The sequence below is a fragment of the Staurois parvus genome, unplaced genomic scaffold (genome assembly GCF_062004578.1).
Source record: "Staurois parvus isolate SC_StPar_1 unplaced genomic scaffold, SC_StPar_1.0 ptg000640l, whole genome shotgun sequence".
NCBI classification, from domain to species: domain Eukaryota; kingdom Metazoa; phylum Chordata; class Amphibia; order Anura; family Ranidae; genus Staurois; species Staurois parvus.
The window spans coordinates 1,112,166-1,184,254 of NW_028318436.1; positions in this window are offsets into that span (position 1 = coordinate 1,112,166).

The window sequence follows — 72,089 nt, forward strand, 5'->3', positions numbered from 1 at the left end:
AACCCGGAAATCCAATAGATTTTGCCGGCCGCCTTTTGGCTATTGGCCAGGCGTATATTGGTTTACCGCTAGCCTACAGGGCACTTATACCCCCTTTCTGCCCAGGCCAATTTCCAGTTTCACTATTTTTTTTTTACATACTGTCACCAGTGCAGTACAGCATCATCATATAACTGGCATGGCGGTGATCAGGGACACTGAGTGGTGACAGTATCAAAAAAAAAATATATTTTTTTTTATTTTATTTATTATTTTTTATTAATTTTGTTTTCTTTTTTTTAACATTTTTTTTTATATATTTCACTATGACTAAAGTAGTACAGTGTTACTTTAGTAACATTGTACTACTTTGGGGAAGTGATCAGTATTTTTTTATTTTTATTTTTTTACACAATTTGCTTATAGCAAAGAATTACTTTGCTATAAGCAAGCATTTACCTGAATGACATCGATTCATTCAGGGGTTTTTTTTGTGCTTAGCTGTGATTTGGCCACCCTAATGTTCACCCTACCTTCCTTCACATGGCAATTTCATTACAATCCCGCAAAGAGATGGCCCAATCCAGCAGAGACATCCCCAAAATCCAGCACAGAGACAGTCCCCATCCAGCAAACAGGCAGTCCCAATAAAAGCATGGAGATAAAAACCAGCACGGCCCCGAATAAAACAACACACAGTAAGCACAAAACAGTACACAGCTAACCCTTTGATCGCCCGGATATTAACCCCTTCCTGCCCAGTGTATTAGTGCTTTTTATTAGCATTGGTTTCTGTATTAGTGTCATTGGAAATGTCAGTGGCAGTTGGTTCTCACCCAGTGCCAGAATGCCCACCAAAGTCGCTGATTACCGCCATTACTAGCATAAAAAATTAACCACTGTCTACTGGGCACTTATGGCCCCTTCCTGCCCTGGCCAATTTTCAGCTTGCAGAGTTGTCACACTTTGACAATTTTGCGGTCATGCAACACTGTACCCATATGAAAGTATTGCAGCGCCATATAGCAAACAATGGCCTGGGCAGGATTGGGTGAGGGGTTGGGGGTAAATCTTCCGAAGGGCACGTGGTTTTGTTTCCATAGAAGGGAAAGCTGGGCATGATATTAACCAGTTCCCAACCATGCTATAGCCAAAAAACAGCTACAGCGCGGTTGGGTAGTTCTGGGAGGGCATCCATGGAGGTCCACCCAGAACAACACCCCGCGTGCACGATCTGTGATCGCTGTGTCCTTTGGACACAGCTGATCACATGACTAAGGAATGGGCCAATCACAGATGCTTTTACCATGTGACCAGTTGCGTCCAATCACAGCTGATCACCGGGTAAATAGGAAATGGTGGTTATCAGTAGTCCTCTCCTTCCGCTGACAGCGCATGAGGAGAGCTGGTATGCGGCATGTCGCAGGGGAACATCTACACTGATCATCAGGGCACTGATAATCCGTGTCCTGGTGATTAGTGTAGCCCCAGCAGTGCAGCCAATAGTGCCCAACAGTTGAATCAGTGCCACCTAACAGTGCCCATCAGTGAAGGAGAAAAATTACTTGTTTACAAAACATTTTATTAGAAACTAAGAAAAACGATTTTTCCCCTCAAAATTTGTGGTCTTTTTTAGTTTATCAAAAAATAAAACCCCCAGTGGTGAATAAATACCACCAAAAGAAAGCTCGGTCTAAAAAAAATGATAAAAAAGTAGTTTGGGTCCAGTGTTGCATGACCGCACAATTGTCAAAGTATGAGGGCGCTGAAAGCTGAACATTGGTAAGGGGGAGGGGGTGAAGCGCCCGGCAGGCAAGTGGTTAAAGCCAGAAATATGGAAGCGGCACGCTGAATGATGCTTTGTGTATGGGGACAGGAAACTAACAGAAAGACGTTGTCCTAGTCCGTGTGCTACAGAGGAATCCTGGGAAAGCAACATGGCTCCAATCATCAACACACCACACACATCCAATGCAATGTACACTAGGCCGGCACACCCCTCCACACACGGTGGTTGGGGAGCGGACTGTACAATCACACGGTGACCCCATCCTCCAGCGTTAGGTAACCTGCTACACGGCACGGCAAGCAGCACACCCCGCACCATCGCCCCTCCACTGCAGGACAGCCCGATCATGTGACCAAACATCACTCCCGCCCCTTCAACGACACAGGATAATAACCAATAGCTGGCAATGTCTGCACCGCCTCTGTCCAATAGCCGAATATTAGACAAGGGGGTCTGGCTGCATACTGGAGCTCCACTTTCCACAGGAAACATGTGACCTCCACTCCACTTCTTTAATTAACTTCAATGTTCAAAAATGGCTGCAAACTGGAGCTCCATTCGACAGGAAACATGTGACCTCCACTCAAACTTTTTTTAAATTAACTTTAATGTAACGTTTCCTATCGAGCTCCAGCCAATCAGTGCCTTTCAGGGCTCTGAAGCGTTCAGTCGGTTCCCAGCGCTGCTCGGATCAACACGCTACGGATTGTCAGGCCAATGAACCAATAAACTTGCAAGAAGTCTCCACAAGTAGGCGGAGCTACGGATGGCGGGATTAACCTAGTCTATGGGTGTATGAAGGAGGAGATTGCGGAGGTGGGAAAAGGACTGGGACCGATCCGCCCTGTATGGTTCTCCCTGCAGAAGGTGACAACTAGCGATTCGGACTGGACTGTCAGTAGGATCGGATCCAGTCCGCCGTTCAGCGAAGGCGGTTCTAATGGGAGGAATCACTGGGCCAGAATGGATGTTCCCGGTCATGATCTGCAATCTGTGGGCGATGGGGACAGGATGTGACGTGTATGTGCAGATCTTCCACAGGATCGATCTTCTGCCAATTGACTTGTGTGTGTCCGCAGCATTAAAAATCGTGCAGATGATGGCGGGATGACTGTGCTGTCACTTTATTCCTGTAGTAGAGGCTCTCCAGGGCTGGGGAATGGCTTTCTATCAAACTCAGGCTGCACTGATCTCACCCACTTGTCCTCCAGAGATTTACCCCCCCCCCCCTTCCTGACCAGTCCATTTTTTGTGATACAGTGTTGTGTTACTTTGACTGACAATTGCGCGGTCATGCAACGCTGTGTCCTTTTTTTCCCCACAAATACAGCTTTCTTTTGGTTGTATTTGATCACCTGTGTGTTTTCTAAATTTTGCACTATAAACAAAAAAGACAGACAATTTTGAAAAACAAATGATATTTTTGACTTTTTGCTATAAAACATGTCCAGTAAAAATCTAATTTCATCATAAATTTAGGCCAAAATGTATTCTGCGACATGTCTTTGCTAAAAATTATCCCAATATGTGTAAATGAATTGGTTTACATGAAAGTTATAGTGTCTACAGATGGCGGGATATGTATTGGATTTTTAATGGTTTTATAAACTAGTAATAGCGGCGATCAGCGACTTATAGCGGGACTGCGGCGGACATTCTGACACTGTGCACTATACAGAGTGCAGCACACGTACAGTTCAGTACACTGTCCATGCATGTCACTATACACAGTGCAGGTCCGTACACTGTCCATGCATGTCACTATACACAGTGCAGCACACGTACAGCTCAGTACACTGTCCATGCATGTCGCTATACAGAGTGCAGCACACGTACAGCTTGGTACACTGTCCATGTATGTCACTATACACAGTGCAGATTAGTACACTGTCCATACATGTCACTATACACAGTACAGCACACGTACAGCTCAGTACACTTTCCATGCATGTCACTATACACAATGCAGCACACGTACAGCTCAGTACACTGTCCATGCATGTCACTATACACAGTGCAGCACACGTACAGTTCAGTACACTGTCCATGCATGTCACTATACAAAGTGCAGCACACGTACAGCTCAGTACACTGTCCATGCATGTCACTATACACAGTGCAGGTCAGTACACTGTCCATGCATGTCACTATACACAGTGCAGCACACGTACAGCTCAGTACACTGTCCATGCATGTCACTATACACAGTGCAGCACACGTACAGCTCAGTACATTGTCCACGCATGTCAATATACACAGTCCAGCACACGTACAGCTCAGTACACTGTCCATGCATGTCACTATACACAGTGCAGCACACGTACAGCTCAGTACACTGTCCATGCATGTCACTATACACAGTGCAGGTCAGTAAACTGTCCATGCATGTCACTATACACAGTGAAGCACACGTACAGCTCAGTACACTGTCCATGCATGTCACTATACACAGTGCAGCACACGTACAGTTCAGTACTGTCCATACATGTCAGAAAGTGTCTGAAAACATGTGAATGTGTGAGGAGCAATGCCTCATGGGAAGTGCCACGCCTACTCAAAGCTGATATGGGGCAGAAAAGGGGGCAGGGCTTGATCTAAGTTCGGCTTGAGAGGCAGCCAATCAGGTGCGCAGCGTGAAAGCTGAGCTCGAGGCTCAGTTTGCGATTGGCCAACTACAGGGCGGTTGGGTTTGGGTGAGCTCTGTGTAAGAAAACAAATCGCGCCCACTTTCATGTCTTCCTACATCAATGCGTGCGGCCGCTTAGAGAGAAGAAAGCGAATAGTCACTACAGGAAGGGGCGGGAACTTACGTAAGCCGAGTCGCCCTTTTTTGATAAGGGTCTGTTTAATCTGAATTGCCTTGTTTAATGTGAACTGCCTTGTTGAACCACTAGCCTACAGGGCACTTATACCCCCTTCCTGCCCAGGCCAATTTCCAGCTTTCAGCGCTGTCGCACTTTGACAATTGCGCAGTCATGCAACATTGTACCCATATGAAATTTTCATCATTTTTCTTTGTGACAGATAGAGCTTTATTTTGGTGGTATGTAATCACCTCTGGGTTTTTTATTTTTTCTTAAACCAAAAACCACTGAAAATTTTGAAAAAAAATGTTTTTTCTTAGTTTTTGTTATAAAATATTGTAAATAAGTGATTTTTCTCCTTCACTGATGTGTGCTAATGAGGCTGCACTGATGGGCACTGATAGGCTGCACTGATGAGGAGGCACTGGTAGGTGGCACTGATGGGCATTGACAGGCATCACTGATGGGCACTGATAGGCAGCACTGATATGCGGCACTGATAGGCGGCACAGACTGGCACTGATAGGTGGCACTCATGCACACTGATAGGCGGTGTGGCAGGCGCAGCACCCTTTGGTGCCTTGTGCGCTGTGGCATTAGAAAAATTATGCAATTGCTCTTTCTTTGTTTGAGTAGACTGACTTTACTCTGTAATTCCTCCAATGCCGCTCTATGGATGCAGTAGGTTTAAAGAGCACACCGAATACTTTAGTTAACTTCTTTAATAACTTCAATCTTCTTCATATAACTGCTTACAATGGCTTGTTTCTTTCATATTACAATGGTTTCATTTGTATTACATTGGGTTGATTCAATAGCTTATCTCGATAGATTCGATAGATTCAATTGGATTATGATTACTCTACAGTGACTTGATTCGTTTAATTCGTAAGTTCGGTGGAACTACAAGTAAACACATACAACAGTTTTTACATACAGATCTACCTGCATTACTAAACAACAGAGGAACACACAAGTGCATTAAATACCTATTTGGCCTTCTCTGTCCCCATAAAGCTTTTCTGATTGGAACTGTCTGTTTCCTCTTCTGTCTGGTGAGCATGTGTCTCTAGAAAATCCTAGCAGGGAGTTTTACACAGGCATAGATGTGAAACTGGCTGGGATTGGTTAAGGCTCTGTACAGTGTGAGGCTGTCTGTGATTGGCTCATCTTTAACTAACTCTTAAAGGCACATTTTCCTTTTCTGCTTCTGCTAACACAATGAATATATAAATGTCATATAACAATCAAAGACATAAATCACAGCAATGATTCTGCTTTTGGCTTTAACATATGCACATATATACTGTACTGAGGTTATTGGCAGGTTTGGTATACACATATATGTGAACCATATTAACAACCTAGAACTGGTCTTAGCTGGCCAGCTACAGGCGGCACTGACTGGCACTGATGGGTGACACTGAAAGGCAGCTCAGATGGGCACTGAAATGTAGCATTTATGTGACACTGGTACGAGACACTGACATAAGGCACTGATGGACACTGACAGGTGGCAATGATCATCAGGGCACACTGATCATCAGTGCCCTGATGATCAGTGTACATGTGCCCTCCGCGGAAAGCCGATTACCGGCTGTCCTCTCCTCTCGAGCTGTCAGCGTGACAGCTCGACAGGAGAGAAATGCCGATAACCGTCATTTCCCTGTTTACATGTGATCAGCTGTGATTGGACACAGCTGATCACATGACTGAGCCGACATCTTCAGCTCTTTCCGTGATTGGTGATCCGAGGGACACATCGCACCGCCGATCGCCGCACTGCACGCTCCCTTAGCCACGCATGCGCAGTGAGAATGGGAGGACGTCATATGAAGTCCTCCCAGAACAAGAGAACCACCTTGAGCCCGTCATATTACTCTATGGCGGGCGGGCGGTGGTTAATGTGAACTGCCGTGTTTGATGTGAACTGCCGTGTTTTATGTGAACTGCCATTGAGCTGAACTGCCGTTGAGTTAAACTGCCTTGTTTAACCAACTCCCGCCCGCCATATAGTCCAATGATGGGTGCAAGGTGGTTCTCTCTTTCTGAGAGGACGTCATATGACGTCCTCCCATTCTCACCGCACATGCGTGGCTCAGGGAGCCTCGGACACAGTGGATCAGCTTTACCCATTGTGCATAGTAGTAGTAATAATAATTAGAATGAATGGATTTCATTTGGTATGCTTCATCTATGTTAAGGACAATAAATATCAGTCTGTGTATGACAAGAGCGGGGGCATGAAAAGGAATGGAGAGGGGGTAAAATGTTCACCCTGCCTTCCTTCACATGGCAATTTCATTACAATCCCGCAAAGAGATGGCCCAATCCAGCAGAGACATCCCCAAAATCCAGCACAGAGACAGTCCCCATCCAGCAAACAGGCAGTCCCAATCAAAGCAGGGAGATAAAAACCAGCACGGCCCCTAATAAAACAACACACAGTAATCACAAAACTGTACACAGCTAACCCTTTGATCGCCCAGATGTTAACCCCTTCCTGCCCAGTGTATTAGTGCTTTTTATTAGCATTGGTTTCTGTATTAGTGTCACTGGAGATGTGAGTGGCAGTTGGTTCTCACCCAGTGCCAGAATGCCCACCAAAGTCGCTGATTGCCGCCATTACTAGTATGAAAAATTAACCACTTGTCTACTGGGCACTTATGCCCCCTTCCTGCCCAGGCCAATTTTCAGCTTGCGGCGTTGTCACACTTTGACAATTTTGCGGTCATGCAACACTGTACCCATATGAAATTATCATTTTTTTCACACAAATAGAACTTTCTTTTGGTGGCATTTAATCACAGCTGGGTGTTTTTATTTTTTGCGCTATAAACAAAAAGAGAGCAAAAAGATTGAAAAAAAAGTTTTTCTTTGTTTCTATTATAAAATATTGCAAACAGGTAATTTTTCTCCTTCACTGATGTGCGATAATGAGGTGGCACTGATAGGAGGCACTGAGAGGCGGCATTGACAGGCTACACTGATAGGCGGCACTGCAGGGCACAGGTGGGTGGCACTGCTAGGTCACTGCTGGGTGTCACTGATGGGCCCTGATCATCAGTGCCGATCACTTTCCGGTTATCGGCAGTACTTTCCTCATGCTGTGACAATGTGAGGAAAGTGCAGCCGAAAATCGACAACTGTATTTACCTGGTGATCTACTGTGTCATTGGACGCAGCTGATCACATGCTAAAAGGCTGCTGTGATTGGCCGTTTACCTTATCACATGATCAGCTGTGTCCGTATGGGGGCGTGTTCTGGAATGACATCCATGGGCGTCGTCCCAGAACTAGTCAACCGCGCTGTAGCCGTCTTTCGGCTATACCGTGGTAAGGAAGAGGTTAATTAATACTCCAAGATATATATATCACCATTTGTAGACACTATAACTTTCATGCAAACCAATCAATATATGCTTATTGGGATTTTTGTTAACCAAAGACATGTAGCAGAATTTATTTTGGCCTAAATTAAGAATTTTTTCCCCCAAATTTTTTATGGGATATGTTTTATAGCAAAAACTTTCTTTTTTAATTTTGGTCATTGTTCAGTTATAAAAAAATAAACCCAGCGATGATCAAATACCACCAAAAGAAAGCGGTGTGTGAAAAAAAGGATATAAATTCCATTTGTATGCAGTGTTGCATGACCGCACAACTGTCATTTGAAGTAGCGCAGCGCCGTATAGCAAACAATGGCCTGGGCAGGATTGGGGGTGGGGGGGGGGGGGGTTGGGGATAAATCTTCCGAAGGGCAAGTGGTTTCGTTTCCATAACCAGTTCCCAACCATGCTATAGCCAAAAGCCATCTACAATGCGGTTGGCTAGTTCTGGGAGGGCATCCATGGACGTTCTCCCAGAACCACAGCCCGCACGCACGATCTGTGATCGCTGTGTCCTTTGGACACAGCTGATCACATGAGTAAGGAATGGGCCAATCACAGATGCTTTTACCATGCGACCAGTTGCGTCCAATCACAGCTGATCACAACATGGCTCCAATCATCAACACACCACACACATCCAATGCAATGTACACTAGGCCTGCACACCCCTCCACACACGGTGGTTGGGGAGCGGACTGTACAATCACACGGTGACCCCATCCTCCAGCGTTAGGTAACCTGCTACACGGCACGGCAAGCAGCACACACCCCGCACCATCGCCCCTCCATTGCAGGACAGCCCGATCATGTGACCAAACATCACTCCCGCTCCTTCAACGACACAGGATAATAACCAATAGCTGGCAATGTCTGCACCGCCGCTGTCCAATAGCCGAATATTAGACAAGGGGGCCTGGCTGCATACTGGAGCTCCACTTTCTACAGGAAACATGTGACCTCCACTCCTTTAAATGAACTTTAATGTAAAAAAAAGGCTGCAAACTGGAGCTCCATTCGACAGGAAACATGTGACCTCCACTCAAACGTTTTTTAAATAAACTTTAATGTAACGTTTCCTGTCGAGCTCCAGCCTGCAGCCATTGGTTGTTTGTTACATTACAGTTCGTTTAAAAAAAAAAAAAAAAAGTGGAGTGGAGGTCACATGATATAGCGGGACTGCAGCGGGCATTCTGACACTGTGCACTATACACAGTGCAGCACACGTACAGCTCAGTACACTGTCCATGCATGTCACTATACACAGTACAGCACACATACAGCTCAGTACACTGTCCATGCATGTCACTATACACAGTGCAGCACACGTACAGCTCAGTACACCGTCCATACATGTCACTATACACAGTGCAGCACACGTACAGCTCAGTACACTGTCCATTCATGTCACTATACACAGTGCAGCACACGTACAGCTCAGTACACCGTCCATACATGTCACCATACAGTGCAGCACACGTACAGTTCAGTACTGTCCATACGTGTCAGAAAGTGTCTTGAGAACGTGAATGTGTGAGGAGCAATGCCTCATGGGAAGTGCCACACCTACTGAAAGCTGATATGCAGCAGGAAAAGGGGGCGGGGCTTGATCTAAGTTCGGCTTGAGATGCAACCAATCAGGTGCGTGGTGCGAAAGCTGAGCTTTTGAGGCTCAGTCTGCGATTGGCCAACTACAGGGCGGTTGTGTTTGGATGATCACACAGAAATTCCTCCCTGTCAGCTGCAGTGTGGAGGAGGGGGCGGGGACTCCATGGCTGTTAAGGTAAGAAAATATAGGCCATGCCTACTCAATGCTGATAGGGGGCGGGGCTTGATCTAACTTTGGCTTGAGATGCAGCCAATCAGGTGTGTGGTGCGAAAGCTGAGCTCTTGAGGCTCAGTCTGCGATTGGCCAACTACAGGGCAGTTGTGTTTGGATGATCACACAGAAATTCCTCCCTGTAAGCTGCAGTGTGGAGGAGGGGGCGGGGACTCCGAGGCTGTTAAGGTAAGAAAATATAGCCCATGCCTACTCAAAGCTGATAGGCGGCGGGAAAAGGGGGTGGGGCTTGATCTAAGTTCGGCTTGAGATGCAACCAATCAGGTGCGTTGTGCGAAAGCTGAGCTTTTGAGGCTCAGTCTGCGATTGGCCAACTACAGGGCGGTTGTGTTTGGGTGATCAAACAGAAATTCCTCCCTGTCAGTTGCAGCGTGGAGGAGGGGGCGGAGACTCCATGGCTGTTAATGTAAGAAAACATAGGCCATGACTACTCAATGCTGATAGGCGGCAGGAAAAGGGGGCGGGGCTTGATCTAACTTTGGCTTGAGATGCAGCCAATCAGGTGTGTGGTGCGAAAGCTGAGCACTTGAGGCTCAGTCTGCGATTGGCCAACTACAGGGCAGTTGTGTTTGGATGATCACACAGAAATTCCTCCCTGTCAGCTGCAGTGTGGAGGAGGGGGCGGGGACTCCATGGCTGTTAAGGTAAGAAAATATAGCCCATGCCTACTCAAAGCTGATAGGCGGCAGGAAAAGGGGGTGGGGCTTGATCTATGTTCGGCTTGAGATGCAACCAATCAGGTGCGTGGTGCGAAAGCTGAGCTTTTGAGGCTCAGTCTGCGATTGGCCAACTACAGGGCGGTTGTGTTTGGGTGATCAAACAGAAATTCCTCCCTGTCAGTTGCAGCGTGGAGGAGGGGGCGGAGACTCCGAGGCTGTTAAGGTAAGAAAACATAGGCCATGCCTACTCAATGCTGATAGGGGGCGGGGCTTGATCTAACTTTGGCTTGAGATGCAGCCAATCAGGTGTGTGGTGCGAAAGCTGAGCACTTGAGGCTCAGTCTGCGATTGGCCAACTACAGGGCAGTTGTGTTTGGATGATCACACAGAAATTCCTCCCTGTCAGCTGCAGTGTGGAGGAGGGGGCAGGGACTCCATGGCTGTTAAGGTAAGAAAATATAGCCCATGCCTACTCAATGCTGATAGGCGGCAGGAAAAGGGGGCGGGGCTTGATCTAAGTTCGGCTTGAGATGCAACCAATCAGGTGCGTGGTGCGAAAGCTGAGCTTTTGAGGCTCAGTCTGCGATTGGCCAACTACAGTGCGGTTGTGTTTGGATGATTATACAGAAATTCCTCCCTGTCAGCTGCAGTGTGGAGGAGGGGGCGGGGACTCCATGGCTGTTAAGGTAAGAAAATATAGCCCATGCCTACTCAATGCTGATAGGCGGCAGGAAAAGGGGGCGGGGCTTGATCTAAGTTCGGCTTGAGATGCAACCAATCAGGTGCGTGGTGCGAAAGCTGAGCTTTTGAGGCTCAGTCTGCGATTGGCCAACTACAGGGCGGTTGTGTTTGGGTGATCAAACAGAAATTCCTCCCTGTCAGTTGCAGTGTGGAGGAGGGGGCGGAGACTCCATGGCTGTTAATGTAAGAAAACATAGGCCATGACTACTCAATGCTGATAGGCGGCAGGAAAAGGGGGCGGGGCTTGATCTAACTTTGGCTTGAGATGCAGCCAATCAGGTGTGTGGTGCGAAAGCTGAGCACTTGAGGCTCAGTCTGCGATTGGCCAACTACAGGGCAGTTGTGTTTGGATGATCACACAGAAATTCCTCCCTGTCAGCTGCAGTGTGGAGGAGGGGGCGGGGACTCCATGGCTGTTAAGGTAAGAAAATATAGCCCATGCCTACTCAAAGCTGATAGGCGGCAGGAAAAGGGGGTGGGGCTTGATCTATGTTCGGCTTGAGATGCAACCAATCAGGTGCGTGGTGCGAAAGCTGAGCTTTTGAGGCTCAGTCTGCGATTGGCCAACTACAGGGCGGTTGTGTTTGGGTGATCAAACAGAAATTCCTCCCTGTCAGCTGCAGCGTGGAGGAGGGGGCGGAGACTCCGAGGCTGTTAAGGTAAGAAAACATAGGCCATGCCTACTCAATGCTAATAGGCGGCAGGAAAAGGGGGCGGGGCTTGATCTAACTTTGGCTTGAGATGCAGCCAATCAGGTGTGTGGTGCGAAAGCTGAGCTCGAGGCTCAGTCTGCGATTGGCCAACTACAGGGCGGTTGTGTTTGGATGATCACACAGAAATTCCTGCCCGTCAGTTGCAGCGTGGAGGAGGGGGCGGGGACTCCGAGGCTGTTAAGGCAAGAAAACACAGGCCACACCTACTCAACCTCATGGCAGGGACGACCAGCGATTAGCAGACAGGGACGACCACGGCTCTCAGGTAGGGACACGGCAGGCTTGCAGGGTCTTGGCTGTGGGGTCGGTTTAATGTGAACTGCCTTGTTTAACCATTTGAATACCGGGCAATTTTCCCCCTTCCTGCCCTGGCCAGTTTTCAGGTTTCAGCGCTCTCACATTTTGAATGACAATTGCGCGGTCATACAACATTGTACCCAAACTAAAATTTTATCATTTTCTTCGCACAACTAGAGCTTTCTTTTGGTGGTATTTAATCACCGCCGAGGTTTTTATTTTTTGCTAAATTATCAAAAAAAGACCAAAAATTTTGAAAAAAAACACGTTTTTCTTTGTTTCTGTTATAAAAGTTTGCAAATAAATAATTGTTCTTCATAAATTTAAGCTGAGATGTATTCTGCTACATGTCTTTGGTGAAAATATCCCAAATTAGGATGTATTTTTTAGTTTGTAGGAAAGTTATAGAGTTCACAAACTATGGTATAGATCTGAATATTGATCAATCCTGAAGTACTGACGGCAATCTAATTTCTTGAGGTCCAAGAATGTCAGAACAGTACAGATATCCCCCAAATGACCCCTTTTTGCAGAGCAGACAGTCCGACGTACTTCATAAAGAGGCATGGCGAGTTTTTTGAAGTTGTATTTTTTTTGTCATAATTTTTCGGAAAATGAAAAAATGCAAAAAATTATTTTCACTTATTTTTTTACATACTGTCACCAGTGCAGTACAGCGTCATCATATAACTGCTGATTAGGGACACTGACTGGTGACAGTATGAAAAAAAATACCTATATCTTTTTTTAATTTTTTAAAAACACTTTTATTATTTTTAATTTTTTATTAATTTTTTTCTTTTTTTAAGATTTTTTTTTCATATTTCACTATGTCCAAAGTAGTACAATGTTACTATAGTAACATTGTACTACTTTGGGGAAGTGATCAGTATTTTTTTTTTTTTTTTACACAATTTGCTTATAGCAAAGAGTTTGCCTGAATGACATCAATTCATTCAGGGTTTTTTTTTTTTTTTTGTGCTTTAGCTGTGATTTGGCCACAGCTAATCACATGACATGTGCATGTGATCGCTGTGACCATTCACAGCTAGACAGTAGTATACAATGGATGGCATGAATGAAGCCATCCATTGTATACAACTGTCACGTGACCTGCTGTGATTGGTCACAGCAGGTCACACGGTACCGGCAACGGGGCCGATACTCAAATCTGTCATCGACCGTGTCCGAGGTACTTGGCCGGTGACAGATCGCGCCGCTGTCCGGCGCTGCAAGTACGAAAAGTGCGCATGTGCGGGAGTACACCATTTGGCGTCCAACCCGGAAATCCAATAGATTTTGCCGGCCGCCTTTTGGCTATTGGCCAGGCGTGTATTGGTTTACCGCTAGCCTACAGGGCACTTATACCCCCTTTCTGCCCAGGCCAATTTCCAGTTTCACTATTTTTTTTTTACATACTGTCACCAGTGCAGTACAGCATCATCATATAACTGGCATGGCGGTGATCAGGGACACTGAGTGGTGACAGTATCAAAAAAAAAATATATTTTTTTTTATTTTATTTATTATTTTTTATTAATTTTGTTTTCTTTTTTTTAACATTTTTTTTTATATATTTCACTATGACTAAAGTAGTACAGTGTTACTTTAGTAACATTGTACTACTTTGGGGAAGTGATCAGTATTTTTTTATTTTTATTTTTTTACACAATTTGCTTATAGCAAAGAATTACTTTGCTATAAGCAAGCATTTACCTGAATGACATCGATTCATTCAGGGTTTTTTTTTGTGCTTAGCTGTGATTTGGCCACCCTAATGTTCACCCTACCTTCCTTCACATGGCAATTTCATTACAATCCCGCAAAGAGATGGCCCAATCCAGCAGAGACATCCCCAAAATCCAGCACAGAGACAGTCCCCATCCAGCAAACAGGCAGTCCCAATAAAAGCATGGAGATAAAAACCAGCACGGCCCCGAATAAAACAACACACAGTAAGCACAAAACAGTACACAGCTAACCCTTTGATCGCCCGGATATTAACCCCTTCCTGCCCAGTGTATTAGTGCTTTTTATTAGCATTGGTTTCTGTATTAGTGTCATTGGAAATGTCAGTGGCAGTTGGTTCTCACCCAGTGCCAGAATGCCCACCAAAGTCGCTGATTACCGCCATTACTAGCATAAAAAATTAACCACTGTCTACTGGGCACTTATGGCCCCTTCCTGCCCTGGCCAATTTTCAGCTTGCAGAGTTGTCACACTTTGACAATTTTGCGGTCATGCAACACTGTACCCATATGAAAGTATTGCAGCGCCATATAGCAAACAATGGCCTGGGCAGGATTGGGTGAGGGGTTGGGGGTAAATCTTCCGAAGGGCACGTGGTTTTGTTTCCATAGAAGGGAAAGCTGGGCATGATATTAACCAGTTCCCAACCATGCTATAGCCAAAAAACAGCTACAGCGCGGTTGGGTAGTTCTGGGAGGGCATCCATGGAGGTCCACCCAGAACAACACCCCGCGTGCACGATCTGTGATCGCTGTGTCCTTTGGACACAGCTGATCACATGACTAAGGAATGGGCCAATCACAGATGCTTTTACCATGTGACCAGTTGCGTCCAATCACAGCTGATCACCGGGTAAATAGGAAATGGTGGTTATCAGTAGTCCTCTCCTTCCGCTGACAGCGCATGAGGAGAGCTGGTATGCGGCATGTCGCAGGGGAACATCTACACTGATCATCAGGGCACTGATAATCCATGTCCTGGTGATTAGTGTAGCCCCAGCAGTGCAGCCAATAGTGCCCAACAGTTGAATCAGTGCCACCTAACAGTGCCCATCAGTGAAGGAGAAAAATTACTTGTTTACAAAACATTTTATTAGAAACTAAGAAAAACGATTTTTCCCCTCAAAATTTGTGGTCTTTTTTAGTTTATCAAAAAATAAAACCCCCAGTGGTGAATAAATACCACCAAAAGAAAGCTCGGTCTAAAAAAAATGATAAAAAAGTAGTTTGGGTCCAGTGTTGCATGACCGCACAATTGTCAAAGTATGAGGGCGCTGAAAGCTGAACATTGGTAAGGGGGAGGGGGTGAAGCGCCCGGCAGGCAAGTGGTTAAAGCCAGAAATATGGAAGCGGCACGCTGAATGATGCTTTGTGTATGGGGACAGGAAACTAACAGAAAGACGTTGTCCTAGTCCGTGTGCTACAGAGGAATCCTGGGAAAGCAACATGGCTCCAATCATCAACACACCACACACATCCAATGCAATGTACACTAGGCCGGCACACCCCTCCACACACGGTGGTTGGGGAGCGGACTGTACAATCACACGGTGACCCCATCCTCCAGCGTTAGGTAACCTGCTACACGGCACGGCAAGCAGCACACCCCGCACCATCGCCCCTCCACTGCAGGACAGCCCGATCATGTGACCAAACATCACTCCCGCCCCTTCAACGACACAGGATAATAACCAATAGCTGGCAATGTCTGCACCGCCTCTGTCCAATAGCCGAATATTAGACAAGGGGGTCTGGCTGCATACTGGAGCTCCACTTTCCACAGGAAACATGTGACCTCCACTCCACTTCTTTAATTAACTTCAATGTTCAAAAATGGCTGCAAACTGGAGCTCCATTCGACAGGAAACATGTGACCTCCACTCAAACTTTTTTTAAATTAACTTTAATGTAACGTTTCCTATCGAGCTCCAGCCAATCAGTGCCTTTCAGGGCTCTGAAGCGGTCAGTCGGTTCCCAGCGCTGCTCGGATCAACACGCTACGGATTGTCAGGCCAATGAACCAATAAACTTGCAAGAAGTCTCCACAAGTAGGCGGAGCTACGGATGGCGGGATTAACCTAGCCTATGGGTGTATGAAGGAGGAGATTGCGGAGGTGGGAAAAGGACTGGGACCGATCCGCCCTGTATGGTTCTCCCTGCAGAAGGTGACAACTAGCGATTCGGACTGGGCTGTCAGTAGGATCGGATCCAGTCCGCCGTTCAGCGAAGGCGGTTCTAATGGGAGGAATCACTGGGCCAGAATGGATGTTCCCGGTCATGATCTGCAATCTGTGGGCGATGGGGACAGGATGTGACGTGTATGTGCAGATCTTCCACAGGATCGATCTTCTGCCAATTGACTTGTGTGTGTCCGCAGCATTAAAAATCGTGCAGATGATGGCGGGATGACTGTGCTGTCACTTTATTCCTGTAGTAGAGGCTCTCCAGGGCTGGGGAATGGCTTTCTATCAAACTCAGGCTGCACTGATCTCACCCACTTGTCCTCCAGAGATTTACCCCCCCCCCCCCCCCTTCCTGACCAGTCCATTTTTTGTGATACAGTGTTGTGTTACTTTGACTGACAATTGCGCGGTCATGCAACGCTGTGTCCTTTTTTTCCCCACAAATACAGCTTTCTTTTGGTTGTATTTGATCACCTGTGTGTTTTCTAAATTTTGCACTATAAACAAAAAAGACCGATAATTTTGAAAAACAAATGATATTTTTGACTTTTTGCTATAAAACATGTCCAGTAAAAATCTAATTTCATCATAAATTTAGGCCAAAATGTATTCTGCGACATGTCTTTGCTAAAAATTATCCCAATACGTGTAAATGAATTGGTTTACATGAAAGTTATAGTGTCTACAGATGGCGGGATATGTATTGGATTTTTAATGGTTTTATAAACTAGTAATAGCGGCGATCAGCGACTTATAGCGGGACTGCGGCGGACATTCTGACACTGTGCACTATACAGAGTGCAGCACACGTACAGCTCAGTACACTGTCCATGCATGTCACTATACACAGTGCCGGTCCGTACACTGTCCATGCATGTCACTATACACAGTGCAGCACACGAACAGCTCAGTACACTGTCCATGCATGTCACTATACACAGTGCAGCACACGTACAGCTTGGTACACTGTCCATGTATGTCACTATACACAGTGCAGATCAGTACACTGTCCATACATGTCACTATACACAGTACAGCACATGTACAGCTCAGTACACTTTCCATGCATGTCACTATACACAATGCAGCACACGTACAGCTCAGTACACTGTCCATGCATGTCACTATACACAGTGCAGCACACGTACAGTTCAGTACACTGTCCATGCATGTCACTATACAAAGTGCAGCACACGTACAGCTCAGTACACTGTCCATGCATGTCACTATACACAGTGCAGGTCAGTACACTGTCCATGCATGTCACTATACACAGTGCAGCACACGTACAGCTCAGTACACTGTCCATGCATGTCACTATACACAGTGCAGCACACGTACAGCTCAGTACACTGTCCACGCATGTCAATATACACAGTCCAGCACACGTACAGCTCAGTACACTGTCCATGCATGTCACTATACACAGTGCAGCACACGTACAGCTCAGTACACTGTCCATGCATGTCACTATACACAGTGCAGGTCAGTAAACTGTCCATGCATGTCACTATACACAGTGCAGCACACGTACAGCTCAGTACACTGTCCATGCATGTCACTATACACAGTGCAGGTCAGTAAACTGTCCATGCATGTCACTATACACAGTGTAGCACACGTACAGCTCAGTACACTGTCCATGCATGTCACTATACACAGTGCAGGTCAGTAAACTGTCCAAGCATGTCACTATACACAGTGCAGCACACGTACAGTTCAGTACTGTCCATACATGTCAGAAAGTGTCTGAAAACATGTGAATGTGTGAGGAGCAATGCCTCATGGGAAGTGCCACGCCTACTCAAAGCTGATATGGGGCAGAAAAGGGGGCAGGGCTTGATCTAAGTTCGGCTTGAGAGGCAGCCAATCAGGTGCGCAGCGTGAAAGCTGAGCTCGAGGCTCAGTTTGCGATTGGCCAACTACAGGGCGGTTGGGTTTGGGTGAGCTCTGTGTAAGAAAACAAATCGCGCCCACTTTCATGTCTTCCTACATCAATGCGTGCGGCCGCTTAGAGAGAAGAAAGCGAATAGTCACTACAGGAAGGGGCGGGAACTTACGGAAGCCGAGTCGCCCTTTTTTGATAAGGGTCTGTTTAATCTGAATTGCCTTGTTTAATGTGAACTGCCTTGTTGAACCACTAGCCTACAGGGCACTTATACCCCCTTCCTGCCCAGGCCAATTTCCAGCTTTCAGCGCTGTCGCACTTTGACAATTGCGCAGTCATGCAACATTGTACCCATATGAAATTTTCATCATTTTTCTTTGTGACAGATAGAGCTTTATTTTGGTGGTATGTAATCACCTCTGGGTTTTTTATTTTTTCTTAAACCAAAAACCACTGAAAATTTTGAAAAAAAATGTTTTTTCTTAGTTTTTGTTATAAAATATTGTAAATAAGTGATTTTTCTCCTTCACTGATGTGTGCTAATGAGGCTGCACTGATGGGCACTGATAGGCTGCACTGATGAGGAGGCACTGGTAGGTGGCACTGATGGGCATTGACAGGCATCACTGATGGGCACTGATAGGCAGCACTGATATGCGGCACTGATAGGCGGCACAGACTGGCACTGATAGGTGGCACTCATGCACACTGATAGGCGGTGTGGCAGGCGCAGCACCCTTTGGTGCCTTGTGCGCTGTGGCATTAGAAAAATTATGCAATTGCTCTTTCTTTGTTTGAGTAGACTGACTTTACTCTGTAATTCCTCCAATGCCGCTCTATGGATGCAGTAGGTTTAAAGAGCACACCGAATACTTTAGTTAACTTCTTTAATAACTTCAATCTTCTTCATATAACTGCTTACAATGGCTTGTTTCTTTCATATTACAATGGTTTCATTTGTATTACATTGGGTTGATTCAATAGCTTATCTCGATAGATTTGATAGATTCAATTGGATTATGATTACTCTACAGTGACTTGATTCGTTTAATTCGTAAGTTCGGTGGAACTACAAGTAAACACATACAACAGTTTTTACATACAGATCTACCTGCATTACTAAACAACAGAGGAACACACAAGTGCATTAAATACCTATTTGGCCTTCTCTGTCCCCATAAAGCTTTTCTGATTGGAACTGTCTGTTTCCTCTTCTGTCTGGTGAGCATGTGTCTCTAGAAAATCCTAGCAGGGAGTTTTACACAGGCATAGATGTGAAACTGGCTGGGATTGGTTAAGGCTCTGTACAGTGTGAGGCTGTCTGTGATTGGCTCATCTTTAACTAACTCTTAAAGGCACATTTTCCTTTTCTGCTTCTGCTAACACAATGAATATATAAATGTCATATAACAATCAAAGACATAAATCACAGCAATGATTCTGCTTTTGGCTTTAACATATGCACATATATACTGTACTGAGGTTATTGGCAGGTTTGGTATACACATATATGTGAACCATATTAACAACCTAGAACTGGTCTTAGCTGGCCAGCTACAGGCGGCACTGACTGGCACTGATGGGTGACACTGAAAGGCAGCTCAGATGGGCACTGAAATGTAGCATTGATGTGACACTGGTACGAGACACTGACATAAGGCACTGATGGACACTGACAGGTGGCACTGATCATCAGGGCACACTGATCATCAGTGCCCTGATGATCAGTGTACATGTGCCCTCCGCGGAAAGCCGATTACCGGCTGTCCTCTCCTCTCGAGCTGTCAGCGTGACAGCTCGACAGGAGAGAAATGCCGATAACCGTCATTTCCCTGTTTACATGTGATCAGCTGTGATTGGACACAGCTGATCACATGACTGAGCCGACATCTTCAGCTCTTTCCGTGATTGGTGATCCGAGGGACACATCGCACCGCCGATCGCCGCACTGCACGCTCCCTTAGCCGCGCATGCGCAGTGAGAATGGGAGGACGTCATATGAAGTCCTCCCAGAACAAGAGAACCACCTTGAGCCCGTCATATTACTCTATGGCGGGCGGGCGGTGGTTAATGTGAACTGCCGTGTTTGATGTGAACTGCCGTGTTTTATGTGAACTGCCATTGAGCTGAACTGCCGTTGAGTTAAACTGCCTTGTTTAACCAACTCCCGCCCGCCATATAGTCCAATGATGGGTGCAAGGTGGTTCTCTCTTTCTGAGAGGACGTCATATGACGTCCTCCCATTCTCACCGCACATGCGTGGCTCAGGGAGCCTCGGACACAGTGGATCAGCTTTACCCATTGTGCATAGTAGTAGTAATAATAATTAGAATGAATGGATTTCATTTGGTATGCTTCATCTATGTTAAGGACAATAAATATCAGTCTGTGTATGACAAGAGCGGGGGCATGAAAAGGAATGGAGAGGGGGTAAAATGTTCACCCTGCCTTCCTTCACATGGCAATTTCATTACAATCCCGCAAAGAGATGGCCCAATCCAGCAGAGACATCCCCAAAATCCAGCACAGAGACAGTCCCCATCCAGCAAACAGGCAGTCCCAATCAAAGCAGGGAGATAAAAACCAGCACGGCCCCTAATAAAACAACACACAGTAATCACAAAACTGTACACAGCTAACCCTTTGATCGCCCAGATGTTAACCCCTTCCTGCCCAGTGTATTAGTGCTTTTTATTAGCATTGGTTTCTGTATTAGTGTCACTGGAGATGTGAGTGGCAGTTGGTTCTCACCCAGTGCCAGAATGCCCACCAAAGTCGCTGATTGCCGCCATTACTAGTATGAAAAATTAACCACTTGTCTACTGGGCACTTATGCCCCCTTCCTGCCCAGGCCAATTTTCAGCTTGCGGCGTTGTCACACTTTGACAATTTTGCGGTCATGCAACACTGTACCCATATGAAATTATCATTTTTTTCACACAAATAGAACTTTCTTTTGGTGGCATTTAATCACAGCTGGGTGTTTTTATTTTTTGCGCTAGAAACAAAAAGAGAGCAAAAAGACTGAAAAAAAAGTTTTTCTTTGTTTCTATTATAAAATATTGCAAACAGGTAATTTTTCTCCTTCACTGAGGTGCGATAATGAGGTGGCACTGATAGGAGGCACTGAGAGGCGGCATTGACAGGCTACACTGATAGGCGGCACTGCAGGGCACAGGTGGGTGGCACTGCTAGGTCACTGCTGGGTGTCACTGATGGGCCCTGATCATCAGTGCCGATCACTTTCCGGTTATCGGCAGTACTTTCCTCATGCTGTGACAATGTGAGGAAAGTGCAGCCGAAAATCGACAACTGTATTTACCTGGTGATCTACTGTGTCATTGGGCGCAGCTGATCACATGCTAAAAGGCTGCTGTGATTGGCCGTTTACCTTATCACGTGATCAGCTGTGTCCGTATGGGGGCGTGTTCTGGAATGACATCTATGGGCGTCGTCCCAGAACTAGACAACCGCGCTGTAGCCGTCTTTCGGCTATACCGTGGTAAGGAAGAGGTTAATTAATACTCCAAGATATATATATCACCATTTGTAGACACTATAACTTTCATGCAAACCAATCAATATACGCTTATTGGGATTTTTGTTAACCAAAGACATGTAGCAGAATTTATTTTGGCCTAAATTAAGAATTTTTTCCCCCAATTTTTTTATGGGATATGTTTTATAGCAAAAACCTTCTTTTTTAATTTTGGTCATTGTTCAGTTATAAAAAAATAAACCCAGCGATGATCAAATACCACCAAAAGAAAGCGGTGTGTGAAAAAAAGGATATAAATTCCATTTGTATGCAGTGTTGCATGACCGCACAACTGTCATTTGAAGTAGCGCAGCGCCGTATAGCAAACAATGGCCTGGGCAGGATTGGGGGTGGGGGGGGTGGGGTTGGGGATAAATCTTCCGAAGGACAAGTGGTTTCGTTTCCATAACCAGTTCCCAACCATGCTATAGCCAAAAGCCATCTACAATGCGGTTGGCTAGTTCTGGGAGGGCATCCATGGACGTTCTCCCAGAACCACAGCCCGCACACACGATCTGTGATCGCTGTGTCCTTTGGACACAGCTGATCACATGACTAAGGAATGGGCCAATCACAGATGCTTTTACCATGCGACCAGTTGCGTCCAATCACAGCTGATCACAACATGGCTCCAATCATCAACACACCACACACATCCAATGCAATGTACACTAGGCCGGCACACCCCTCCACACACGGTGGTTGGGGAGCGGACTGTACAATCACACGGTGACCCCATCCTCCAGCGTTAGGTAACCTGCTACACGGCACGGCAAGCAGCACACACCCCGCACCATCGCCCCTCCATTGCAGGACAGCCCGATCATGTGACCAAACATCACTCCCGCCCCTTCAACGACACAGGATAATAACCAATAGCTGGCAATGTCTGCACCGCCGCTGTCCAATAGCCGAATATTAGACAAGGGGGTCTGGCTGCATACTGGAGCTCCACTTTCTACAGGAAACATGTGACCTCCACTCCTTTAAATGAACTTTAATGTAAAAAAAATGGCTGCAAACTGGAGCTCCATTCGACAGGAAACATGTGACCTCCACTCAAACGTTTTTTAAATAAACTTTAATGTAACGTTTCCTGTCGAGCTCCAGCCTGCAGCCATTGGTTGTTACATTACAGTTCGTTTAAAAAAAAAAAAAAAAAAAGTGGAGTGGAGGTCACATGATATAGCGGGACTGCAGCGGGCATTCTGACACTGTGCACTATACACAGTGCAGCACACGTACAGCTCAGTACACTGTCCATGCATGTCACTATACACAGTGCAGCACACATACAGCTCAGTACACTGTCCATGCATGTCACTATACACAGTGCAGCACACGTACAGCTCAGTACACCGTCCATACATGTCACTGTACACAGTGCAGCACACGTACAGCTCAGTACACTGTCCATTCATGTCACTATACACAGTGCAGCACACGTACAGCTCAGTACACCGTCCATACATGTCACCATACAGTGCAGCACACGTACAGTTCAGTACTGTCCATACGTGTCAGAAAGTGTCTTGAGAACGTGAATGTGTGAGGAGCAATGCCTCATGGGAAGTGCCACACCTACTGAAAGCTGATATGCAGCAGGAAAAGGGGGCGGGGCTTGATCTAAGTTCGGCTTGAGATGCAACCAATCAGGTGCGTGGTGCGAAAGCTGAGCTTTTGAGGCTCAGTCTGCGATTGGCCAACTACAGGGCAGTTGTGTTTGGATGATCAAACAGAAATTCCTCCCTGTCAGTTGCAGCGTGGAGGAGGGGGCGGAGACTCCGAGGCTGTTAAGGTAAGAAAACATAGGCCATGCCTACTCAATGCTGATAGGGGGCGGGGCTTGATCTAACTTTGGCTTGAGATGCAGCCAATCAGGTGTGTGGTGCGAAAGCTGAGCTCTTGAGGCTCAGTCTGCGATTGGCCAACTACAGGGCAGTTGTGTTTGGATGATCACACAGAAATTCCTCCCTGTCAGCTGCAGTGTGGAGGAGGGGGCGGGGACTCCGAGGCTGTTAAGGTAAGAAAATATAGCCCATGCCTACTCAAAGCTGATAGGCGGCGGGAAAAGGGGGTGGGGCTTGATCTAAGTTCGGCTTGAGATGCAACCAATCAGGTGCGTGGTGCGAAAGCTGAGCTTTTGAGGCTCAGTCTGCGATTGGCCAACTACAGGGCGGTTGTGTTTGGGTGATCAAACAGAAATTCCTCCCTGTCAGCTGCAGCGTGGAGGAGGGGGCGGAGACTCCGAGGCTGTTAAGGTAAGAAAACATAGGCCATGCCTACTCAATGCTAATAGGCGGCAGGAAAAGGGGGCGGGGCTTGATCTAACTTTGGCTTGAGATGCAGCCAATCAGGTGTGTGGTGCGAAAGCTGAGCTCGAGGCTCAGTCTGCGATTGGCCAACTACAGGGCGGTTGTGTTTGGATGATCACACAGAAATTCCTGCCCGTCAGTTGCAGCGTGGAGGAGGGGGCGGGGACTCCGAGGCTGTTAAGGCAAGAAAACACAGGCCACACCTACTCAACCTCATGGCAGGGACGACCAGCGATTAGCAGACAGGGACGACCACGGCTCTCAGGTAGGGACACGGCAGGCTTTCAGGGTCTTGGCTGTGGGGTCGGTTTAATGTGAACTGCCTTGTTTAGCCATTTGAATACCGGGCAATTTTCCCCCTTCCTGCCCTGGCCAGTTTTCAGGTTTCAGCGCTCTCACATTTTGAATGACAATTGCGCGGTCATACAACATTGTACCCAAACTAAAATTTTATCATTTTCTTCGCACAACTAGAGCTTTCTTTTGGTGGTATTTAATCACCGCCGAGGTTTTTATTTTTTGCTAAATTATCAAAAAAAGACCAAAAATTTTGAAAAAAACACGTTTTTCTTTGTTTCTGTTATAAAAGTTTGCAAATAAATAATTGTTCTTCATAAATTTAAGCTGAGATGTATTCTGCTACATGTCTTTGGTGAAAATATCCCAAATTAGGATGTATTTTTTAGTTTGTAGGAAAGTTATAGAGTTCACAAACTATGGTATAGATCTGAATATTGATCAATCCTGAAGTACTGACGGCAATCTAATTTCTTGAGGTCCAAGAATGTCAGAACAGTACAGATATCCCCCAAATGACCCCTTTTTGCAGAGCAGACAGTCCGACGTACTTCATAAGAGGCATGGCGAGTTTTTTGAAGTTGTATTTTTTTTGTCATAATTTTTCGGAAAATGAAAAAATGCAAAAAATTATTTTCACTTATTTTTTTACATACTGTCACCAGTGCAGTACAGCGTCATCATATAACTGCTGATTAGGGACACTGACTGGTGACAGTATGAAAAAAAATACTTATATCTTTTTTTTAATTTTTTAAAAACACTTTTATTATTTTTAATTTTTTATTAATTTTTTTTCTTTTTTTAAGATTTTTTTTTCATATTTCACTATGTCCAAAGTAGTACAATGTTACTATAGTAACATTGTACTACTTTGGGGAAGTGATCAGTATTTTTTTTTTTTTTTTTACACAATTTGCTTATAGCAAAGAGTTTACCTGAATGACATCAATTCATTCAGGGTTTTTTTTTTTTTTTGTGCTTTAGCTGTGATTTGGCCACAGCTAATCACATGACATGTGCATGTGATCGCTGTGACCATTCACAGCTAGACAGTAGTATACAATGGATGGCATGAATGAAGCCATCCATTGTATACAACTGTCACGTGACCTGCTGTGATTGGTCACAGCAGGTCACACGGTACCGGCAATGGGGCCGATACTCAAATCTGTCATCGACCGTGTCCGAGGTACTTGGCCGGTGACAGATCGCGCCGCTGTCCGGCGCTGCAAGTACGAAAAGTGCGCATGTGCGGGAGTACACCATTTGGCGTCCAACCCGGAAATCCAATAGATTTTGCCGGCCGCCTTTTGGCTATTGGCCAGGCGTGTATTGGTTTACCGCTAGCCTACAGGGCACTTATACCCCCTTTCTGCCCAGGCCAATTTCCAGTTTCACTATTTTTTTTTTACATACTGTCACCAGTGCAGTACAGCATCATCATATAACTGGCATGGTGGTGATCAGGGACACTGAGTGGTGACAGTATCAAAAAAAAAATATATATTTTTTTATTTTATTTATTATTTTTTATTAATTTTGTTTTCTTTTTTTTAACATTTTTTTTTATATATTTCACTATGACTAAAGTAGTACAGTGTTACTTTAGTAACATTGTACTACTTTGGGGAAGTGATCAGTATTTTTTTATTTTTATTTTTTTACACAATTTGCTTATAGCAAAGAATTACTTTGCTATAAGCAAGCATTTACCTGAATGACATCGATTCATTCAGGGTTTTTTTTTTGTGCTTAGCTGTGATTTGGCCACCCTAATGTTCACCCTACCTTCCTTCACATGGCAATTTCATTACAATCCCGCAAAGAGATGGCCCAATCCAGCAGAGACATCCCCAAAATCCAGCACAGAGACAGTCCCCATCCAGCAAACAGGCAGTCCCAATAAAAGCATGGAGATAAAAACCAGCACGGCCCCGAATAAAACAACACACAGTAAGCACAAAACAGTACACAGCTAACCCTTTGATCGCCTGGATATTAACCCCTTCCTTCCCAGTGTATTAGTGCTTTTTATTAGCATTGGTTTCTGTATTAGTGTCATTGGAAATGTCAGTGGCAGTTGGTTCTCACCCAGTGCCAGAATGCCCACCAAAGTCGCTGATTACCGCCATTACTAGCATAAAAAATTAACCACTTGTCTACTGGGCACTTATGCCCCCTTCCTGCCCTGGCCAATTTTCAGCTTGCAGAGTTGTCACACTTTGACAATTTTGCGCTCATGCAACACTGTACCCATATGAAAGTATTGCAGCGCCATATAGCAAACAATGGCCTGGGCAGGATTGGGTGAGGGGTTGGGGGTAAATCTTCCGAAGGGCACGTGGTTTTGTTTCCATAGAAGGGAAAGCTGGGCATGATATTAACCAGTTACCAACCATGCTATAGCCAAAAAACAGCTACAGCTCGGTTGGGTAGTTCTGGGAGGGCATCCATGGAGGTCCACCCAGAACAACACCCCGCGCGCACGATCTGTGATCGCTGTGTCCTTTGGACACAGCTGATCACATGACTAAGGAATGGGCCAATCACAGATGCTTTTACCATGTGACCAGTTGCATCCAATCACAGCTGATCACCGGGTAAATAGGAAATGGTGGTTATCAGTAGTCCTCTCCTTCCGCTGACAGCGCATGAGGAGAGCTGGTATGCGGCATGTCGCAGGGGAACATCTACACTGATCATCAGGGCACTGATAATCCGTGTCCTGGTGATTAGTGTAGCCCCAGCAGTGCAGCCAATAGTGCCCAACAGTTGAATCAGTGCCACCTAACAGTGCCCATCAGTGAAGGAGAAAAATTACTTGTTTACAAAACATTTTATTAGAAACTAAGAAAAACGATTTTTCCCCTCAAAATTTGTGGTCTTTTTTAGTTTATCAAAAAATGTCCGTGTGCTACAGAGGAATCCTGGGAAAGCAACATGGCTCCAATCATCAACACACCACACACATCCAATGCAATGTACACTAGGCCGGCACACCCCTCCACACACGGTGGTTGGGGAGCGGACTGTACAATCACACGGTGACCCCATCCTCCAGCGTTAGGTAACCTGCTACACGGCACGGCAAGCAGCACACCCTGCACCATCGCCCCTCCACTGCAGGACAGCCCGATCATGTGACCAAACATCACTCCCGCCCCTTCAACGACACAGGATAATAACCAATAGCTGGCAATGTCTGCACCGCCGCTGTCCAATAGCCGAATATTAGACAAGGGGGTCTGGCTGCATACTGGAGCTCCACTTTCCACAGGAAACATGTGACCTCCACTCCACTTCTTTAATTAACTTCAATGTTCAAAAATGGCTGCAAACTGGAGCTCCATTCGACAGGAAACATGTGACCTCCACTCGAACTTTTTTTAAATTAACTTTAATGTAACGTTTCCTATCGAGCTCCAGCCAATCAGTGCTTTTCAGGACTCTGAAGCGTTCAGTCGGTTCCCAGCGCTGCTCGGATCAACACGCTACGGATTGTCAGGCCGATGAACCAATAAACTTGCAAGAAGTCTCCACAAGTAGGCGGAGCTACGGATGGCGGGATTAATCTAGTCTATGGGTGTATGAAGGAGGAGATTGCGGAGGTGGGAAAAGGACTGGGACCGATCCGCCCTGTATGGTTCTCCCTGCAGAAGGTGACAACTAGCGATTCGGACTGGGCTGTCAGTAGGATCGGATCCAGTCCGCCGTTCAGCGAAGGCGGTTCTAATGGGAGGAATCACTGGGCCAGAATGGATGTTCCCGGTCATGATCTGCAATCTGTGGGTGATGGGGACAGGATGTGACGTGTATGTGCAGATCTTCCACAGGATCGATCTTCTGCCAATTGACTTGTGTGTGTCCGCAGCATTAGAAATCGTGCAGATGATGGCGGGATGACTGTGCTGTCACTTTATTCCTGTAGTAGAGGCTCTCCAGGGCTGGGGAATGGCTTTCTATCAAACTCAGGCTGCACTGATCTCACCCACTTGTCCTCCAGAGATTTACCCCCCCCCCCCCTTCCTGACCAGTCCATTTTTTGTGATACAGTGTTGTGTTACTTTGACTGACAATTGCACGGTCATGCAACGCTGTGTCCTTTTTTCCCCCACAAATACAGCTTTCTTTTGGTTGTATTTGATCACCTGTGTGTTTTCTAAATTTTGCACTATAAACAAAAAAGACCGACAATTTTGAAAAACAAATGATATTTTTGACTTTTTGCTATAAAACATGTCCAGTAAAAATCTAATTTCATCATAAATTTAGGCCAAAATGTATTCTGCGACATGTCTTTGCTAAAAATTATCCCAATACGTGTAAATGAATTGGTTTACATGAAAGTTATAGTGTCTACAGATGGCGGGATATGTACTGGATTTTTAATGGTTTTCTAAAATAGTAATGGCGGCGATCAGCGACTTATAGCAGGACTGCGGCGGACATTCTGACACTGTGCACTATACACAGTGCAGCACACGTACAGCTCAGTACACTGTCCATGCATGTCACTATACACAGTGCAGGTCCGTACACTGTCCATGCATGTCACTATACACAGTGCAGCACACGTACAGCTCAGTACACTGTCCATGCATGTCACTATACACAGTGCAGCACACGTACAGCTTGGTACACTGTCCATGTATGTCACTATACACAGTGCAGGTCAGTACACTGTCCATACATGTCACTATACACAGTGCAGCACACGAACAGCTCAGTACACTTTCCATGCATGTCACTATACACAATGCAGCACACGTACAGCTCAGTACACTGTCCATGCATGTCACACAGTGCAGCACACGTACAGCTCAGTACACTGTCCATGCATGTCACACAGTGCAGCACACGTACAGCTCAGTACACTGTCCATGCATGTCACTATACAAAGTGCAGCACACGTACAGCTCAGTACACTGTCCATGCATGTCACTATACACAGTGCAGGTCAGTACACTGTCCATGCATGTCACTATACACAGTGCAGCACACGTACAGCTTAGTACACTGTCCATGCATGTCACTATACACAGTGCAGCACACGTACAGCTCAGTACACTGTCCATGCATGTCACTATACACAGTGTAGCACACGTACAGCTCAGTACACTGTCCATGCATGTCACTATACACAGTGCAGGTCAGTAAACTGTCCAAGCATGTCACTATACACAGTGAAGCACACGTACAGCTCAGTACACTGTCCATGCATGTCACTATACACAGTGCAGGTCAGTAAACTGTCCAAGCATGTCACTATACACAGTGCAGCACACGTACAGTTCAGTACTGTCCATACATGTCAGAAAGTGTCTGAAAACATGTGAATGTGTGAGGAGCAATGCCTCATGGGAAGTGCCACGCCTACTCAAAGCTGATATGGGGCAGAAAAGGGGGCAGGGCTTGATCTAAGTTCGGCTTGAGAGGCAGCCAATCAGGTGCGTAGCGTGAAAGCTGAGCTCGAGGCTCAGTTTGCGATTGGCCAACTACAGGGCGGTTGGGTTTGGGTGAGCTCTGTGTAAGAAAACAAATCGCGCCCACTTTCATGTCTTCCTATATCAATGCGTGCGGCCGCTTAGAGAGAAGAAAGCGAATAGTCACTACAGGAAGGGGCGGGAACTTACGTAAGCCGAGTCGCCCTTTTTTGATAAGGGTCTGTTTAATCTGAATTGCCTTGTTTAATGTGAACTGCCTTGTTGAACCACTAGCCTACAGGGCACTTATACCCCCTTCCTGCCCAGGCCAATTTCCAGCTTTCAGCGCTGTCGCACTTTGACAATTGCGCAGTCATGCAACATTGTACCCATATGAAATTTTCATCATTTTTCTTTGTGACAGATAGAGCTTTATTTTGGTGGTATGTAATCACCTCTGGGTTTTTTATTTTTTCTTAAACCAAAAACCACTGAAAATTTTGAAAAAAAATGTTTTTTCTTAGTTTTTGTTATAAAATATTGTAAATAAGTGATTTTTCTCCTTCACTGATGTGTGCTAATGAGGCTGCACTGATGGACACTGATAGGCTGCACTGATATGCGGCACTGATAGGCGGCACAGACTGGCACTGATAGGTGGCACTCATGCACACTGATAGGCGGTGTGGCAGGCGCAGCACCCTTTGGTGCCTAGTGCGCTGTGGCATTAGAAAATTATGCAATTGCTCTTTCTTTGTTTGAGTAGACTGACTTTACTCTGTAATTCCTCCAATGCCGCTCTATGGATGCAGTAGGTTTAAAGAGCACACCGAATACTTTAGTTAACTTCTTTAATAACTTCAATCTTCTTCATATAACTGCTTACAATGGCTTGTTTCTTTCATATTACAATGGTTTCATTTGTATTACATTGGGTTGATTCAATAGCTTATCTCGATAGATTCGATAGATTCAATTGGATTATGATTACTCTACAGTGACTTGATTCGTTTAATTCGTAAGTTCGGTGGAACTACAAGTAAACACATACAACAGTTTTTACATACAGATCTACCTGCATTACTAAACAACAGAGGAACACACAAGTGCATTAAATACCTATTTGGCCTTCTCTGTCTCCATAAAGCTTTTCTGATTGGAACTGTCTGTTTCCTCTTTTGTCTGGTGAGCATGTGTCTCTAGAAAATCCTAGCAGGGAGTTTTACACAGGCATAGATGTGAAACTGGCTGGGATTGGTTAAGGCTCTGTACAGTGTGAGGCTGTCTGTGATTGGCTCATCTTTAACTAACTCTTAAAGGCATATTTTCCTTTTCTGCTTCTGCTAACACAATTAATATATAAATGTCATATAACAATCAAAGACATAAATCACAGCAATGATTCTGCTTTTGGCTTTAACATATGCACATATACACTGTACTGAGGTTATTGGCAGGTTTGGTATACACATATATGTGAACCATATTAACAACCTAGGACTGGTCTTAGCTGGCCAGCTACAGGCGGCACTGACTGGCACTGATGGGTGACACTGAAAGGCAGCTCAGATGGGCACTGATATGTGGCATTGATGTGACACTGGTACGAGACACTGACATAAGGCACTGATGGACACTGACAGGTGGCACTGATCATCAGGGCACACTGATCATCAGTGCCCTGATGATCAGTGTACATGTGCCCTCCGCGGAAAGCCGATTACCGGCTGTCCTCTCCTCTCGAGCTGTCAGCGTGACAGCTCGACAGGAGAGAAATGCCGATAACCGGCATTTCCCTGTTTACATGTGATCAGCTGTGATTGGACACAGCTGATCACATGACTGAGCCGACATCTTCAGCTCTTTCCGTGATTGGTGATCCGAGGGACACATCGCACCGCCGATCGCCGCACTGCACGCTCCCTTAGCCGCGCATGCGCAGTGAGAATGGGTGGACGTCATATGAAGTCCTCCCAGAACAAGAGAACCACCTTCAGCCCGTCATATTACTCTATGGCGGGCGGGCGGTGGTTAATGTGAACTACAGTGTTTGATGTGAACTGCCGTGTTTTATGTGAACTGCCATTGAGCTGAACTGCCGTTGAGCTAAACTGCCTTGTTTAACCAACTCCCGCCCGCCATATAGTCCAATGATGGGTGCAAGGTGGTTCTCTCTTTCTGAGAGGACGTCATATGACGTCCTCCCATTCTCACCGCACATGCGTGGCTCAGGGAGCCTCGGACACAGTGGATCACCGATCATGGAAAGAGCCGAAGATGTCGGCTCGATCATGTGATCAGCTGTGTCCAATCACAGCTGATGACATGTAAACACAGAAATGGCGGTTATCGGCATTTCTCTCTTCTCGAGCTGTCACGCTGACAGCTTGAGAGGAGAGCCGATAATCGGCTTTCCACGGAGGGGACATGTACACTGCTCATCAAGGCACTGATGATCAGTGTAGCCCCAGCAGTGCCAGCTGTCTGTGTCGATCAGTGCCACATGCCAGTGCCTATCAGTGCCACATCAATGCCACATATCAGTGCCCATATGACCTGCCTTTCAGTGTCATCCATCAGTGCCAGTCAGTGCCACCTATCAATGCCAATCAGTGCCACCTATCAGTGCTGCCAGTCAGTGCAACCTATAAGTGCCAGTCAGTGCCGCCTAACAGTGCCATGTATCAGTGCTGCCTTTCAGTGCCCATCAGTGATGCCTGTCAATGCCCATCAGTGCCACCTATCAGTGTCCAACAGTGCAGCCTCATTAGCGCACATCAGTGAAGGAGAAAAATCACTTATTTACAAAAAATTTTAACAAAAACTAAGAAAAAAAAATTTTTTTTTCAAAATTTTCAGTGGTTTTTGGTTTGTTTAAGAAAAAATAAAAAAACTCTGAGGTGATTAAATAACACCAAAAGAAAGCTCTGTCACAAAAAAATGATAAAAATTTCATATGGGTAAAGTGTTGCATGACCGCGCAATTGTCATTCAAAGTGCGACAGCGCTGGAAGCTGGAAATTGGCCTGGCAGGTAGGGGGTATAAGTGCCCTGTAGGCTAGTGGTTGAGCTGAACTGCCTTGTTTGAGCTGAACGGCCTTGTTTGAGCTGAACGGCCTTGTTTGAGCTGAGCGGCCTTGTTTGAGCTGAGCGGCCTTGTTTGAGCTGAGCGGCCTTGTTTGAGCTGAGCGGCCTTGTTTGAGCTGAACGGCCTTGTCTGAGCTGAACGGCCTTGTTTGAGCTGAACTGCCTTGTTTAATCTCAACTGCCGTATAGCTGAACTGGGTGGTCTGGTGGGGGACTGTGACACACTGGCTCTGAGGAAGAGGTACAACCTCGAAAGGCGTCAGCCACCATCTATCCAGAGGTTCACAGTCCCCCACCAGACCACCCAGAGGGGTTCCTGAACCACTCTGCATCCCCTGCGACATGTTTTTCATTTTAATCTGATTTTACATTTCTCTTGTGAGTATTTTACAATTTATAAATAAATCCCATGTTTAAGGTAATGCGCCAGGCCTGTGCGCCCTCTTTTTGTTTCTTATATACAGCTTTACCCATTGTGCATAGTAGTGGTAATAATAATTAGAATGAATGGATTTCATTTGGTATGCTTCATCTATGTTAAGGACAATAAATATCAGTCTGTGTATGACAAGAGCAGGGGCATGTAAAGGAATGGAGGGGGGGGTAAAATGTTCACCCTGCCTTCCTTCACATGGCAATTTCATTACAATCCCGCAAAGAGATGGCCCAATCCAGCAGAGACATCCCCAAAATCCAGCACAGAGACAGTCCCCATCCAGCAAACAGGCAGTCCCAATCAAAGCAGGGAGATAAAAACCAGCACGGCCCCTAATAAAACAACACACAGTAAGCACAAAACAGTACACAGCTAACCCTTTGATCGCCCAGATGTTAGCCCCTTCCTGCCCAGTGTATTAGTGCTTTTTATTAGCATTGGTTTCTGTATTAGTGTCACTGGAGATGTGAGTGGCAGTTGGTTCTCACCCAGTGCCAGAATGCCCACCAAAGTCGCTGATTGCCGCCATTACTAGTATGAAAAATTAACCACTTGTCTACTGGGCACTTATGCCCCCTTCCTGCCCAGGCCAATTTTCAGCTTGCGGCGTTGTCACACTTTGACAATTTTGCGGTCATGCAACACTACCCATATGAAATTATCATTTTTTTCACACAAATAGAACTTTCTTTTGGTGGCATTTAATCACAGCTGGGTGTTTTTATTTCTTGCACTATAAACAAAAAGAGAGCAAAAAGATTGAAAAAAAAGTTTTTCTTTGTTTCTATTATAAAATATTGCAAACAGGTAATTTTTCTCCTTCACTGATGTGCGATAATGAGGTGGCACTAATAGGAGGCACTGAGAGGCGGCATTGACAGGCTACACTGATAGGCGGCACTGCAGGGCACAGGTGGGTGGCACTGCTAGGTCACTGCTGGGTGTCACTGATGGGCCCTGATCATCAGTGCCGATCACTTTCCGGTTATCGGCAGTACTTTCCTCATGCTGTGACAATGTGAGGAAAGTGCAGCCGAAAATCGACAACTGTATTTACCTGGTGATCTACTGTGTCATTGGACGCAGCTGATCACATGCTAAAAGGCTGCTGTGATTGGCCGTTTACCTTATCACATGATCAGCTGTGTCCGTATGGGGGCGTGTTCTGGAATGACATCCATGGGCGTCGTCCCAGAACTAGACAACCGCGCTGTAGCCGTCTTTCGGCTATACCGTGGTAAGGAAGAGGTTAATTAATACTCCAAGATATATATATCACCATTTGTAGACACTATAACTTTCATGCAAACCAATCAATATATGCTTATTGGGATTTTTGTTAACCAAAGACATGTAGCAGAATTTATTTTGGCCTAAATTAAGAATTTTTTCCCCCAATTTTTTTATGGGATATGTTTTATAGCAAAAACTTTCTTTTTTAATTTTGGTCATTGTTCAGTTATAAAAAAATAAACCCAGCGATGATCAAATACCACCAAAAGAAAGCGGTGTGTGAAAAAAAGGATATAAATTCCATTTGTATGCAGTGTTGCATGACCGCACAACTGTCATTTGAAGTAGCGCAGCGCCGTATAGCAAACAATGGCCTGGGCAGGATTGGGGGTGGGGGGGGGGGGGGGTTGGGGATAAATCTTCCGAAGGGCAAGTGGTTTCGTTTCCATAACCAGTTCCCAACCATGCTATAGCCAAAAGCCATCTACAATGCGGTTGGCTAGTTCTGGGAGGGCATCCATGGACAGCTGATCACATGACTAAGGAATGGGCCAATCACAGATGCTTTTACCATGCGACCAGTTGCGTCCAATCACAGCTGATCACCGGGTAAATAGGAAATGGTGGTTATCAGTAGTCCTTTGTGAATGGGGACACAAAACTAACAGACGTTGTCCTAGTCCGTGTGCTACAGAGGAATCCTGGGAAAGCAACATGGCTCCAATCATCAACACACCACACACATCCAATGCAATGTACACTAGGCCGGCACACCCCTCCACACACGGTGGTTGGGGAGCGGACTGTACAATCACACGGTGACCCCATCCTCCAGTGTTAGGTAACCTGCTACACGGCACAGCAAGCAGCACACACCCCGCACCATCGCCCCTCCATTGCAGGACAGCCCGATCATGTGACCAAACATCACTCCCGCCCCTTCAACGACACAGGATAATAACCAATAGCTGGCAATGTCTGCACCGCCGCTGTCCAATAGCCGAATATTAGACAAGGGGGACTGGCTGCATACTGGAGCTCCACTTTCCACAGGAAACATGTGACCTCCACTCCTTTAAATGAACTTTAATGTAAAAAAAATGGCTGCAAACTGGAGCTCCATTCGACAGGAAACGTGACCTCCACTCAAACGTTTTTTAAATAAACTTTAATGTAACGTTTCCTGTCGAGCTCCAGCCTGCAGCCATTGGTTGTTTGTTACATTACAGTTCGTTTAAAAAAAAAAAAAAGTGGAGTGGAGGTCACATGATATAGCGGGACTGCAGCGGGCATTCTGACACTGTGCACTATACACAGTGCAGCACACGTACAGCTAAGTACACTGTCCATGCATGTCACTATACACAGTGCAGCACACATACAGCTCAGTACACTGTCCATGCATGTCACTATACACAGTGCAGCACACGTACAGCTCAGTACACTGTCCATACATGTCACTATACACAGTGCAGCACACGTACAGCTCAGTACACTGTCCATTCATGTCACTATACACAGTGCAGCACACGTACAGCTCAGTACACCGTCCATACATGTCACCATACAGTGCAGCACACGTACAGTTCAGTACTGTCCATACGTGTCAGAAAGTGTCTTGAGAACGTGAATGTGTGAGGAGCAATGCCTCATGGGAAGTGCCACACCTACTGAAAGCTGATATGCAGCAGGAAAAGGGGGCGGGGCTTGATCTAAGTTCGGCTTGAGATGCAGCCAATCAGGTGCATGGTGTGAAAGCTGAGCTCTTGAGGCTCAGTCTGCGATTGGCCAACTACACGGCAGTTGTGTTTGGATGATCACACAGAAATTCCTCCCTGTCAGCTGCAGCGTGGAGGAGGGGGCAGAGACTCCGAGGCTGTTAAGGTAAGAAAGCATAGCCCATGCCTACTCAAAGCTGATAGGCGGCAGGAAAAGGGGGCGGGGGTTAATCTAACTTTAGCTTGAGAGGCAGCCAATCAGGTGCGTGGTGCGAAAGCTGAGCTCTTGAGGCTCAGTCTGCGATTGGCCAACTACAGGGCGGTTGTGTATGGATGATCACACAGAAATTCCTCCCTGTCAGCTGCAGCGTGGAGGAGGGGGCGGGGACTCCATGGCTGTTAAGGTAAGAAAACATAGGCCATGCCTACTCAAATTTGATAGGCGGCAGGAAAAGGGGGCGGGGGTTAATCTAACTTTGGCTTGAGAGGCAGCCAATCGGGTGCGTGGTGCGAAAGCTGAGATTTTGAGGCTCAGTCTGCGATTGGCCAACTACAGGGCGGTTGTGTTTGGGTGATCACACAGAAATTCCTCCCTGCCAGCTGCAGCGTGGAGGAGGGGGCGGGGACTCTATGGCTGTTAATGTAAGAAAACAAAGCCCATGCCTACTCAAAGCTGATAGGTGGCAGGAAAAGGGGGTGTGGCTTGATCTAAGTTCGGCTTGAGATGCAGCCAATCAGGTGCGTGGTGCGAAAGCTGAGCTCTTGAGGCTCAGTCTGCGATTGGCCAACTACAGGGCGGTTGTGTTTGGATGATCATACAGAAATTCCTCCCTGTCAGCTGCAGCGTGGAGGAGGGGGCGGGGACTCCATGGCTGTTAAGGCAAGAAAACACAGGCCATGCCTACTCAACCTCATGGCACTCGGCATTCCAGGGACGACCAGCGATCAGCAGACAGGGACAACCAGCGATCAGCAGACAGGGACGACCACGGCTCTCAGGTAGGGACACGGCAGGCTTGCAGGGTCTTGGCTGTGGGGTCAGTTTAATGTGAACTGCCTTGTTTAACCATTTGAATACTGGCCAATTTTCCCCCTTCCTGCCCAGGCCAGTTTTCAGGTCTCAGCGCTCTCACACTTTGAATGACAATTGCGCGGTCATACAACACTGTACCCAAACTAAAATTTTATCATTTTCTTCACACAACTAGAGCTTTCTTTTGGTGGTATTTAATCACCGCCGAGGTTTTTATTTATTGCTAAATTATCAAAAAAAGACCAAAAATTTTGAAAAAAACCCACGTTTTTCTTTGTTTCTGTTATAAAAGTTTGCAAATAAATAATTGTTCTTCATAAATTTAGGCCGAGATGTATTCTACTACATGTCTTTGGTGAAAATAACCTAAATTAGGATGTATTTTTTAGTTTGTGGGAAAGTTATAGAGTTCACAAACTATGGTATAGATCTGAATATTGATCAATCCTGAAGTACTGACAGCCAATCTAATTTCATGAGGTCCAAGAATGTCAGAACAGTACAGATATCCCCCAAATGACCACTTTTTGCAGAGCAGACAGTCCGACATACTTCATAAGAGGCATGGCGAGTTTTTTGAAGTTGTATTTTTTTTGTCATAATTTTTTGGAAAATGAAAAAATGCAAAAAATTGTTTTCACTATTTTTTTTTACATACTGTGTTGTGGTGGTTTATGTAAGGATATATATTATTTATAAAGGGCGTGTCCCTTTCCCTTAGATGAAATATTACAGTGCCTCCAGCCGTTAAAATACGGCAAATATTTAGTAAACCAATAATTTGGACACCTTGATAATTTGATCACCACTTATTATTATACCTTGAATTCTTTTAGCCAATATGATTTCGTACCATACACACAAAATTTGCCTTATAATAGATAAATATAAAAATTTATTTATGTACAAAAATTATATATATATTAACACAAAACGCAAAAGACTGGTGATAAATGAATATTGGTACACACAATCAAAAATATATCCTACCAATGTAAGACACACTAATAAGGTCTCTAACTAATTACATCAATCACAAATTTTAAATGATATGATATTTATTAAATTTATTAATAATTAATAATTTCGAATATCTCAAAAGTTATATTCTTACAAGCCGTGGCCATAGGATTGCAAGAAGCAAGCCCTTGATATATGATACTCTGGTTATTAATATTCAATAAATTATGAAATATGAAAAAATTTATAATATGGCAATAAACAATTTTTAACAGTAACACAGTATCTTTCTACATATATCTAACTACCCAATATTGTTATGATACACTAAGGTAATTTTATGATTCCACACAACAGAGAAAATAATTAATACAAAATCAAATAAATATCTCACCACACCCGGAATTCAGACTAGGCAACTCTCCCGTGGATTTAGCTGGCAGTGGAACGCCTTTAGACTGATATATAGGGCAAGTGAAAGATTCTCAGTAGGGGAGAATGTAGGAAGTTATAAGATTAGAGGTTTAGGAATTGAGTTAAAGTTTTTAGGAAGTTTTAAAAGATGGAAGAGTAGTTGTTCAGCAGAGATCTTCTTCAGATGTCAGGTCTTTCCATGAGGTTTTTATCAGGGATCTTTTTTTCTTAAAGCACATGGGCTTTTATATCCACTAGTCCATTGTTCTAAGATACCTTCCCACCAGGCTTCCTGATTGGCTAGTTGAGAAATGTGTGTACATAAGCTATTTCTCACCTGCCCGCCAGGTGGCGGTCATGTATCACAGAACGATGTGAGCATTTGAGATGATTCATACCTTGGGTGGAATCTTCAGGTAATTTCAGGAATTAAATATACGGCTCTTTCCAGATATAGCAGTGATCATACCTATATTATTCTAAATAGGGACCATGGAATATAGGTGTATATTCAGTTATTCCTCCTTGAAGTACCATCCTGTTTGTTTCCTGATAAGACATGTAACTAATGCTAGTCTATAATACATCTTACTTCCCATCATCTCAATACTCAAGTTAGTGATATATAGTTCCCATTGCTGAGTATTTAGTGGTGTTTAAAATCTATAACATCTTATTTATGATATGTTTTTGTAGTATATTTTTGTAATGATATACAGTGAACTTTTAGACTTAAATGTCCTGAATTTCACCTCTTTGTTTCAGAATCAACATTTTCTCTGTGTAGGAAAAAAACTCTCTGTTTGCCTGGCCCTTGTATTGGACTCATGGTAAACAACTGTTAATGCTTTCACCCTTGGTGAACAATAGTATATGGTAATAGTTTCAGAGGTCTGTTAGTTCATCACACTCTACAGGTTTTGGTTAAGCTTTCAACCAGTTGAGTTCCCGTCTCATTATTGTTGAAATGTTTAAAAGTCAAAGTCCTATCTGGCTATGTGTTTGACTTTTCTGTATGTGCATTCTTCTCAACCTCCATATACAAATAGTCCTTGTTGACAGTTCAAACAGTCTTATTGTCTTGGAAAAGTTTTACTCCCCCATTCTCTTCATTTCTTTAACTAGAATTCTTGATGGTTCAACCAAGACAAAATTAACTCTTAGCATCCGGCTATGCTGAGCTGTTTGCCATATAATATTATGTCTTGATAAAAGTCATATTTTTGAGACATGATTCAAAAGCCCACAACAAATCCCCCTTTGTTTTTGGGGTATAGGCACGCGTAGAGGGGTGTCTGTATCGAAAAACATGAGTGGGACTTTTGGTTAGAGTGATCGTTCGTCTTCTCCGGTGAAGTGAATGAAATAATAAAAAAAAATTTTTTTTTTTTTTTTTTTATAATAAAATGGCAGCGGTATTGCTGGTTGGTCCTCAACTTGACTCGGCGTCTTTAGATGGACACTTCTGATGACGATCCTGGTCTTGTGATGAGGCCGGCCTGGCCTGGCACATCCACCTTGGGGTCCATGGGTCCTCCGCACGACAGGTCTCTTAGACGGTCCCCTAGGCGGGTCTTTTCCTCTGGACTGGCCCTTGGTGGCCTGGGACATCAGGTTATCGTCTCCGGATCGATCTCTGGCATCTGGTCTTTCCCACAGGACATTATAGCTTCCTTCTAGGGTCTGGTCATTGACACCTCCGATCGCCGGTCTGATCACAGTCTGGGCCTTCCTTTCTAAATTATTAAAATGAACAGTTTGAGTAATGGATATACATAAAATTATATTACTGGATCCTGTAAGGCAAAAGATGAATTATATGTTCAAAGGAAATTTAAGAATGATCTCAATATCTCCAGATAGGAATTGGTGGGTTCAGTCTTCCAACAACTGCAATTGAGACTTCGGATGGCAAGCACGTAATTGATTGATGTGCACCCATCTATCACTGATTTCACCATACCGGGTAACCTGCAATTTATATGCGACCGGAGAGATTTTATCAATGATAGAGAACGGACCTTTCCAAGATGGAAGGAATTTCCGTTCCTTGATCTGGTCTCTTGCAAAGTTGTATAGATAGACCTTGTCACCAATCTCATATTCCTTCTTGGAGGTTTTGAGATCATAGTATGTCTTAGCACTAGTTGCAGCTCTTTCCAAATTTCGCTGGGCAAAGGCAAAAGCATATTGCAGATGTTTACGTAAATCCTCTATGTACTGGTGTGTGGTGGTAGCATTGATCAAATTTTGATCTGTAGTGCGATACAATAAGTGCTGGGGCAGTACCATCCGTCTACCTGTCATCAGTTCAAAAGATGACATTTTTGTAACTGTATTCGGAGTAGCCCTCAACGCCATCAGGACCAGCGGGAGTTTGACATCCCAATCTTTGCCTGTTTCCTTAACAAATTTCTTAAGGACGTTAACGATGGTCTGATTGTATCGTTCTACACCACCACTAGAGGCTGGCCGATAGGCGATATGCAATTTCCTTTTAACCCCCAAAATTTTCCACAATTTGGCCATCACTTCGCTAGTGAAGTGCGATCCTCTATCAGACTCTATCCTCTGAGGTAAACCAAAACGTGAAAATACATGATTTATTAGCAATGCAGCACATGTCTCGGAGCTGTTATTTGGTGCTGGTATACATTCGACATACTTGGTGAATAAACATGTAACTGTTAACATATACCGATTTCCTCGTGAAGATTTTGTTACGGGCCCAATAAAATCCATTTGAAGGTCTGACCAAGGCATACATATCCCCCTCTTCTGGAGAGGTGCTCTGTGAGTTGGCTTGGTAGGTTGAAATTGGGGACATATTAGGCAACCTTGGCAGTACTCCTTCACATCACGTAACATATGAGGCCAGTAGGCATAATCCCGCAGGATCTCATACGTGATCTTTTCTCCACGATGACCAGAAGTGGGAGCATCATGGGCATGCTGTAGCATCAAACCTCTAAATTTAAGTGGGACGACCCATTGTTGTACGCCACCCTTTGAGGTTCGTATCAACAATCCCTGGTATAAAGAGAATTGGGATTTGGATTTCATTAAGATACGTAAATCCTCCTTCCCACTACATACTTCCTTATTTATGGGATTTTGGTTGGGATCTTCTATATGACTATAAAATAAGCCAATTATTGGGTCTTCTTTTTGGGCAGTAATTAAATCCTCACTAGGAGAATCATGACTCCACTGTAATGCATTTGGATCACCAGCTGTTCTGGCCTGTTGCCTGGTGACAGCTTCAACCTGTACGGTACCTAAAAATTGGTCAATGTCTAACAGTTCACCGGTGATTGCCCCTTCCTTGGCTAGAGAATCGGCCAGATCGTTCCCTTCTTTCTCGGCACCTAGAACCTTGGAGTGGCCTTTGGTCTTCTTGAAGTGCAGGGTGAGATCATTGGACCTTACCAGTTCATCGATGTGACAAAAGAGCTTACCATGTTTCACGGGTTTGTGATTACTCTTGTTCATGTTGTTTCGCTTCCACCTAGGGAAATACTCCACAAAACTATTCCTGACATAATTTGAATCGGTTATGATGGCATACTCTCTGATGTTGAACTCTATAGCCATCTCAACTGCTCTAAGAATTGCAGTAAGTTCAGCAACCTGACTGCTTTTTGGTCCAAGTTTGTATCCCACAGAAATTGGGGTGACACCTTGGGTCCAAACGATTCCAATACCTGCCACTAGTTGGAGCTGTTCCCCATCCTTGTGATGAAAAGCACAACCATCCACATATACACACGGCAGCTGTTTACAGTATTCTTCATCGTAAACCTTGTAGGGAGAGAACAGTTGTTCTTCCAGAAAGTCAGTGTCCGGGCCCTCCATAGCAGGCGTAGTTGCGGAACAATCATGGAGCTCGGCTAGGCCCTGGGCTACTGGACTTTCCTTGTTCTGTTTGTACCGAATTTCAAGAGGCCACCCTTGCAAAGACAAAGTCCAAGCAGTGATGCGGCTATTAGACACATTTCCTCCCTTGATACGTTCACTCTTTAAATACTGTAAAGGCTGGTGTGCCGTTTCAACAATGATTCTCTCTCCCTGAATGTAACTGCGGAAATTCTGTAATGCCCACACGGTGGACAATAGAGCTTTTTCACAGTCACTGAACTTTACTTCAACCGGGGACAAAGTTTTACTGGCATAGGCAATCACCTTACTGACATCATCACGTTTCTGGTAAAGAACAGAACTCATACTTACCTGCGTAAACCCTGTCTCTAGATAGAAATTTTTACCCCCTTCGGGATATCCGAGACACGGGGCTTGTGTGAGACGTTCCTTTAATTCCTTCATGGCGTCCTCCTGTTTCTTACCCCACGACCATTCGACATCCTTCTTCAGTAGGTGAAGCAACGGCTTGCTTATCTCGGCGTAATTATCAATAAACTTACGCGAGTAGTTTACCATACCTAGGAATGATCTCAATTCTTTAAGGTTAGTAGGGACTTTACAATTCAGAACCGCCTCAACTTTCTTCTTTTGTGGGTTCAAACCTTCAGCAGTAACTTCATGGCCTAGGAAGTTTACCTTCGTGCGACACCACTGGGCTTTTTGTAAGGACAGTTTAACTCCTGCTGCTTTTAATTGGCCCAGGACATGCCGAAGTTCTGTAATGTGTTTGGCCATATCAGTACTTTTGATCAGGATATCGTCCACATATGCCAACGTCCCCCTTTCGAAGGCGTCTGGCATGGCCTTGTGCATGAACACAGCAAATTCATGTCCGGAATTTATGAATCCGAAAGGCATTCTCACCCAACAATATTGTCGATTCCCAAAACTGAAGGCCAGTTTGTATTGGTCTTCCTCACTCACCTTTATGGTCCAATACCCCTGTGCACAATCCAAGGCTGTGAAAACTTGAGATCCTTGGAGCTGGGCGAGACATTGGTCTATGTATGGGACAGGCCATCCTGACATGTACACACGTTTGTTTAGCTGACGGAGATCAGCGCACAAACGCCATTGTCCATTGGGTTTTAAAATACCCAGGATCGGGTGGTTGTAGGAGCTGTGGATGGGCCTAATTATACCCCTTTCATGTAACTTCCTGATAATCTCAGCTAGAGATTCATAGGAAGCTAATGGTAACCTATACTGTCTTACGAATACTGATGGGGCATCTGGATCTGTTTGGATCCTAGCGATGTGTAGGTCAGTAGTCCCACAATCGTAAGAATCCTTGGCAAAGATCTCTTGGAATTCAAGGAGAAGCTCTCGGAGCAATTGTCGGTCGAGATCACTGGCACATGCATCGGCGAGGGCCACCATCTCTTCCACCAACTCCTTGAATCCAGGAAAGCTTTCCGGCTGACCTATCTCATATGCCTCTTCAAGTTTTGTGGTGAGGTCATTGGGTATGTGATGTGTGTGTGTGTTCTCCTGCCATCCAGGTTCTTTGGGGTACTCTTGTTCTTTGATTGGGTGATCAAAGACAATTGATGTCTCTTCGATTCGACAGGTGCCATCTTTAGAATCGAATGGATAAATGGACTCTATGGTGAAAATACCCGCTGGTAATGAATGGAATGTTTGTTCAATTAATTGTTCCTCCGACAAATATTCATCGGGGATGAGTCCAATCACCTGGTTAGTGACCCCAAAGGTATAATATTCAGTCTCTACCGCTAGACCAATAAGGGTCTCTTTGGGTAAGACGATGTCCTGATTGGACAGATTATGTATGTAAATGTACATCGGGGATTGATGTGTGTTGACTAGGGGCGTGTGTGTAATGTTCAGTCCCTCCCCCTGCATTTTATGGGAGAGGCATACCAATGCATCTGACCCCTTCAGTCTATGTCCCTTTTTAACTTGGATGGGGAGTATGAAGTTATTTATGCCCTTAGGAATTGTAATCTTTTGGGCTACCTGGACTTCAACAGCATAAGGCATCTGTTGCTGGGATTTTAAAGCTAAGTCCAGATTTTGGTATTTTTCGGGGTCCCCCTTTAGTCGACTCCATAAACAGTCATTAATTAGGTCGACTTGCATTGCAAAGCGATGTAATATATCGTTGCCAAAATAAATTTTAGTTTGGGAATTATCCAAGACTAGGAACACATGGGTGGCTGTTTTGTTTCCTACAGTGACATTTAAGAGACACCTAGCCATTGAATTGTGATCATCAGAGTCATCAAGGGAGTCTGAAATCCAATGACGCTGAGGTGTGGAGAAACGGATCATTTCCATTTCGGTCAGGTGTTTTATCAACCCATGGCTTACAAAGCTGTGTTCCTGTCTCAAATCTAGTTTGGCATATTTTGACCTATTAAGACCATTTATCCGGATGGGGATAAACAAGTCGCTGTTAACCCTTTCAACACCTGTCAAGAATTGGGTATGATCTCCCCCTTTTCTTGGTTTATCCTCCTGATGAAAAGATATCGTAAGGATGTCATCTTGGAGGGAAATATCTTTTATTTTATCTTGGGGAATTCTAAAAATGTGTTCCTCATCTCTTCTGATAGGGTTATGGTCATCAGGTTTGATAACCGTTACATCAGGAAGTTGGCTGTTCCTGAAATGGATTTCTAATGATCCAGGCCTTTCTTCCACCAGGTGGCAGTGTTGTCGGGAATGGGGAGTTTTAAGTTTCCCATATTTAATTGGGGTATTTACCTGTGACCACAGTACTTGGTTCACACAGTCAACTATCGTGTTCAGCCTTTTTAGGAAGTCCATCCCAATTATCATGTGGTGCTGGGATATGCTAGCAATGATGATGGGGTGTCTCAGTTCCTTATTACCCAGTTTCAATTTAAGCCAGGCGGTACCCATGACTTGTAACGGGTCTCCACCTACACCAATCAATGATCTGTCAAAGCTTTTAAGTCTCGGCTTGGTGGGCATGACATTAGCCACTTTATCAAAATGTCCCTGTGACATGATGGTTGCTTGGGATCCAGTGTCTATTAGGCCGACAATAGAAAGATCACTGGCATCCTGCACCTGTACTGTGGCATAATATCTCCCATCAGATTCAGTCAGCTCACACATGAAATTGGTGTGGTTGAAGATCTGTGGGCCCTTCAATAACATATGACTAGCTCTTATCTCACCGCATGTGGTGGACACATCACCCTTATCCTCCCTGGTGGGATTCTTGGACTGTCTCAAGACAGAAGCACAACTAGAAGTTGGCGCTCCGTCTGGCTTGTCAATCCCGACGACTTCCGATGCCGCGACTATATTAGGGGCAATAGATGGACACTGAAAAGCAGGAGAATCATTAATAACCAACAAATGGTCCCCCTTTGCCTGAGAACTAGATTCTCTATTAGTAGGCGTGTCAGGGACGGGGCACACATCTCCTGTCATTTGACTCAGTGTCCTCCCCTGTTGGTTTAAGGCTTGGTTGCCTGTTAATTCTGTGACCCTTGGTTGGTCACAGGAGCTGCTCCTAAAAAAGGATTGGGTGGAAATTGAGTGACAAGCCTGTCCATTTGTTCAGCCATTTTGCTGACCTGTGCCTCTATTTGTCCAATACGCTCAGAGGAGTCATTCTGTTGATTCTCCCTTTTCCTATACTTGCGCTTGTATTTTGGACGAGACTGGTAATGAGACTCAGAGTCAGAACTACTGCTCTGGTCCCGACGCCATTGTTCTCTCTGAGGTTTTGGGGTCTCCCTGTTATTAAAGGGAGCCTGGGGTACTGTATCCCCCCTTTGAGCTTGAGGGTGTTCTTGGCGTGGAGGAAATCTTTGGAAGTTGGAGTTCTTATTAAAATTGGGGTTCTTATTATAATTATGGTTCCTGTTGAAATTGGGGTTCCCATAAAAATTCCCATGTTGGTTTTGGCGAGGATAATAGAACCTCTGAGGATACCATTGCCTCCTTTGATTCTCATCACTGTACTGACCCTTACCATACTTTTTATTCTTCTCACTTCCACTACCGTAGTTCCCTGGCTTTTGTCTATCCTTTCTCACCCACTGGTTTTGGGGTGCAAAGTTTTGGACCTCCTTCACTTGCTGGATTTGAGGTACAAATCTAGGGGAACCATTGGTTTTACCCCCACGGACTACTTCCGCATATGATTTCTTCTCTGCCTGCAAATTTGGATTTGGAGGGGAAACGGTAGTGGCTGCTACTATCTTGGGGCTATTTTTAGGTTCTCTTTTTATCCCGCCCTCACTAGACTGTTGGATCGAGAATAAATAGTCACTCTCTCTCACCAACCAATCAAGAGAGCATCCCTTTCTGTAATCCTTTGCAAGTCCCAATTTTATGTAAGCAGGTAATGCTTCATAGAATAGTGTCTTGAATTCTGGCTGGTTAGGATTGGGATCCTTTTCAGCCAGGAAATAGGCATTTCTGAGGACAGCCAGAAATTCTGCAGGGCTTTGGTGAGGACCACACTTTAAATTGTAGGCCGCAGCCTTGGCAGAGGTTACAGTTTTATAAGGCCCAAATTCCATGTGGCACTTATGTTTAACCTCTCTCCAGGACTGACTGGAATAGGCCCTCAAGGTCTCAAAGAATTGCCGGTATTTCTCTTCAAACACCCATGGCAGCAATTCTATTTTGGTGTGGTCATCTCTAATGCCCAGAATCTCTAACGTCTGTTCATATGTTCTCATGTGTTCGGTAATCTCAAGGGACCCTTTCTTAAAAAACATAGGAACAGTGTCCTTCAGGAACTTAATGACCTTTGGGGTGTCATATCTCCTGAATGACCCCTGGGATTTCCCTTCCTGCCTATATGAAACCTCATATTTTTCTTCAGAGCGCTCTGGAGTGTATCTTGAAAGCTTAGGAGGTGACCTATATTCTGACCCTGACTCACTATCAGATACTTCGCTGTGATGCGGGTATCTCCGCTCATCAGCCTCTGGCTTGACTGGGTTGGTCCGTCTTTGGACCCCAGAATTTATTTGGGCCGTCAACCTTATAATCTGCTCCTCCAGAGTTTTCTGCTCAGATTTTATCAAGGTACAGTTGTGACCAAAATTATTCAACCCCCAATGCTGTAAAGGGGTTTAGGGACTATAGTGTACATTTGGAATTGTATTCAGAATCAAATCCTACAAGGACGTTGTAACTACCCAAATGCAACTAAAATGACATCAATTGTTTATGTAATACAGTAGTAAATGGTTCTTATGTGGTTTCTTCATTGCCACAATTATTCAACCCCTTAAAGACTACCACTCTGAAGAACAGAGGTTCATACAGGTGCTTTCCATCAGGTATTGAAAACACCTGTGGATGTCACCGAGCAGCAATCAAGCATAATAAGCACCAATTAGGCAGCTTTAAAATGACTGTGATACTCAGCTCCTTCTAGACATTTACTGGTGTGGTTACAAACATGGTGAAGGCAAGAGAATGGTCCAGGAAGACAAGAGAAGAGGTGATTTCTCTTCACAGGAAGGGCAATGGCTATAAGAAGATTGCAAAGATGTTAAACATACCAAGAGACACCTTAGGAAGCATCATTCGCAAATTCAAGGCAAAGGGCACTGTTGAAACGCTACCTGGTCGTGGCAGAAAGAAGATGCTGACTTCGACTGCTGTGCGCTACCTGAAGCGTAGAGTGGAGAGAAGTCCCCGTGTGACTGCTGAGGAACTGAGAAAAGATTTGTCAGATGTGGGTACAGAAGTTTCAGCCCAGACAATAAGACGCACACTGCGTAATGAAGGCCTCCGTGCCAGAACTCCCAGGCGTACCCCCTTGCTGTCTCCAAAGAATAAGAAGAGTCGACTGCAGTATGCCAAAAGCCATGTGGACAAACCACAAAAGTTGTGGGATAGTGTTCTGTGGACTGATGAAACAAAATTAGAACTGTTTGGGCCCATGGATCAACGCTATGTTTGGAGGAGGAAGAACAAGGCCTATGATGAAAAGAACACCTTGCCTACTGTGAAGCATGGTGGAGGGTCAATCATGCTTTGGGGCTGTTTTGCTTCTGCAGGTACAGGGAAGCTTCAGCGTGTGCAAGGTACCATGAATTCTCTTCAGTACCAGGAGATATTGGATGGAAACGTGATGCAGTCCGTCACACACCTGAGGCTTGGGAGACGTTGGACCTTTCAACAGGACAATGATCCCAAGCATACCTCCAAGTCCACTAGAGCATGGTTGCAGAGGAAAGGCTGGAACATTTTGGAGTGGCCATCGCAGTCACCAGACTTAAATCCGATTGAGAACCTCTGGTGGGACTTAAAGAAAGCAGTTGCAGTGCGCAAGCCTAAGAATGTGACTGAACTGGAGGCCTTTGCCCATGAAGAATGGGCGAAGATACCCGTAGATCGCTGCAAGACACTTGTGTCAAGCTATGCTTCACGTTTAAAAGCTGTTATAACTGTAAAAGGATGCTGTACTAAGTACTAAGATTGAATGTCACTTGGGGGTTGAATAAAACTGATAATGCTGTGAGCACAGAAAAGACATTTGTGGTTATTTCATTATAACTGTTATGTTATATTTGTCTGACCTACAAGTGCCTCTTTAATGTAAATGTAAGCAAGATGACTGAATGATCAAAAGCAATGTCAAACTGGCCAAAACACTCAATTTCAGTGGGGGTTGAATAATTTTGGTCACAACTGTAAGTTCTGACTGGTCATGCTTATCCCCTGGGTGAACTTTAATTTTGACAGGAGATAACCTCTCTGATCTGAAGTACTCCACCTCATCTTTTAAGTCCTGATACTTCTTTTGAAGTTGTTTTAATTCCTGAAAGTTTCTTTCATATAGGTCCTGAGCACTTCGAAAGTCTCCGACCAATCTATCATAATGTTTCTCGGATTCGTCTAAACGAACACCGGCATGACCAAGCTTCCCTTTCAAAGACTCAATGTCCTGATTTTTGCTTTCTAACAAGAGGCGGGCCTCTGACAACTCTTCCCTTAGAGTCATGGTCCGCTGGGCAGCTCCAGCGGTCATGAACCATAACATGGGCCAAGCTTCTAGGAGAAGTCTGTCACGGCTTCTATCACTTTCTGCTCCAGCAAATGCTATTAAAAACCCAACAACCTGGCCCTTTTGGTTGAACAGGTCCTCAAAGGTACTCATGGCCTGCTCTTTCTCTTCATCCACAAATTCATTATTGCTATCCCCCAAATTTAATCTCTTGCGGAGATAATCTATTACTTCACATTCAACATACTTCTGCCAAGCACCGGCAGCTTTCCGAGCTGGCTTCATAACTTCCTGCTCAATGCCTTGAGCCGCCATATTTTCCTCGTTATGCTTGGAAGAGGTGGATCCGTGATTACTGGATGCCATTTTGATACAAAATATATGTTTGATAAAGTGTACAAATATACAATCACCAGTGCGTTTTGTGTTATGGTACGATTTCTATGTCTCTCAGCAGCGCCTCCAAATTTATGTTGTGGTGGTTTATGTAAAGATATATATTATTTATAAAGGGCGTGTCCCTTTCCCTTAGATGAAATATTACAGTGCCTCCAGCCGTTAAAATACGGCAAATATTTAGTAAACCAATAATTTGGACACCTTGATAATTTGATCACCACTTATTATTATACCTTGAATTCTTTTAGCCAATATGATTTCGTACCATACACACAAAATTTGCCTTATAATAGATAAATATAAAAATTTATTTATGTACAAAAATTATATATATATTAACACAAAACGCAAAAGACTGGTGATAAATGAATATTGGTACACACAATCAAAAATATATCCTACCAATGTAAGACACACTAATAAGGTCTCTAACTAATTACATCAATCACAAATTTTAAATGATATGATATTTATTAAATTTATTGATAATTAATAATTTCGAATATCTCAAAGGTTATATTCTTACAAGCCGTGGCCATAGGATTGCAAGAAGCAAGCCCTTGATATATGATACTCTGGTTATTAATATTCAATAAATTATGAAATATGAAAAAATTTATAATATGGCAATAAACAATTTTTAACAGTAACACAGTATCTTTCTACATATATCTAACTACCCAATATTGTTATGATACACTAAGGTAATTTTATGATTCCACACAACAGAGAAAATAATTAATACAAAATCAAATAAATATCTCACCACACCCGGAATTCAGACTAGGCAACTCTCCCGTGGATTTAGCTGGCAGTGGAACGCCTTTAGACTGATATATAGGGCAAGTGAAAGATTCTCAGTAGGGGAGAATGTAGGAAGTTATAAGATTAGAGGTTTAGGAATTGAGTTAAAGTTTTTAGGAAGTTTTAAAAGATGGAAGAGTAGTTGTTCAGCAGAGATCTTCTTCAGATGTCAGGTCTTTCCATGAGGTTTTTATCGGGGATCTTTTTTTCTTAAAGCACATGGGCTTTTATATCCACTAGTCCATTGTTCTAAGATACCTTCCCACCAGGCTTCCTGATTGGCTAGTTGAGAAATGTGTGTACATAAGCTATTTCTCACCTGCCCGCCAGGTGGCGGTCATGTATCACAGAATGATGTGAGCATTTGAGATGATTCATACCTTGGGTGGAATCTTCAGGTAATTTCAGGAATTAAATATACGGCTCTTTCCAGATATAGCAGTGATCATACCTATATTATTCTAAATAGGGACCATGGAATATAGGTGTATATTCAGTTATTCCTCCTTGAAGTACCATCCTGTTTGTTTCCTGATAAGACATGTAACTAATGCTAGTCTATAATACATCTTACTTCCCATCATCTCAATACTCAAGTTAGTGATATATAGTTCCCATTGCTGAGTATTTAGTGGTGTTTAAAATCTATAACATCTTATTTATGATATGTTTTTGTAGTATATTTTTGTAATGATATACAGTGAACTTTTAGACTTAAATGTCCTGAATTTCACCTCTTTGTTTCAGAATCAACATTTTCTCTGTGTAGGAAAAAAACTCTCTGTTTGCCTGGCCCTTGTATTGGACTCATGGTAAACAACTGTTAATGCTTTCACCCTTGGTGAACAATAGTATATGGTAATAGTTTCAGAGGTCTGTTAGTTCATCACACTCTACAGGTTTTGGTTAAGCTTTCAACCAGTTGAGTTCCCGTCTCATTATTGTTGAAATGTTTAAAAGTCAAAGTCCTATCTGGCTATGTGTTTGACTTTTCTGTATGTGCATTCTTCTCAACCTCCATATACAAATAGTCCTTGTTGACAGTTCAAACAGTCTTATTGTCTTGGAAAAGTTTTACTCCCCCATTCTCTTCATTTCTTTAACTAGAATTCTTGATGGTTCAACCAAGACAAAATTAACTCTTAGCATCCGGCTATGCTGAGCTGTTTGCCATATAATATTATGTCTTGATAAAAGTCATATTTTTGAGACATGATTCAAAAGCCCACAACAACTGTCACCAGTGCAGTACAGGGTCTTCATATAACTGGCATGGCGGTGATTAGGGACACTGACTGGTGACAGTATGAAAAAAAATATATATTTTTTTTATTTTTTTAAAAAAATGTTTATTATTTTTAATTTTTTATTACCGTATTTTCCGGCGTAAAAGACGACTTTTCAACCCCTTAAAATCTTCTGAAAAGTCGGGGGTCGTCTTATACGCCGGTGCGAGCCGGTGTCAGGGCGGCACTTTTTCGCGGGGCGGCGCGGCGCCGCCCCCCCTCCTCCTCCAACGGACACTAAGTACAGGGGTGGGCAGAGGGGCTGCTGTACCTTACCTGGCTCCGGTCCCACGACGATCCGGTCCAGGATGCGCGGCTGCTCCTTCTTTCAGTTAGGCAGCTCGATGGTCACGCGGCCACTCGGCTCCGCCTCCTCACCGGTGATTGGGCGCCAGCACTGGAAAGGCACACAGGCGGCCAATCACCGGCGAGGAGGCGGAGCCGAGCGATGGGTTACGATTCTTCCCACTGACACCAATGATGGGGCACGATTCTTCCCACTGACACCAATGATGGGGCACTATTCCTCCCACTGACTAATGATGGGGCACTATTCCTCACACACTGACACTAATGATGGGGCACCATCATTGGTGTCAGTGGGAGGAATAGTGTCCCATCATTGGTATCAGTGGGAGGAATAGTGCCCCATCATTGGTATCAGTGGATGAAATAGTGCCCCATCATTGGAGTCAGTGGGAGGAGTAGTGCCTCATCATTGGTGTCAGTGGGAGGAATAGCACCCCATCATTGGAATACCAAACTGAAATAGCATACCATATTGAAATCAAATCTGATGTTTTTTCATTTTTATTTGGTGTGTGTTGGAAGAGGGGTAGTCTTATACGGCGAGTATAGCTCAAACCCTATATTTTAGCAGGAAAAGTAGAGGGTCGTCTTATACGCCCAGTCGTCTTATACGCCGGAAAATACGGTACATTTTTTTTCTTTTTTTAAGATTTTTTTTTCATATTTCACTATGTCTAAAGTCTACTTTGGGGAAGTGATCAGTATTTCTTTTTTTTTACACAATTTGCTTATAGCAAAGATTTTACCTGAATGACATCGATTCATTCAGGGTTTTTTTTTTTTTGTGCTTAGCTGTGATTTGGCCACAGGTAATCACATGACATGTGCATGTGATCGCTGTTACCATTCACAGCTAGACAGTAGTATACAATGGATGGCATGAATGAAGCCATCCATTGTATACAACTGTCACGTGACCTGCTGTGATTGGTCACAGCAGGTCACATGGTATCGGCAACGGGGCCGATACTCAGATCTGTCATCGGCTGTGTCCGAGGTAGACGGCCGATGACAGATCGCGCCGCTGCGCAGCTCTGCAAGTGCGAAAAGTGCGCATGTGCGGGAGGACGCCATTTGGTGTCCAACCCGGAAATCCAATACATTTTGCCGGCCACCTTTTGGCTATTGGCTGGGCGTGTATTGGTTAACCGCTAGCCTACAGGGCACTTATACCCCCTTCCTGCCCAGGCCAATTTCCAGCTTTCAGCGCTGTCGCACTTTGAATGACAATTGCGCGGTAAAACAACAATGTACCCTTATGAAATTTTTATCATTTTTTTGTGACAGATAGAGCTTTATTTTGGTGGTATTTATTCACCTCTGGGTTTTTATTTTTTCTTAAACAAACCAATAACCACTGAAAATTTAAAAAAAAAAATGTTTTTTCTTAGTTTTTGTTATAAAATTGTGTAAATAAGTGATTTTTCTCCTTCACTGATGTGCGCTAATGAGGCTGCACTGATGGGCACTGATAGGCTGCACTGATAGGTGGCACTGATGGGCACTGATGAGGAGGCACTGGTAGGTGGCATTGATAGGCATTGATAGGCATCACTGATGCACACTGATAGGGGGCACTGATGCTGGTGGTACTGATTGGCATTGATAGGTGGCACTGACTGGCACTGATGGGTGACACTGAAAGGCAGCTCAGATGGGCACTGATATGTGGCATTGATGTGCACTGCTGTGCACTCATGGACACTGGCACAAGGCACTGACATAAGGCACTGATGGACACTGGCAGGTGGCATTGCTGGGGCTACACTGATCATCAGGGCACACTGATAATTTGAACTGCCGTTGAGCTAAACTGCTTTGTTTAATCTGAACTGCCTTGTTTGAGCTGAACTGCCGTTGAGTTGATCTGCCGTGTTTAATCTGATCTGCTGTTGATCTGAACTGCCTTGTTTGATCTGAACTGCCTTGTTTGATCTGAACTGCCTTGTTTGATCTGAACTGCCGTTGACCTCACCCACCAATGCTGACACAGGAAGACGTTCACTGCACCTGGGACTGGACAAGTGTGGCTAGCAGAAGGTTTAACAGGGTAACATGGGAACAAGACTTATCAGGATATGATATAGTATATATAGTTATATACGCCTATAGTTTACCTTACGCCATGATCTCACCCACCAATGCTGACACAGCTTGGATGAAGGTCAGAATACCAGCCAGAGGACGCCGCTCCTGCCGCTCAAAAAAGAAACATTATTCAGCAGTTACAGCGTTGGAATTGGGAAAATGTCTTCAATATGTTAGCTTTCCATTTTTTTAACTCTGCCATGGCCGGTCCTCAGCCCGTGCTGCGAAAAGAGGAAGGTTGGGTGCTAGGACAGTAAACCAGCCCTGTAAAAAAAAAGTGCCGCTATGTTTCGAGTGAAAGGAAGACGTTCACTGCACCTGGGACTGCACAAGTGTGGCTAGCAGAAGGTTTAACAGGGTAACATGGGAACGAGACTTATCATGATATGATATAGTATATATAGTTATATACGCCTATAGTTTACCGTACGCCATGATCTCACCCACCAATGCTGACACAGCTTGGATGAAGGTCAGAATACCAGCCAGAGGACGCCGCTCCTGCCGCTCCAAAAGGAAACATTATTCAGCCGTCACAGCGTTGGAATTGGGAAAATATCTTCAATTTGTTAGCTTTCCATTTTTTTAACTCTGCCATGGCCAGTCCTAAGCCCGTGCTGCGAAAAGAGGAAGGTTGGGTGCTAGGACAGTAAACCAGCCCTGTAAAAAAAAAGTGTCGCTATCTTTTGAGTGAAAGGAAGACTTTCACTGCACCTGGGACTGGACAATTCCTCCCCATCAGCTACAGCGTGGGGGAGGGGCGAGGACTCCAATGCTGTTAAGGCAAGAAAACATAAGCCATGCCTACTCCGCTTGAGTCAGCAAATCAGGTGCGTGGCGTGAAAGCGGAGCTCTTGAGGCTCAATCTGCGATTGGCCAACTATATAGCGGTAGTGTTTAGATGATCATACAGAAATTCCTCCCCGTCAGCTGCAGCGTAGGGGACGGGGTGGGGACTCTGAGGCTGTTAAGGCAAGAAGATATACGCCATGCCTACTCAACCTCACAGCACTTGGTTGTCCAGGGATGACCAGCGATCAGCAGACACGGATGACCAGCGATCTGCAGACAGGGAACCTCATGGTACTCAGCGATCCAGGGACGACCAGCGATCAGCAGACAGGGACGACCAGCGATCAACCACAGCTCTCAGGTAGGGACACGGCAGGCTTGCAGGGGCTCAGCAGGGTCCTGGCCGTGGGGTCTGTTTAATCTGAATTGCCTTGTTTAATGTGAAATGCCTTGTTTAATGTGAAATGCCTTGTTTAATGTGAACTGCCTTGTTTAATGTGAACTGCCTTGTTTAATGTGAGCTACCTTGTTTAATCTGAGCTGAACTTCCTTGTTTGAGCTGAACTTCCTTGTTTGAGCTGAACTTCCTTGTTTGAGCTGAACTTCCTTGTTTGAGCTGTACTGCCTTGTTTGAGCTGTACTGCCTTGTTTGAGCTGTACTGCCTTGTTTGAGCTGAACTGCCTTGTTTGAGCTGAACTGCCTTGTTTGAGCTGAACTGCCTTGTCTGAGCTGAGCTATCTTGTTTAATTTGAGCTGCCTTGTTTAAGATGAGCTGCCTTGTTTAATCTGAATTTGCGTTGAGCTAAACTGCCTTATTTAATATGAACTGCCTTTGAGCTGAACTGCCTTGTTTAATCCGAACTGCATTGTTTAATCTGAACTCCTTCTGAGCTGAACTGCCATGTTTAATGTGAACTGCCATGTTTAATGTGAACTGCCATGTTTAATGTGAACTGCCATGTTTAATCTGAACTGCCTTGTTTAATCTGAACTGCTGTTGAGCTGAACTGTCTTGCTTTTATCTAAACTGCCGCTGAGCTGAACTGCCTTTTGAGCTGAGCTGCCTTGTTTAATGTGATCTGCCTTGTTTAATGTGATCTGCCTTGTTTAATGTGATCTGCCTTGTTTAATGTGAACTGCCTTGTTTAATGTGAACTGCCTTGTTTAATGTGAACTGCCGTTCAGCGGAACTGCCTAGCTTAATCTAAACTGCCGTTGAGCTGAACTGCCTTGTTTAATGTGAACTGCCTCATTTAACCCTATTTGCGCTGGCGACACACAAATGTGCGGCCTCCGGGTTTCTGGACCTAGACGCCGAGCAGCCACACATTTGCGTTCAAGTAACAAAAAACATATGTGCTGAGAGCGCGCACCCTGCACGCTCCCAGCACACGCGTGGTACTCACGGAAAGGTCCCAGTCCGCTCTTTCGATCAGGAACTTTCCCGATCATGTGACCGCCATGATGACAAGTCACGGCGGTCACATGATCCCTAAACTGCTTTGTTTAAGCTGAAGTGCCGTTGAGCTTAACTGCTTTGTTTAATCTGAACTGCCGTTGACCTCACCCAACAATGCTGACACAGGAAGACGTTCACTGCACCTGGGACTGGACAAGTGTGGCTAGCAGAAGGTTTAACAGGGTAACATGGGAACGAGACTTATCATGTTATGATATAGTATATATAGTTATATACGCCTATAGTTTACCTTACGCCATGATCTCACCCACCAATGCTGACACAGCTTGGATGAAGGTCAGAATACCAGACAGAGGACGCCGCTCCTGCCGCTCAAAAAAGAAACATTATTCAGCAGTCACAGCGTTGGAATTGGGAAAATATCTTCAATTTGTTAGCTTTCCATTTTTTGAACTCTGCCATGGCCGGTCCTCAGCCCATGCTGCGAAAAGAGGAAGGTTGGGTGCTAGGACAGTAAACCAGCCCTGTAAAAAAAAAAAGTGCCGCTATGTTTCGAGTGAAAGAAAGACGTTCACTGCACCTGGGACTGGACAAGTGTGGCTAGCAGAAGGTTTAACAGGGTAACATGGGAACGAGACTTATCATGATATGATATAGTATATATAGTTATATACGCCTATAGTTTACCGTATGCCATGATCTCACCCACCAATGCTGACACAGCTTGGATGAAGGTCAGAATACCAGCCAGAGGACGCCGCTCCTGCCGCTCCAAAAGGAAACATTATTCAGCCGTCACAGCGTTGGAATTGGGAAAATATCTTCAATTTGTTAGCTTTCCATTTTTTTAACTCTGCCATGGCCGGTCCTAAGCCCGTGCTGCGAAAAGAGGAAGGTTGGGTGCTAGGACAGTAAACCAGCCCTGTAAAAAAAAGTGTCGCTATCTTTTGAGTGAAAGGAAGACGTTCACTGCACCTGGGACTGGACAATTCCTCCCCATCAGCTACAGCGTGGGGGAGGGGCGAGGACTCCAATGCTGTTAAGGCAAGAAAACATAAGCCATGCCTACTCCGCTTGAGAGTCAGCAAATCAGGTGCGTGGCGTGAAAGCGGAGCTCTTGAGGCTCAATCTGCGATTGGCCAACTATATAGCGGTAGTGTTTGGATGATCATACAGAAATTCCTCCCCGTCAGCTGCAGCGTAGGGGACGGGGTGGGGACTCTGAGGCTGTTAAGGCAAGAACATATAAGCCATGCCTACTCAACCTCACAGCACTTGGTTTTCCAGGGATGACCAGCGATCAGCAGACACGGATGACCAGCGATCTGCAGACAAGGAACCTCATGGTACTCAGCGATCCAGGGACGACCAGCGATCAGCAGACAGGGACAACCAGCGATCAACCACAGCTCTCAGGTAGGGACACGGCAGGCTTGCAGGGGCTCAGCAGGGTCCTGGCCGTGGGGTCTGTTTAATCTGAATTGCCTTGTTTAATGTGAAATGCCTTGTTTAATGTGAAATGCCTTGTTTAATGTGAACTGCCTTTTTTAATGTTAGCTGCCTTGTTTAATCTGAGCTGAACTTCCTTGTTTGAGCTAAACTTCCTTGTTTGAGCTGAACTGCCTAGTTTGAGCTGAGCTGCCTTGTTTGAGCTGAGCTGCCTTGTTTGAGCTGAGCTGCCTTGTTTGAGCTGAACTGCCTTGTTTGAGCTGAACTGCCTTGTTTGAGCTGGACTGCCTTGTTTGAGCTGAGCTGCCTTGTTTAATCTGAATTTACGTTGAGCTAAACGGCCTTATTTAATATGAACTGCCTTTGAGCTGAACTGCATTGTTTAATCTGAACTCCTTCTGAGCTGAACTGCCATGTTTAATGTGAACTGCCATGTTTAATGTGAACTGCCATGTTTAATCTGAACTGCTGTTGAGCTGAACTGTCTTGTTTTAATCTAAACTGCCGTTGAGCTGAACTGCCTTTTGAGCTGAACTGCCTTGTTTAATGTGATCTGCCTTGTTTAATGTGATCTGCCCTGTTTAATGTGATCTGCCCTGTTTAATGTGAACTGCCTTGTTTAATGTGAACTGCCTTGTTAAATCTGAACTGCCGTTCAGCTGAACTGCCTAGCTTAATCTAAACTGCCGTTGAGCTGAACTGCCTTGTTTTAATCTAAACTGCCGTTGAAATGAACTGCCTTGTTTAATGTGAGCTGCCTTGTTTAATCTGAGCTGAACTTCCTTGTTTGAGCTGAACTGCCTTGTTTGAGCTGAACTGCCTTGTTTGAGCTGAGCTGCCTTGTTTGAGCTGAGCTGCCTTGTTTAATTTGAGCTGCCTTGTTTAATATGAGCTGCCTTGTTTAATCTGAATTTGCGTTGAGCTGAACTGCCTTATTTATTATGAACTGCCTTTGAGCTGAACTGCCTTGTTTAATCCGAACTGCATTGTTTAATCTGAACCCCTTCTGAGCTGAACTGCCATGTTTAATGTGAACTGCCATGTTTAATGTGAACTGCCATGTTTAATGTGAACTGCAATGTTTAATGTGAACTGCCATGTTTAATGTGAACTGCCATGTTTAATCTGAACTGCCTTGTTTAATCTGAACTGCCTTGTTTAATCTGAACTGCTGTTGAGCTGAACTGTCTTGTTTTAATCTAAACTGCCGTTGAGCTGAACTGCCTTGTTTAATGTGATCTGCCTTGTTTAATGTGATCTGCCTTGTTTAATGTGATCTGCCTTGTTTAATGTGAACTGCCTTGTTTAATGTGAAATGCCTTGTTTAATGTGAAATGCCTTGTTTAATGTGAAATGCCTTGTTTAATGTGAACTGCCTTGTTTAATGTGAACTGCCTTGTTTAATCTGAGCTGAACTTCCTTGTTTGAGCTTAACTGCCTTGTTTGAGCTGAACTGCCTTGTTTGAGCTGAACTGCCTTGTTTGAGCTGAACTGCCTTGTTTGAGCTGAGCTGCCTTGTTTGAGCTGAGCTGCCTTGTTTGAGCTGAACTGCCTTGTTTGAGCTGAACTGCCTTGTTTAATCTGAATTTGCGTTGAGCTAAACTGCCTTATTTAATATGAACTGCCTTTGAGCTGAACTGCCTTGTTTAATCCGAACTGCATTGTTTAATCTGAACTCCTTCTGAGCTGAACAGCCATGTTTAATGTGAACTGCCATGTTTAATGTGAACTGCCATGTTTAATGTGAACTGCCTTGTTTAATCTGAATGGCCTTGTTTAATCTGAACTGCTGTTGAGCTGAACTGTCTTGTTTTAATCTAAACTGCCGTTGAGCTGAACTGCCTTTTGAGTTGAACTGCCTTGTTTAATGTGATCTGCCTTGTTTAATGTGATCTGCCCTGTTTAATGTGAACTGCCTTGTTTAATGTGAACTGCCTTGTTAAATCTGAACTGCCGTTCAGCGGAACTGCCTAGCTTAATCTAAACTGCCGTTGAGCTGAACTGCCTTGTTTTAATCTAAACTGCCGTTGAAATGAACTGCCTTGTTTAATGTGAGCTGCCTTGTTTAATCTGAGCTGAACTTCCTTGTTTGAGCTGAACTGCCTTGTTTGAGCTGAACTGCCTTGTTTGAGCTGAACTGCCTTGTTTGAGCTGAACTGCCTTGTTTGAGCTGAGCTGCCTTGTTTAATTTGAGCTGCCTTGTTTAATATGAGCTGCCTTGTTTAATCTGAATTTGCGTTGAGCTGAACTGCCTTATTTATTATGAACTGCCTTTGAGCTGAACTGCCTTGTTTAATCCGAACTGCATTGTTTAATCTGAACCCCTTCTGAGCTGAACTGCCATGTTTAATGTGAACTGCCATGTTTAATGTGAACTGCCATGTTTAATGTGAACTTCAATGTTTAATGTGAACTGCCATGTTTAATCTGAACTGCCATGTTTAATCTGAACTGCCTTGTTTAATCTGAACTGCCTTGTTTAATCTGAACTGCTGTTGAGCTGAACTGTCTTGTTTTAATCTAAACTGCCGTTGAGCTGAACTGCCTTGTTTAATGTGATCTGCCTTGTTTAATGTGATCTGCCTTGTTTAATGTGATCTGCCTTGTTTAATGTGAACTGCCTTGTTTAATGTGAAATGCCTTGTTTAATGTGAAATGCCTTGTTTAATGTGAACTGCCTTGTTTAATGTGAACTGCCTTGTTTAATGTGAGCTGCCTTGTTTAATCTGAGCTGAACTTCCTTGTTTGAGCTTAACTGCCTTGTTTGAGCTGAACTGCCTTGTTTGAGCTGAACTGCCTTGTTTGAGCTGAACTGCCTTGTTTGAGCTGAACTGCCTTGTTTGAGCTGAGCTGCCTTGTTTGAGCTGAGCTGCCTTGTTTGAGCTTAACTGCCTTGTTTGAGCTGAACTGCCTTGTTTAATCTGAATTTGCGTTGAGCTAAACTGCCTTATTTAATATGAACTGCCTTTGAGCTGAACTGCCTTGTTTAATCCGAACTGCATTGTTTAATCTGAACTCCTTCTGAGCTGAACAGCCATGTTTAATGTGAACTGCCATGTTTAATGTGAACTGCCATGTTTAATGTGAACTGCCTTGTTTAATCTGAATGGCCTTGTTTAATCTGAACTGCTGTTGAGCTGAACTGTCTTGTTTTAATCTAAACTGCCGTTGAGCTGAACTGCCTTTTGAGTTGAACTGCCTTGTTTAATGTGATCTGCCTTGTTTAATGTGATCTGCCCTGTTTAATGTGAACTGCCTTGTTTAATGTGAACTGCCTTGTTAAATCTGAACTGCCGTTCAGCGGAACTGCCTAGCTTAATCTAAACTGCCGTTGAGCTGAACTGCCTTGTTTTAATCTAAACCGCCGTTGAAATGAACTGCCTTGTTTAATGTGAACTGCCTTGTTTAATATGAACTGCCTTGTTTAATGTGAACTGCCGTTGGGCTGAACTGCCTTGTTTAATGTGAACTGCCTCATTTAACCCCATTTGCGCTGGCGACACACAAATGTGCGGCCTCCGGGTGTCTGGACCTAGACGCCGAGCAGCCACACATTTGCGTTCAAGTAACAAAACACATATGTGCTGAGAGCGCGCACCCTGCACGCTCCCAGCACACGCGTGGTACTCACGGAAAGGTCCCAGTCCGCTCTTTTGATCAGGAACTTTCCCGATTATGTGACCGCCATGATGACAAGTCACGGCGGTCAAATGATCCCTAAACTGCTTTGTTTAAGCTGAAGTGCCGTTGAGCTTAACTGCTTTGTTTAATCTGAACTGCCGTTGACCTCACCCACCAATGCTGACACAGGAAGACGTTCACTGCACCTGGGACTGGACAAGTGTGGCTAGCAGAAGGTTTAACAGGGTAACATGGGAATGACACTGATCATTATATGATATAGTATATATAGTTATATACGCCTACAGTTTACCGTACGCCATGATCTCACCCACCAATGCTGACACAGCTTGGATGAAGGTCAGAATACCAGCCAGAGGACGCCGCTCCTGCCGCTCAAAAAAGAAACATCATTCAGCAATCACAGCGTTGGAATTGGGAAAATATCTTCAATTTGTTAGCTTTCCATTTTTTTAACTCTGCCATGGCCGGTCCTCAGCCCGTGCTGCGAAAAGAGGAAGGTTGGGTGCAAGGACAGTAAACCAGCCCTGTAAAAAAAAAGTGCCGCTATGTTTCGAGTGAAAGGAAGACGTTCACTGCACCTGGGACTGGACAAGTGTGGCTAGCAGAAGGTTTAACAGGGTAACATGGGAACGAGACTTATCATGATATGATATAGTATATATAGTTATATACGCCTACAGTTTACCGTACCCCATGATCTCACCCACCAATGCTGACACAGCTTTGATGAAGGTTAGAATACCAGCCAGAGGACGCCGCTCCTGCCGCTCCAAAAGGAAACATTATTCAGCCGTCACAGCGTTGGAATTGGGAAAATATCTTCAATTTGTTAGCTTTCCATTTTTTTAACTCTGCCATGGCCGGTCCTAAGCCCGTGCTGCGAAAAGAGGAAGGTTGGGTGCTAGGACAGTAAACCAGCCCTGTAAAAAAATGTGTCGCTATCTTTTGAGTGAAAGGAAGATGTTCACTGCACCTGGGACTGGACAATTCCTCCCCATCAGCTACAGCGTGGGGGAGGGGCGAGGACTCCAATGCTGTTAAGGCAAGAAAACGTAAGCCATGCCTACTCCGCTTGAGAGTCAGCAAATCAGGTGCGTGGCGTGAAAGCGGAGCTCTTGAGGCACAATCTGCGATTGGCCAACTATATAGCGGTAGTGTTTGGATGATCATACAGAAATTCCTCCCCGTCAGCTGCAGCGTAGGGGACGGGGTGGGGACTCTGAGGCTGTTAAGGCAAGAACATATACGCCATGCCTACTCAACCTCACAGCACTTGGTTTTCCAGGGATGACCAGCGATCAGCAGACACGGATGACCAGCGATCTGCAGACAGGGAACCTCATGGTACTCAGCGATCCAGGGACGACCAGCGATCAGCAGACAGGGACAACCAGCGATCAACCACAGCTCTCAGGTAGGGACACGGCAGGCTTGCAGGGGCTCAGCAGGGTCCTGGCCGTGGGGTCTGTTTAATCTGAATTGCCTTGTTTAATGTGAAATGCCTTGTTTAATGTGAAATGCCTTGTTTAATGTGAACTGCCTTGTTTAATGTGAACTGCCTTGTTTAATGTGAGCTGCCTTGTTTAATCTGAGCTGAACTTCCTTGTTTGAGCTGAAGTTCCTTGTTTGAGCTGAACTGCCTTGTTTGAGCTGTACTGCCTTGTTTGAGCTGTACTGCCTTGTTTGAGCTGAACTGCCTTGTTTGAGCTGAACTGCCTTGTTTGAGCTGAGCTGCCTTGTTTGAGCTGAGCTGCCTTGTTTGAGCTGAACTGCCTTGTTTGAGCTGAACTGCCTTGTTTGAGCTGAACTGCCTTGTTTGAGCTGAACTGCCTTGTTTAATCTGAATTTGCGTTGAGCTAAACTGCCTTATTTAATATGAACTGCCTTTGAGCTGAACTGCCTTGTTTAATCCGAACTGCATTGTTTAATCTGAACCCCTTCTGAGCTGAACTGCCATGTTTAATGTGAACTGCCATGTTTAATGTGAACTGCCATGTTTAATGTGAACTGCCATGTTTAATCTGAACTGCCATGTTTAATCTGAACTGCCTTGTTTAATCTGAACTGCCTTGTTTTAATCTAAACTGCCGTTGAGCTGAACTGCCTTGTTTAATGTGATCTGCCTTGTTTAATGTGATCTGCCTTGTTTAATGTGATCTGCCTTGTTTAATGTGAACTGCCTTGTTTAATGTGAAATGCCTTGTTTAATGTGAAATGCCTTGTTTAATGTGAACTGCCTTGTTTAATGTGAACTGCCTTGTTTAATGTGAGCTGCCTTGTTTAGTGTGAGCTGAACTTCCTTGTTTGAGCTGAACTGCCTTGTTTGAGTTGTACTGCCTTGTTTGAGCTGAACTGCCTTGTTTGAGCTGAACTGCCTTGTTTGAGCTGAACTGCCTTGTTTGAGCTGAACTGCCTTGTTTGAGCTGAACTGCCTTGTTTGAGCTGAGCTGCCTTGTTTGAGCTGAGCTGCCTTGTTTGAGCTGAGCTGCCTTGTTTGAGCTGAACTGCCTTGTTTGAGCTGAACTGCCTTGTTTGAGCTGAACTGCCTTGTTTAATCTGAATTTGCGTTGAGCTAAACTGCCTTATTTAATATGAACTGCCTTTGAGCTGAACTGCCTTGTTTAATCCGAACTGCATTGTTTAATCTGAACTCCTTCTGAGCTGAACTGCTATGTTTAATGTGAACTGCCATGTTTAATGTGAACTGCCTTGTTTAATCTGAATGGCCTTGTTTAATCTGAACTGCCGTTGAGCTGAACTGTCTTGTTTTAATCTAAACTGCCGTTGAGCTGAACTGCCTTTTGAGCTGAACTGCCTTGTTTAATGTGATCTGCCTTGTTTAATGTGATCTGCCTTGTTTAATGTGATCTGCCCTGTTTAATGTGAACTGCCTTGTTAAATCTGAACTGCCGTTGAGCTGAACTGCCTTGTTTTAATCTAAACTGCCGTTGAAATGAACTGCCTTGTTTAATGTGAACTGCCTTGTTTAATATGAACTGCCTTGTTTAATGTGAACTGCCGTTGAGCTGAACTGCCTTGTTTAATGTGAACTGCCTCATTTAACCCCATTTGCGCTGGCGACACACAAATGTGTGGCCTCCGGGTGTCTGGACCTAGACGCCGAGCAGCCACACATTTGCGTTCAAGTAACAAAAAACATATGTGCTGAGAGCGCGCACCCTGCACGCTCCCAGCACACGCGTGGTACTCACGGAAAGGTCCCAGTCCGCTCTTTTGATCAGGAACTTTCCCGACCATATGACCGCCATGATGACAAGTCACGGCGGTCACATGATCCCTAAACTGCTTTGTTTAAGCTGAAGTGCCGTTGAGCTTAACTGCTTTGTTTAATCTGAACTGCCGTTGACCTCACCCACCAATGCTGACACAGGAAGACGTTCACTGCACCTGGGACTGGACAAGTGTGGCTAGCAGAAGGTTTAACAGGGTAACATGGGAACGAGACTTATTATTATATGATATAGTATATATAGTTATATACGCCTATAGTTTACCGTACGCCATGATCTCACCCACCAATGCTGACACAGCTTGGATGAAGGTCAGAATACCAGCCAGAGGACGCCGCTCCTGCCGCTCCAAAAGGAAACATTATTCAGCCGTCACAGCGTTGGAATTGGGAAAATATCTTCAATTTGTTAGCTTTCCATTTTTTTAACTCTGCCATGGCCGGTCCTAAGCCCGTGCTGCGAAAAGAGGAAGGTTGGGTGCTAGGACAGTAAACCAGCCCTGTAAAAAAAAGTGTCGCTATCTTTTGAGTGAAAGGCAGACGTTCACTGCACCTGGGACTGGACAATTCCTCCCCATCAGCTACAGCGTGGGGGAGGGGCGAGGACTCCAATGCTGTTAAGGCAAGAAAACGTAAGCCATGCCTACTCCGCTTGAGAGTCAGCAAATCAGGTGCGTGGCGTGAAAGCGGAGCTCTTGAGGCACAATCTGCGATTGGCCAACTATATAGCGGTAGTGTTTGGATGATCATACAGAAATTCCTCCCCGTCAGCTGCAGTGTAGGGGACGGGGTGGGGACTCTGAGGCTGTTAAGGCAAGAACATATACGCCATGCCTACTCAACCTCACAGCACTTGGTTTTCCAGGGATGACCAGCGATTAGCAGACACGGATGACCAGCGATCTGCAGACAGGGAACCTCATGGTACTCAGCGATCCAGGGACGACCAGCGATCAGCAGACAGGGCAACCAGCGATCAACCACAGCTGTCAGGTAGGGACACGGCAGGCTTGCAGGGGCTCAGCAGGGTCCTGGCCGTGGGGTCTGTTTAATCTGAATTGCCTTGTTTAATGTGAAATGCCTTGTTTAATGTGAAATGCCTTGTTTAATGTGAACTGCCTTGTTTAATGTGAACTGCCTTGTTTAATGTGAGCTGCCTTGTTTAATCTGAGCTGAACTTCCTTGTTTGAGCTGAAGTTCCTTGTTTGAGCTGAACTGCCTTGTTTGAGCTGTACTGCCTTGTTTGAGCTGTACTGCCTTGTTTGAGCTGAACTGCCTTGTTTGAGCTGAACTGCCTTGTTTGAGCTGAACTGCCTTGTTTGAGCTGAGCTGCCTTGTTTGAGCTGAACTGCCTTGTTTGAGCTTAACTGCCTTGTTTGAGCTGAACTGCCTTGTTTGAGCTGAACTGCCTTGTTTAATCTGAATTTGCGTTGAGCTAAACTGCCTTATTTAATATGAACTGCCTTTGAGCTGAACTGCCTTGTTTAATCCGAACTGCATTGTTTAATCTGAACCCCTTCTGATCTGAACTGCCATGTTTAATGTGAACTGCCATGTTTAATGTGAACTGCCATGTTTAATGTGAACTGCCATGTTTAATCTGAACTGCCTTGTTTAATCTGAACTGCCTTGTTTAATCTGAACTGCTGTTGAGCTGAACTGTCTTGTTTTAATCTAAACTGCCGTTGAGCTGAACTGCCTTGTTTAATGTGATCTGCCTTGTATAATGTGATCTGCCTTGTTTAATGTGATCTGCCTTGTTTAATGTGAACTGCCTTGTTTAATGTGAAATGCCTTGTTTAATGTGAAATGCCTTGTTTAATGTGAACTGCCTTGTTTAATGTGAACTGCCTTGTTTAATGTGAGCTGCCTTGTTTAATCTGAGCTGAACTTCCTTGTTTGAGCTGAACTGCCTTGTTTGAGCTGTACTGCCTTGTTTGAGCTGAACTGCCTTGTTTGAGCTGAACTGCCTTGTTTGAGCTGAACTGCCTTGTTTGAGCTGAACTGCCTTGTTTGAGCTGAGCTGCCTTGTTTGAGCTGAACTGCCTTGTTTGAGCTGAACTGCCTTGTTTAATCTGAATTTGCGTTGAGCTAAACTGCCTTATTTAATATGAACTGCCTTTGAGCTGAACTGCCTTGTTTAATCCGAACTGCATTGTTTAATCTGAACTCCTTCTGAGCTGAACTGCCATGTTTAATGTGAACTGCCATGTTTAATGTGAACTGCCATGTTTAATGTGAACTGCCTTGTTTAATCTGAATGGCCTTGTTTAATCTGAACTGCTGTTGAGCTGAACTGTCTTGTTTTAATCTAAACTGCCGTTGAGCTGAACTGCCTTTTGAGCTGAACTGCCTTGTTTAATGTGATCTGCCTTGTTTAATGTGATCTGCCTTGTTTAATGTGATCTGCCCTGTTTAATGTGAACTACCTTGTTTAATGTGAACTGCCTTGTTAAATCTGAACTGCCGTTCAGCTGAACTGCCTAGCTTAATCTAAACTGCCGTTGAGCTGAACTGCCTTGTTTTAATCTAAACTGCCGTTGAAATGAACTGCCTTGTTTAATGTGAACTGCCTTGTTTAATATGAACTGCCTTGTTTAATGTGAACTGCCGTTGAGCTGAACTGCCTTGTTTAATGTGAACTGCCTCATTTAACCCCATTTGCGCTGGCGACACACAAATGTGCGGCCTCCGGGTGTCTGGACCTAGACACCGAGCAGCCACACATTTGCGTTCAAGTAACAAAACACATATGTGCTGAGAGCGCGCACCCTGCACGCTCCCAGCACACGCGTGGTACTCACGGAAAGGTCCCAGTCCGCTCTTTTGATCAGGAACTTTCCCGATCATGTGACCGCCATGATGACAAGTCACGGCGGTCAAATGATCCCTAAACTGCTTTGTTTAAGCTGAAGTGCCGTTGAGCTAAACTGCTTTGTTTAATCTGAACTGCCGTTGACCTCACCCACCAATGCTGACACAGGAAGACGTTCACTGCACCTGGGACTGGACAAGTGTGGCTAGCAGAAGGTTTAACAGGGTAACATGGGAATGACACTGATCATTATATGATATAGTATATATAGTTATATACGCCTACAGTTTACTGTACGCCATGATCTCACCCACCAATGCTGACACAGCTTGGATGAAGGTCAGAATACCAGCCAGAGGACGCCGCTCCTGCCGCTCAAAAAAGAAACATCATTCAGCAGTCACAGCGTTGGAATTGGGAAAATATCTTCAATTTGTTAGCTTTCCATTTTTTTAACTCTGCCATGGCCGGTCCTAAGCCCGTGCTGCGAAAAGAGGAAGGTTGGGTGCTGGGACTGTAAACCAGCCCTGTAAAAAAAAGTGCCGCTATGTTTCGAGTGAAAGGAAGACGTTCACTGCACCTGGGACTGGACAAGTGTGGCTAGCAGAAGGTTTAACAGGGAAACATGGGAATGAAACTGATCATTATATGATATAGTATATATAGTTATATACGCCTACAGTTTACCGTACGCCTTGATCTCACCCACCAATGCTGACACAGCTTGGATGAAGGTCAGAATACCAGCCAGAGGACGCCGCTCCTGCCGCTCAAAAAAGAAACATCATTCAGCAGTCACAGTGTTGGAATTGGGAAAATATCTTCAATTTGTTAGCTTTCCAATTTTTTAACTCTGCCATGGCCGGTCCTAAGCCCGTGCTGCGAAAAGAGGAAGGTTGGGTGCTGGGACTGTAAACCAGCCCTGTAAAAAAATGTGCCGCTATGTTTCGAATGAAAGGAAGACGTTCACTGCACCTGGGACTGGACAAGTGTGGCTAGCAGAAGGTTTAACCGGGTAACATGGGAATGAGACTGATCATTATATGATATAGTATATATAGTTATATACGCCTACAGTTTACCGTACGCCATGATCTCACCCACCAATGCTGACACAGCTTGGATGAAGGTCAGAATACCAGCCAGAGGACGCCCCTCCTGCCGCTCAAAAAAGAAACATCATTCAGCAGTCACAGCGTTTAAATTGGGAAAATATCTTCAATTTGTTAGCTTTCCATTTTTTTAACTCTGCCATGGCCGGTCCTAAGCCCGTGCTGCGAAAAGAGGAAGGTTGGGTGCTGGGACTGTAAACCAGCCCTGTAAAAAAAAAGTGCCGCTATGTTTCGAGTGAAAGGAAGACGTTCACTGCACCTGGGACTGGACAAGTGTGGCTAGCAGAAGGTTTAACAGGGTAACATGGGAATGAGACTGATCATTATATGATATAGTATATATACGCCTACAGTTTACCGTACGCCATGATCTCACCCACCAATGCTGACACAGCTTGGATGAAGGTCAGAATACCAGCCAGAGGACGCCGCTCCTGCCGCTCAAAAAGAAACATCATTCAGCAGTCACAGCGTTGGAATTGGGAAAATATCTTCAATTTGTTAGCTTTCCATTTTTTTAACTCTGCCATGGCCGGTCCTAAGCCCGTGCTGCGAAAAGAGGAAGGTTGGGTGCTAGGACAGTAAACCAGCCCTGTAAAAAAAATGCCGCTATGTTTCGAGTGAAAGGAAGACGTTCACTGCACCTGGGACTGGACAAGTGTGGCTAGCAGAAGGTTTAACAGGGTAACATGGGAATGAGACTGATCATTATATGATATAGTATATATAGTTATATACGCCTACAGTTTACCGTACGCCATGATCTCACCCACCAATGCTGACACAGCTTGGATGAAGGTCAGAATACCAGCCAGAGGACGCCGCTCCTGCCGCTCAAAATGAAACATCATTCAGCAGTCACAGCGTTGGAATTGGGAAAATATCTTCAATTTGTTAGCTTTCCATTTTTTTAACTCTGCCATGGCCGGTCCTAAGCCCGTGCTGCGAAAAGAGGAAGGTTGGATGCTAGGACAGTAAACCAGCCCTGTAAAAAAAATGCCGCTATGTTTCGAGTGAAAGGAAGACGTTCACTGCACCTGGGACTGGACAAGTGTGGCTAGCAGAAGGTTTAACAGGGTAACATGGGAATGAGACTGATCATTATATGATATAGTATATATAGTTATATACGCCTACAGTTTACCGTACGCCATGATCTCACCCACCAATGCTGACACAGCTTGGATGAAGGTCAGAATACCAGCCAGAGGACGCCGCTCCTGCCGCTCAAAAAAGAAACATCATTCAGCAGTCACAACATTGGAATTGGGAAAATATCTTCAATTTGTTAGCTTTCCATTTTTTTTAACTCTGCCATGGCCGGTCCTAAGCCCGCGCTGCAAAAAGAGGAAGGTTGGGTGCTGGGACAGTAAACCAGCCCTGTAAAAAAAAGTGCCGCTATGTTTCGAGTGAAAGGAAGACGTTCACTGCACCTGGGACTGGACAAGTGTGGCTAGCAGAAGGTTTAACAGGGTAACATGGGAATGAGACTGATCATTATATGATATAGTATATATAGTTATATACGCCTACAGTTTACCGTACGCCATGATCTCACCCACCAATGCTGACACAGCTTGGATGAAGGTCAGAATACCAGCCAGAGGACGCCGCTCCTGCCGCTCAAAAAAGAAACATCATTCAGCAGTCACAGCGTTGAAATTGGGAAAATATCTTCAATTTGTTAGCTTTCCATTTTTTTAACTCTGCCATGGCCGGTCCTAAGCCCGTGCTGCGAAAAGAGGAAGGTTGGGTGCTGGGACTGTAAACCAGCCCTGTAAAAAAAAGTGCCGCTATGTTTCGAGTGAAAGGAAGACGTTCACTGCACCTGGGACTGGACAAGTGTGGCTAGCTGAAGGTTTAACAGGGTAACATGGGAATGAGACTGATCATTATATGATATAGTATATATAGTTATATACGCCTACAGTTTACCGTACGCCATGATCTCACCCACCAATGCTGACACAGCTTGGATGAAGGTCAGAATACTAGCCAGAGGACGCCGCTCCTGCCGCTCAAAAAAGAAACATCATTCAGCAGTCACAGCGTTGGAATTGGGAAAATATCTTCAATTTGTTAACTTTCCATTTTTTTAACTCTGCCATGGCCGGTCCTAAGCCCGTGCTGCGAAAAGAGGAAGGTTGGGTGCTGGGACTGTAAACCAGCCCTGTAAAAAAATGCCGCTATGTTTCGAGTGAAAGGAAGACGTTCACTGCACCTGGGACTGGACAAGTGTGGCTAACAGAAGGTTTAACAGGGTAACATGGGAATGAGACTGATCATTATATGATATAGTATATATAGTTATATACGCCTACAGTTTACCGTACGCCATGATCTCACCCACCAATGCTGACACAGCTTGGATGAAGGTCAGAATACCAGCCAGAGGACGCCGCTCCTGCCGCTCAAAATGAAACATCATTCAGCAGTCACAGCGTTGGAATTGGGAAAATATCTTCAATTTGTTAGCTTTCCATTTTTTTAACTCTGCCATGGCCGGTCCTAAGCCCGTGCTGCGAAAAGAGGAAGGTTGGGTGCTAGGACAGTAAACCAGCCCTGTAAAAAAATGTGTCGCTATCTTTTGAGTGAAAGGAAGATGTTCACTGCACCTGGGACTGGACAATTCCTCCCCATCAGCTACAGCGTGGGGGAGGGGCGAGGACTCCAATGCTGTTAAGGCAAGAAAACGTAAGCCATGCCTACTCCGCTTGAGAGTCAGCAAATCAGGTGCGTGGCGTGAAAGCGGAGCTCTTGAGGCACAATCTGCGATTGGCCAACTATATAGCGGTAGTGTTTGGATGATCATACAGAAATTCCTCCCCGTCAGCTGCAGCGTAGGGGACGGGGTGGGGACTCTGAGGCTGTTAAGGCAAGAACATATACGCCATGCCTACTCAACCTCACAGCACTTGGTTTTCCAGGGATGACCAGCGATCAGCAGACACGGATGACCAGCGATCTGCAGACAGGGAACCTCATGGTACTCAGCGATCCAGGGACGACCAGCGATCAGCAGACAGGGACAACCAGCGATCAACCACAGCTCTCAGGTAGGGACACGGCAGGCTTGCAGGGGCTCAGCAGGGTCCTGGCCGTGGGGTCTGTTTAATCTGAATTGCCTTGTTTAATGTGAAATGCCTTGTTTAATGTGAAATGCCTTGTTTAATGTGAACTGCCTTGTTTAATGTGAACTGCCTTGTTTAATGTGAGCTGCCTTGTTTAATCTGAGCTGAACTTCCTTGTTTGAGCTGAACTTCCTTGTTTGAGCTGAACTGCCTTGTTTGAGCTGTACTGCCTTGTTTGAGCTGTACTGCCTTGTTTGAGCTGAA